General features: G+C 40.5%; 1 protein-coding gene across 2 annotated transcripts; it reads left to right on the plus strand.

The window, feature by feature from the left end:
• The first annotated feature begins 1,934 nt into the window (after window positions 1-1,934).
• Window positions 1,935-39,015, plus strand: gpm6aa (glycoprotein M6Aa). 2 transcript variants are annotated; one of them, XM_061253102.1, is made up of 7 exons: window positions 1,935-2,084; window positions 29,159-29,351; window positions 31,464-31,620; window positions 32,459-32,612; window positions 33,046-33,122; window positions 33,775-33,840; window positions 36,592-39,015. In XM_061253102.1, exons 1-7 carry the CDS (start codon window positions 2,081-2,083, stop codon window positions 36,742-36,744), a joined length of 804 nt encoding a protein of 267 aa, XP_061109086.1. In that variant the 5' UTR covers window positions 1,935-2,080; the 3' UTR covers window positions 36,745-39,015. The 2 variants fall into 2 exon arrangements, with proteins under 2 accessions (XP_061109086.1, XP_061109085.1); XM_061253101.1 differs by lacking the exon at window positions 1,935-2,084 and adding an exon at window positions 11,141-11,704.
• The last annotated feature ends 13,065 nt before the right edge of the window (window positions 39,016-52,080 follow it).

Below are 52,080 nucleotides of genomic sequence, written 5' to 3' on the forward strand. Positions count from 1 at the left end.
ATATTTACAGGAATTAAAAATCGCAAATGTTAGGATAAGCATCGACGTAATACATTCAGGTTGTAGTTGAATATGATTTCTATAGCTTTTATAATTGTCTAGCATTTAGCACAATTGGTTCAACTACTGCCACACAATCGTCACACAATGGGAAAAAGGACTGCTATGTCACTAGGAATGACAAGAATTGCAGAACAACCGAGAACTAGAACTGTGCCATTGCTGAAATATGGCGTTCAAATATTGTAATCGAGTTTAATCGCTGAGTACTGCTAACATTGACCAAAGAGTTCAATCAATACAGTTAATAAAATAAAATCCCGTTCCTCGTCTTATAATGCTTGTTTTTTGTAATTTTTTGCGTCAACATAATGCGTTATTACCAATTCACGCAATATGCTTTTATCTTTGTGTCGACGGTATGCATGCAGGTATATATTTTATCTATGGGCTAGCAGATCTATTAACATTACACCAGTAAACCATATTCTTCAAAAGACAGTAACGAAGTATTTTCTGATACATTGGTATTCCGTCAATGCTAATGAAATGATTACACAAACAAGCTGACGAATCCACGGTGGAGCAGCGGTCTTACTACGAATATTAACATGTTTTTCAAACGTGCTTGTGGTCCAAGCAGCGAAGCTGAAAAATTATTTTCTAGTTAAGATGAAGATGCATAGAGTTCAGAAATAAACTACAAATGTAGCCTACTTGCACGCCAAAAAACTATAATGAAAAAATGTTTGCCTTTCGCTTGGGATTATGGGAAATCCATAATTTAAATATTTAAACGAAGCCTATATAGCTACTGGACTGTAATATGGTGGGTAGCCATAGGCCTATTATCGTACTGTAAAAGGGTTCAATACTCATTAGTCTTTGGAGAAAGACAACTTGGCCTTGGTGAATGTGAAAAAAGAAAAGAAAAAAAATCTTATTTGAACATGGTGAATCTTCCAGTGAGTGGCAGAACATGATCCCAGAACATCCAAAACCACACATTTGCAACAAATCAGGTGGATGACCCCTAAACTTTTGGGATAACATTCTATGGACAGAAGTGGAACTTTTTGGATGAGACAGGTCCCATTATGTCTGGTGTAAAGCAAATACAGCATTTCACTGTAAAAATATTATACCAACAGTCAAATTTGGAGGTGGCAGGGTGACGGTGTGGGAATGCATTGCTGCCTCAGGACCAGGATGACGTCATTATTGAAGAAACCATGAATTCTGCTCTTTACCTGAAAAGTCGTAAGGAGAATGACTGGTCATCTTCAGCTGAAGCTGAAGTATAATTGGGTTATGCAGCAAGACAATGTGGCATAGCTAACCCAATTATAGTTAACATGTCTGAAATGCTGAAAAGTAAAAAAAAAGATTTGCCAGGAAGAGGGGGCTAAAATTACACCGCAGCAAATTGCAAGACTGATATCAAATTATAGGAAGCTTTTGATTGCAGTTATTGTTGATAAAGTTGGTGCAAACAGTTATTAAGTTCAAGGGGTCATTACGTTATCACATGGTGTTTGTTTTATATTTAGGCCTACTCAGGTTCCCCTTAATGTTTTTTTCCCCAAGATCTGAAATTCAGTATGACATATGCAATAATAGATGAAATCAAGAAGGGGGTGAATAATTGGCATTGTCCACTTCAAAATCTCCGTAGGGTCAAAAAAAAGACTATGGGTAGGCTACTGTTATTATCAAATAGCATACATATTTGTAGCAATAAGATAGATTAATCTGAAACATACCTGCATGCTTTAGTGGTTTAAAGATCAGCCATTATTCACGAACTAATAATCTTAGTTGTGAAATTTAAAAGTAAACGGATCATAGGGATACTATTTAATTGTAAATTAACACATCACTGGTTTATTGCATATTCAGCCAGACAAGGGTCCGATTGTTTATTCGGAGGGATGCTGAATGAATGAAACCCGCCCGTTTCTGAGCTGAGTGACTTTCCCCGTCTTCGAGTTTGCATTTAGAACCTATCTGAGCGGATTCAAACGGACTAAATACAAACTGTTGTCAAGGAGACGTGACATTCTTTGCAGCATAAAAAAATATGGGTGAGTAGTCTAACTCCAAATCGTTTAGTTAGGCTACAAGAAAGTTGTAGAACGTATTAGGAACAATCTGGTTTTTCATGTTTTATGAATTCTACTTGATCGGACAACTGTGGGTACTGTAAAGTGGCATGGTAGCACATTATATTGTTTCAATTCATGCGTGTAAACATTGAAAACAAACAACAATTAAACAGAACGGGCCATTCAACTGCATGACTAAACACCGTATCGATCAGGATTAGCCTATTTATCAGCCATCTTCAGACTGAAAGCCGAACCAATTTCAGCCGAAACGGACTAGTGCAAAAATAAGAAGAATGGATACACATACACATAGTTTCCCAAACCTGTTGAATTTCGAGCTGTAGTAGCTATGGTATTTTGCAACGTTATTGCAATCTCGATTAACAACTTTACCATGTACTCCAACAGGTTGTACAAGCTTGCTTTCGTTATGGCAATTTTCTGTCTTGGGAAATGACTGAATTGTGACTAAAATCAGATAGCCAAACAAATGATGCCGGAATTCTGTTGACAAGGCAGTGAGAGTTAGATATGATGATTATTTCCAGCCAATTTACTGGCTATAAACTCAAGAAAACATAAGTCTTCGATATATTAGCCTATTCATGCCTCTCTGCACTTTGAATGGCCAAGCCAATATTATCATTAGCCTACAAAAAAATAAGATGTCACAAAAAGATCTCAATCACAGTGAAAATTGAAATTCATGTAATTACTTCAGTTTTACATGTCCCAGTTAGGCTACCTGAGCACCACTCCCTGCAGGAACATTTCACTCACTTTTATTTGGAGTGCTCTTTTTTGCTTAGGCTATGTTGGAATACCGCTGTCTGGGGAACATTAGGCAGCAGGGAACACTTTCAATGACAGAAATTTTTTATTTATTATTATTTTTTATCTACTGAGTTCCTCTGTAAATAAGACAGTCTGGGTGAGAAACTGTTTTGTTACATGAAGGACAATATACCTCTTTAAAGAGCCACAGGTTGGCTCTCTGTAAGAATCAAATGCCCGGTTCTGTTCCTAATTGGTTAAACATTGATTTGCAAAGCAGATGCAGTAACATCTGTCGCCATTGAAGCAGCAGTGTAGTATCATAAAACATCATACAAAGCTAAAGTAATTCTCCCCAAAATCTTGCTTTCATCCTTTTTAGAAATAACACATATCCTCAATGTTCCTGTATCTCCAGGCTGTGGTTCTCTAGTTTGAAGCAACAGTTTGATTCGACTGAAAGAGTGCCTGGTGAGGGCTTCCATCATTATGCCCTCCATGTTTCCGTTTTCACTTTCTTTGTATTTTCTTGTGCTGTGTGCCTCTGTCCATTCTTTAGATGACAAACAGCAAGCATTTAGGTATTTTTGCAGCCAGTATATTGTTTTCTGAAATTTAATTTCACAGCTTGCAGAAGCTTACGAGAAGCTTACTACTTTTGAATTGCATGAGAGATACTTTAGCACATTGCTTTTAATTAATGTTAAACACACAGATCCCGTAGAGCATGGGTCTTACACTCAATCAGCAGTCAATTTAGGCCTTGTGAAGAAGGTGTGAAGACTTTTTAGCCCATCAATGACTTAAATTTAGAAATACTTAAGTGCAGGAAGACATCACTGCACTTCAAAAACTAGAGCACCAAACCATTGCCGATGATGGGATTGTAACTTTTTGGACAGCTGTATATTTGGTTATGACCTCATCCAAAACCTCCATTGTTCATAACCCCCCCCCCCCACACACACACACACACACACACACATACTGAGGAAGGAAAGAGTGGGTGCCCTTCAGTTTGTTTTCCTTTCTGGCACTGTGTACTGTCACTCTAGCATTTCTCTAACAGACAATCTACTGTGATGCTTGCCTCTTTGTGCAAACTTTGCTTGGCAGCTTGCTCATTTTCTCGCCTCCTAATCAAAACACAGTCTTGATCGGCACATGGGCTATACAACACGTGGTTCATTTCTTTTGGCATAGAGCTCAGATTGACAACCCCGTACCTTCCCCGTGCCCCTGTTTCTGTTTGTGTTAGATGTGCAACCTCTCAGTCAGTGATGTATTACACCAACCTCTTAGGCTGGAAAACCATCGCTGTTAAGAACCTAATGTATTACAACTGTAATTCACTTAATGATTTCTAGTTATTGTTGCATATTAAATTATAATTGTATCGAGATAGTGATAACGTGTGTAAATATTCTCATGAGCATATGATAGAGATTCATATCATGAATGCATTTGGAATATGGCTTGTAATATGATCAAATCCTCAGCAAGGCGCTGAATCAAAATTTAACCAAAAATGAAACATTTTTCTTCTTTCCGTGAATATAGCATATGGTTCCTTCTGCAATGAAACAGTCCTGCGAAAATACATTCCTAGATTTCCGCCCCCACACGAGCAGAGGTTAGCAGCATGGTGAATGGTAAAATGGGTAGGCCAATGTTACATAAACAACTTCAAAGTGCAATGTCTTGAGAAAGCAAGCAGTAAAGCATGTAGTAAAAGAAAAGCTATCTAGAGTATTCCATATAGCACATTTCGTGTCGCAGAGGTGTAGGGTTGATGAAGAAAGATTCAGTCTTGTCCGTTTTAGTCGTTGCCTGCAAAACCACTTCTTTTAAGTACATTTTATTGTGTGTAGCAGAGTACTGAAACTCTCCATACATCTTCAGGAAGCAGTGTGAGTTCACTCTGCTAGATCTAGGCCTAGCTATCTTGCTGTCATGAAGAAATGAATTGCTGCGTGGGTGTGTAATCGTTCAGCCTTTATACCTCCGTATGTCTTTAATAATGTGCCCTGAATACAGGGGAACATTGGGAAATTTTGTAATCTTAATTGTTTGTAAGGACTTGGATGCCAAAGTGAAAATGTATCATATCTTGGATGGCAGCAGCAATCTCAACATCTCAGCAGGGAGCCCGGGACTGTCATCAGCTCTGCTTAAAGAGTGTTGTGAATTGTTGGAAATAATATTTTCCTCTGTTTAATCAATTACCTCGAGATGCTGGGCTGCCAACTCATCGGGGCTAGAAAATACTTAAGGTTTCTGACTGTATCTGTGGCAAAAAGGATGAAACACAGGCAATATGCAGGCAATAGGTCATTCCTAATGCCGAATATGGGGAGGAATACAGCTGAAGTTGTTACCCAGAGGCATTACATACACAGGAAGTGAGTACCATAGTGTGCGGTGCATTTTCTTGAATGATCTGCACTCGTGTCCTTTAGCTATCCTTAGCTATGCCCAAAATGCATCATGTTGTCTACGTGTGGGCGATGTATGGATGGTGCTTTGTGATTCACTTTTCCCCCTCATATCAGGACCTGATGCTGGAAATAGTTTTGATGCATGACATTTCACTATTTATTATTCTACCTTTTGCTAGATGTTCTAAGGCTGAAAAATGTGTAGTTTACATTATTGCAACAAGCATAATATTGAGCTGACTAACACCTGATGCCCCGATTACATTTCAGCCATGTTGTAAAAGACAAAAGCAAGGACGAGAGAGAGAGAAAAACAATAGTCATTTGATGTATGCTTGACTGGGATCTGGAAGGCTGGTGGTTCAAGCCCCAGTGCGCCCCAGCCGCCGCCCAGTAAGATCAGCACAGCTGTTGGGCCCTTGAGCAAAGTGAGTAAAGCCCTTAACCCCACGTTGTTCCTGGGAGGATTGGCCCCTGCTCAGTCTAATCAACTGTAAGTCGCGTGGGATGAAAAGTGTCAGCTCAATAATTGTAATGTAATATCTCACTGATATTCCCTGTGTTACATGTCTGACAGTGTTTCAGTGTGTAGTTGCAGTTAAGCTGTATGAAATGGATTTTGTACTTGGTCTTGTGAGGATGTCTTAGAGCAGTGTGCTGCGTGCATGTACACCTCCAGCAGGAGGTAAACTCAGGCACTGCTCTCCAGTTTACCTGGGGTGGAGGGAATTACCCTGCAGGGGAAGTTGGGGAAACAGGCGACAGGAAATCTGGTGTGTTCCGCTGAGCAAGGAGACCTCTGACCACTCTGGAGCTTTGAAAGGTCATTGAACCTTGTTTTTTCATTTTTTAAACATTTCGTTACTGATATACTGATTTATTTATTGGTAATGAAAGGCCTTAAATAGTTCTTATTCTTGGGAGCCTATGCTGCAGAACCTATAGATAGCTGAGGACATTTAGGGTTTGTATTATTGCAGCCGTCTTTGTGGGCCAGACTGATTTTTTAGATCACAGTTTTTAAATTGGCACCTGGCTTCCAGGAAACACCAGGCAGGATAAAGGGCTGAACAGTCTCGCATGTTTACAGGGACTCTCTTCCTTGCTTCTCACATATTAATGGGGATTTTATTCTGATCCGTGATTTCGCTCATTGACTGCTGCCAGAGAGAGGCGTACAGGGGAATTACTTCAAAAGTCTGAAAGCCGCCACACCACAGCCTAATCCCAGGTTTAGACAGTGCTGTCTGTGCCTTTGTTCCGTGTCCTTAAATATTACATGAACCCAATTAAACATTTGACTGGGTCCCGAATCGCTACCCCCCCTCCCACCACCCCCCAGCACTGAACTACGGTAGAATGGCTTGGCTGGGGCTGCCCCTTTCAGCTTTCAGAGCAGGCCTGTAACCCATGAATAATCTCCTGCATTTTAAAGTGCTCATTTACCCAGCTGTAGTCCTGGCTGGCTTCCAGGTATTCACTGTGGAAAAAGAGCAGGATCCATCAGACCAGACAGGAGTATTCACACTTTCTTTTTCTGCTTGCTGCACAACGAGCAGTTCGGTTGCGGTTTTTCAACACTGGAGTACAACCAAGTTTCTTCTTGTGGAGGTAGATGGAGAACAGACTAATGTGATCTAAAGACAATATAACCAAGAGAAAATATTCACTCAATGGTGTAGGGATCATGAAGAACAGAGAGGTAGTAGCTAATGAGTCATGAAATTCTGCTGCCCTCTCAGCCCTTGACATTTAACTGTGAATGAGCTTCATATGAATGGTGATGTGAGCTCTTTTTGCCCAATAAGATAATCCTGGATCAGCCATATCAGCCAATTGCATCAATGGAATCTACCAGAATACCCAGGAAAAGGGAGACACACCTGGGATTGCATTAGATCTTTTTTCATTCTATATTTTGATGGCAAAGGAGTTAGTTGCCATGGTATCCAGCTTGCTTGTATGCAAGCAACCTGTAGCCAGTAATAAGCTTTCTTTTGCTTCAATTCCGTCACTGCTTCTCGTCAAAGATAGAAGTATCTCCAGCAAAATCCACCCAAGCCTCATATTGACAATGTTCACGTCTCCATTCAGTATTTATTGGCAGTATTTTGAACCCCCTTGCACATACATGATAACTGGCTAAACAAAGTACATTCCCCTATATCCATCTGTGAAGAGTGGAGGGGGGATTGGCTGGAGTCTCTCTAAAGACTAGGGCCGCCAGCTTTATAATTTTATCATTCATATGGACATCATGCACACACATAGGCTACATAGGGCAGTTTAAAGCTTAATCACGTACAGCGGGGGGGTGGGGGGGAGGCTCGTTATTAAATTTAAAATATATTTATGAAGTATAAACCGAATCTCACTGTGACCAGCGATGTCGCCCGACGGAGTATAAACCAGCCTTTACAGTGCGAACGCAAGATGGAATTCATTACAAACTAGTGGTCAAATTCCAATCAGTCACAGTCTATGAATTACGACAGTCAGGACCCCAAACTGGACTGCAAATAATTTGAAACCAGACAGTCTGGTCAGAATCCGGGCATCTGTGAACCCTACTGAAGACGCATAACTGGCCACAGGCTATCGAGCAGGACACGAGAGGATTCCCCAGCTGAAGCCATGGACATCTTCATCAGCAGTGTCAGAGCGTGGCTGAGCAGCGTTAGCTAATGTTAGCTTGGCCGGGGGCATGGATCTGCACTGAGCTGTGCTGTGCTGTGTGTGGGGGTTTCTGCGTCAGCACTGCGCTGGCCTCTTTGAAAACCCTCCACAGAGGCTTCCTCTGACATCAGGCCAAGATATCAGGCAATGATACATGAAAAGGAATGGCCTCACAAGCTTTCTGTGCATTCTCAGAGGAAAGTTACAGCCACGTTTTATCTTCTCTTATGTCCTTGTAAGCACTTGCTTGTTATTTCATAGAGTACACAGCAGATGACTAATCATTAAAAATATATATATTTTCGGGATAGACTGCTCTAGTTTGTTTATGGACCATCTTGCATATGTTTATTTTAATGCCCACTGAGCATCAATTTTTGCTGTAACTTTCATCTGATGGTCCATACATTTTTATCTGATGATAAAAACACATTTATATCAATTGTAAATGAATTCATACATTACTACAATATATTTGCTGTAATAAGGAAAAACTATGTACCAGCCTCAGTGGGCTTATTCACTATTGGTGACCTGTGCATAATGAATCGAGATAGAGCACTCAAATTAAGACAGTATTTTGTGAAGGTGATGGGTCTTTGATTCTGTTTCATGATTAATGAGTTTGTCCAGTTCAGTAAGGATCACTATGGCTGTGCATGTCACATGACCTAATTATGGAAAAATGATTTTTCAGAACGTCCCTAGTTATAAATCGGGATGAGTGCAAATTTAAATGCGTTTTTATGGTACCACTACACAGAAAAAAATTATAAAGGTCACTGCTGTGCAGCATCAAAGCAATGGTGTTCAGTTTGTTTCAGTTCTCAGGGGAAATGTGCCCATTCACAGGGGCAACCACAATAAGATCTGCACAGCAAGGCCCTTAACCCTGCACTGCTCCAGGGAGGATTGTCCCCTGCTGAGTCAAATCAACTGGAAGTCGCTTTGGATGCTGTAGTCCCCTTGTATAACAAGTATACAACCTTTCGTGTGAATCTGTGCTTGCTGCTTTGGATTTTTGGTAAATGAAATGCATGAACACTGTCAATTCATTTTTAATCACATTTCAAATCTCAGGGGCAATTGTATGCCTTCTGGGATGGAGACGTTATGAAGAGGACAGCCGATCCTCTGCCTGTCTCTGTGAACACCTTAAATTTGTTGTGAAATCAGCACAATTCTTTCTTTTATTAGCACAGTTAACAGTTGTGCAGAGATCTTGAATGAACCCCTGATTTTCCACAGCATGCTACAGCAATTATAATTTTTCTAACACAATTTTAAGATTATTACCTGTCTGAAGATATTAATAGCTATCAACATTCCCTTTTGGTTGCATGCACATAATAGCCACTCATTTTGGCTGAAGTTAGAAAGTTAGCTTTGTCAACTAGTTCAATTTCATATACGTTGGTTAAATCCAGTTGGCAACCCTTCTTGTAATTTTCGAGCAGTAGGAGAACATTTCTGGCTGGGATTTCATTTTTGTTTCTGTATGTGCAGCTGAGTACAACGTCGGGTGCATTTGCATAATTCCATCCCTCAGAGGGCATTTTAAACATAAATTGGAAATTAATGAAATATTTTGTGTTTTATTTTTTGTTTTCAGTATTTTTGGGCTTGTAATCACAAAGGAACCACACATGTGAAGGCTGTGCATATTGAAGATACATATTTCAGAAGAGTAATAGCTGAGGAACACCTACTCTACTGTAAAGCTCCATTATTGATGATTTGTGTTCACATTGTCTCGTAAATCAGAGAGACACACATTTCATGCTCACATACCCCAACCAAAATGTCAAGTGATGACGATGCTGGGTTTCAGTTGCTTAAACAGTGAACTTTGTATTTTTAAAAGGCAAATTTGAGGTTTTTAATGTTTTTAAGGAAACATTTATGGGGGGTTTCTAATGCAGCTTGCTTGCAGTATGGTAACATCCCACCCAAAATTGCTCTCTCTCCTTATCTCTCCCTGTCTCTCTCCCTCTTTCCTTATCTCTCCCTCTCTCTCCCTGTTTCCCTCCCTCTCTCTCTCCTTCTCTCTCCCTCTCTCTCCATCTCTCTCTCCTTGTCTCTCCCTGTCTCTCTCCCTCTCTCTCTCATTTTCTCTTTCCTTCTCTCTCCCTCTCTCTCTCCATCTCTCTCACTCTCTGTCTCTCTCTTTCTCTCCCACTCTCTATCTTTTTCTCACACACACCCCCTCCCCTCTCTGTCTAAGTCTCAAATTCAAAACGCTTTATTGGCATGGAATACATTTGTAAATATTGCCAAAGCGTATATTGTATAACTGCCTCCCCCGCCCCTCCCTTTCTCTCTTTCTGTCTCACTGACTGTCTCTCTCTCAGTGAGTCCTTTCATCATGAGAGTGTCTTTGATCGGCTCTGCAGTAATTTCACTTTTGCATTAACGGCACGCTGTGATTCTGAAGAGGTATCCAACCAGCCATTTCCTTGGACCTCTGTTGTTGCTAGGCTTTGTGCAGCACTGGTTCCATGTAGACAGTCCACAGTAACTGCCACTATCGCTCCTCCCTGTGATATTTTCCCTCTCAAAACACTCTACCTCCGTATGACAGTGGCGGTGACACTGTTCCCCACACAGGCGTGGTGTGATGGATGCATTCCGTTCCCTGCTTCTGTTCACCGAGAACTCATTAAATAACGGTGTCACGTTTTCAATTTCTGCCTTTTGTTATGACCAGACCTGTCAATATTGCCGGCTGTTGGTGTGCGTTGCATCTCACGGAGGTGAAAAACATAATTAAAATGTGTCTGATGCCTCATTTCTGCCCTAGAGTATGCACAATTTTTACAGCTAATTGCCTGGGGAGGGTGGTGAGCCGGACTGGGTGTAACACTGTAAACACAGGACCGGGAATGCATTTGTCTTTGGTGAGCAGACTTCACCGGCCAAATCTCACATGGACCATTAGTAACTGCTTAAATATTGTATTTCATATTAAAAGAAAACAAATGTATCATAAGAAGACCAGAGTTACTTTTGTATATTTGCACATCCTCAGACGTGTAGCGTAACACGCATGTGTAAAATCCATTCTGGAATATGTAAATACATACATGCATATATGCATCCCCCCCCCCCCCCCCGTTCCCCCCCAGTTGGTGAGAATCCGTTAATGCAGCAGTGCCCAGCCGGGGGCTTATGGGATTTACCATTCTGAGGGAAAGAGGGGGGGACCTGAGTCGGTGGTCGCTCGTCTCTCAGATGCACCCACCCACCCATCTGTTCTCGGTGCGAGGGGCTGTTTTCAGTGCAGAGCGTCTGTTCCTCCACAAGCCTCTCTCCGTATCTCCACACACCTGCATTGCCTGCGTTGAGTGGCTGCTCTCCTCTTGTCTCGGTGCAGACAGCAGAATTCAGCGAGGGAATTTCTTTCACAGAGTAGCGCCACCGCGGCTCACAATGGACAGTATTGAGGGGAAACATTGATCATCTTCACGGAAGGCTCGTTTGAATGAAATAAGATTTGACAGGCGGTCTCGAGGCAGAGTAGAGAGCGAGCGAGTCTGTGCACTGAGCTCGGAGTCAGAGGTGTTCCCCAAAGCACGGCTGTCGCTGCTCCCAGGGAGACAATAAAAACGCTTTCAATCATTTCACCGGAGGCTTGAGTTTGCCGTGCAGCTCTAGATTAAAGCAAAGCAAGAATGGAGGAAGACTTGGACGAGGGGCAGACACAAAAAGGTATTGTGAGCTTGCTCGCTCCTATTTTATTTTATTTATTTATTTTAATTGCATCCACCAAGCTAGTGCAATTATTTTTCTTTGTGTGAGCCAGTGGATCTGGATTCTGATAGCGACTTGGGTAATGAATTGATGGTGCATGATGGTTTAATTAGCAATTAGCAGCGTTTGTGAAGCGGCGTTCTGGTGTGTTCTCACAGTGTAGTGGAAGCTGTGGGGTTGTCTGGACTGTAGAGCCCAGTGTGGATGCTCCAGGAGAAGGCTCTTTGTTATCCCTCATTTAGTTCATGCTCTCTCACGCTCGTCTTGACAGGTCAGAGGACGCTGAAGAAATGTGAACTCCCCACTTTTGTTTTTTTTCTGCCTGTGCTTATCGTAACAAAGGAGCTATCACAAATCAGAAACCCCATGGAAACTGATTGCGGGTTGATTTGTGGAGGGGGCGTATTTGCTCGTATGTGCGCTGTAAGAGCTGCTTGGTTTCTAGATGCATTTTGATATCCTGAATGCATTTTAAAATTGAGGCTGTGGAGAAATGCTGGAAATATTTAAGCATAATATTGTATGTAGAGCACAATTTGAAATGCCATAATTATTATTTACTATTCATCATCATCTCTCTCTATCTCCTCTCTCATTCTCTCATTCTCTCTCTCACATGCAGACACACATGTGCATGCACATACCACATACATGCACGCACAGATACACACACAGACACACACACACACACACGCTCACGCACACACACAGAATTTGCTTCCATTTTAGCCACAGCAGAATCCTGCCCCCTCCTCCCGCCCACACAGTCTCAGTTCCTGCAGAATAATTGTCATCTCCTGCAAATCTTTGATCTTTCCCACCCTAAACACCATCATTGCATTCTGCTATGAAAGGGAACAGAGCACCAAGATGGTTACCATACATGGCACTGGTTACAGCATCCAGTGTCATCTGCTTTGGATTGTAAAATGCTGCTATTCAAGTCATTGTTATATTAGCTCTTGGGCATTAAAAACAGGGTAGCCTTAAGCAGGGTACCTTTCATTTCCATCTACAGGCATGATGCGTGAAAACCCCCTGGTATTTATTTATTTATTTAATCATACAGTAGATCCTTCATTGTCACAATATGTGTAATTGGTCATGTCATGGTTCATGAGATGCAAACTTGTGTGCAATGTCCAGTGCTGCACCTAGCCTTGGGAATGGAAACCCATATTCAAGTGTGCATCAGGCATTAGCATGGACTGTAATGTACATATAACTATTATCCTGGTTGCACATTTTCTCACAGAGTTTGTAGTCAGATGAAATTTGAACAAGCCAGCAGTGCGTATGCGTAAAACCGCAAATCACCGAGGGCTGACGGAGAGGGAATGATAGTGATTTATTTCTCAGCTGCTGGTCTTCAGCGCTCCTGCTTGGGTGACCACAGTTTGAAGCAAACTCACGTCAATGAACATGTCAATAGCCTGATGATAGTGTAGATTTGCTGTGAAGTGACATTGAGCCGCAGATATGTTATCTCAGCGATGGTTTCTGAAGACACAGCGGGGAAGAACCTCGGCTAAGATGGAATCTGTGGCTTTTTCCTTTTTTCTACACGACGTTATGCAAAGAAACGTGTGGCGGAGCAAGCTGCTGGCTTTAATGGTGGCGGTTTCCAAAGAAACACCCTTAGCCGCTTAGCTTTCCCCTTAGGCCACAATGTGGCTCCCTGGAATACCACTCGCCCATAAAATCTTTATACAGTATAAATAAAACATTTGTCTTCAGCAGATGGCAGAATCTTCCAGATTAATTTTCTTTTTTAGTGGATTAGCATTGAGATGAGTCAGAGACTGTGAAGAAGGGCAGAATTGACAGTCTCACTGTGTGGCTTTAAGCACTAAACAAATTAAGAAATGGAGAGTAAAATTTTTATGGTAATTATGATAATGACTAGCTTGTGAAAATGATGATATGTGAATTTTATAGTTACACAAATGAATATATAAAAGAATAACTGGTGAACAAAACATTTTATTTTGGCTACAGTAGACCACCTTTTTAAAATGGAAACAATGCACTGGTTTCCATGGTTTCCTTAAAAGGAAACTATGCACACCCTTTGCAGGAGAGCAGTCAGCATTGTCCCTCAGTGGTTCAGCTTCTAGACTAAACCTACGAATGGCCGTGGCGTCCTGTAATTGAGGTGGGTCATATCATCTGTCTGGAGGGGTTAACAGAATGACGGCTGCGTTATTAAAACCACGGAAGAGCAGTAACTCACTGTGCCTGAGTGCGCCCCCAGTTTGTGGAGCTACGAGACTGGGGTCACCTGCTCTTCTTCTGGGGACATTGGTAATGAATAGCAAATTTCACTCTGAAGAGCAGGCACCAATCGGTTTACAATGCAATACTTAAAATACTTAAAAGCAGTGCAGCATATGTAATTGACAACATACATACATATTACACATGTAGCAGTTAGCGCTTGAGTCATTGGGGAGTCTGGCCTGCCCTATTACCCAAAGGGATAATTGTCAAGGCTAACGTATTGCATCCCCTCGCACCTCATGAATGCTGATTGCAAGGGGTTACCACGCAGAGTCTAGAGTAGCGATAAATATTCTCACGGTGGTGACCAATTCATTCTGCACTGGTATTGAGTGGCATATCATTAAATCACTCATGACAGCTTAATCAAGATTGAGATTACATCTGCACCTTGACCCTGGTTGTATAAGATGATTTTACCGCTTTGGTGCAGGCTGTAGGACTAGTGGAGTCTGGCTGGGGGGGGATGCCAGGAGCTTTTGGCCTATGTGTTCTGATGGATAAAGTAAAACCAAAGATAGATCAATCTTGACAAGTATTTTAGTCTTATATTTCAACTTATTTTAATCGGATTTCTATAACTTTTTGGCTAGATAAGTAAAAAGATATTGCCAATGAGGTGAGACAGTTTGACTCATTTCAAGATTTGCCAATGACAAGCTGATATGTCCTACTTTAGAGGAAAGCAATATGGCTAAAACGCTTGGTAAGACAGACATATTTTTCAGTGTATATTTTTGACAAATTCAACTCGTCAGTCAATAGAACTGTATTGTACCCATATAAAGGATTATGAATGTCATAATGATGACTAAAATGTGTTTTTAAGAAATAGAAAGTAACTGACCAAAGATGTTTCCTGCATTCAGATGAGATACAATAATAATGCCCAAGCCACCTAAAATCTCACCATTACTGTATATCCTGTGCCTCTTTGTGGTGGGTTAATCCTGATGTCTTTGTGAGTGACATACTATGATTGATCTGAGAAGCCTTCAAAGGTGGTTCAAGAGACGTTGTCAGTTATACTCTTCATTGTCATAGCAATGAGCAACCAATTAAACATAGAGGTCTTAGGAGGCCTGCTCCAGTTTGATGACTTTTGATTGGTTCACAGCCTAGAATTTTCTAACCAACCATAGAATCTCCCTGCAAATGAAAAGTACCTCCTCTGATCTGCAGAAGAGATAAATGGTCAGTTCTTGTGAGCGGTGGGTATTGCCCACACATTATCTTCTTCCACTACACCATCTTTGATTAAGTACAAGTACAATATTTTACTATTTCTACTAAATCTGACATTGGCCACATTCCAAGAAAAGCTACATATGAATGACTGTGCTTTAAATTCTGTTCACAAGCGCGAGGCTCAACTGGTAGACCTTGAAATCATTTTAAGAGTGAACAGAAAAACACCTGATGCAAATGCCCTTCTGTATTCAGCACAACCTTTGGAGTTGAAAGCGTATTATTCTACGAGGATGGAATAGAAGAAAAATAATCACTGCTTTTCAGAAATAGGAAAATACACAACCATGTTGCTATCATTTATGATATACGTAATTAAAATAATTCACATAATTTATCACCCTGGGTTCATCATTACTGATGTCACTGACTACAGTTTCTTTATTGTCTGAAACCCAAACCCAATACTCATTACCATTCCAAATAATGTTGTTTTCTTCCCACTGATATTTTAAATGAAGAGGGCCATTTTTGCTAATGAGCTTGACTTTCTGGTCTGGTTGAGTCATTAAAGATGGAAAGAGTAGCATTGGGAAATGGCTTCTCTTTAAGCCTCCACTCATACTGAAGCCATCATCTCTCCCCATCAGTGACAGGCAAATGTACAAAAAAAACAAGTCAATCTCAACTAATATGAGATTTAGTCATATATTAGACATAAAATCTTATTTCTATTACTTATTTTCAAAATATGACAAAAATGTTGCCAATGAGTAGAGATTGTTGAAGAGTAAGTTTAAAAAAGTTAATATTTTCTTCTCAAGAGAAAAAAAAAAGATTTTAACTCTCATTACAAGACTAAACTAAGACTTTTTGCAGTACTGTGTTCTTTCTTATTGTTACTGATTTAAAACTGTGAATTTAACCTGCGGCTGGAGGAATATTTACAGAAACACACAAAAAAACCTTGTAAACCATACATTACTTTTCACTGTGTTCCTCTGGACAGGTCTTTGAAGGCCATATTAGCACAGCATGCAGAAAACCACTTGGTAGTTTGGCGGTTGAACATTGACCACATTCCTCTGGCTTTCCATGGCTCTCTGATGAATATTCAGATGTGAAAAGGACTGGGTCAACACTGCAGAGTTAATGATGCTATTATTCACAGTACTCTGGCGGTCCACTGATCCGCTGTACAATGTGTGCCTCTTTACCCCAGATCAGATATGTCACCCGTAACAACAGTCAAATAGGACCACATGCAACAGTAAGTCAATTCTGTATTATAAATTCACTCTATAATGCAAAAACAATAACTGGTAGCCATTCTTATACAGATGGATATAGAGTATATGGATATATGAAAATATTGAACTGGTGATACTGGATTTATTTATTAGTGAATATAGTTAATAGTTAATCCCTTTGAAGAGTAAATATTTTGCAATGTTTTTTCAAAATTCTAATGTCAGTGTCACCTAGTGTTCTAGGTTGCTTTCAATTACCAGTCGTGATTAGATCAGCATTACATGTAGAATGTTCTCTTAAGCACATTCTACTCACATATGTATTTGTGATCACACAAATATATCTGCTGACAGATTTCTTTCTGTTGTGCTCCTGTCTGCTCTCTACCCAACTGTCTAGTTAATGCAAACAGGACAGACAGATTTGAGCATGTACCTCCCCCCTCCCACTTCCCCTCCCCCCATGATATCAGCCTGTCTGTCCCTGGTGAAGCCAAGATGCCCTGCCTGCCATACGGTCCCTGCCAAACTCTCCCCAAGCATCTTTTCTGACTGCTTATGAAAATACAGTCACTACATTTTCCAATTTTCCCACAAAATCACTTCAAACACCAGAGATAACTTCAAAATACTACACATACAATACCTGTCACGTAGGCACTGCACTACATGCGCTGCCTCCATGTTATAGGCTACAGAAGCTGGACTACTGGGTTAAACCCAGGCTGAACTACTATAATGTTTCATGGGTTCCATTTACATTTTTACATTTTAGTCATTTGGCAGACGCTTTTAATCCAAAGCGACTTACAAGTGCATAGGTTCTACCATAAGTCAGAGCATCACATCCAGAAACTAGCAAAATACACAGGAAATGCTGTTCTAAACATAGTTGTCATCAGAAGTAATTTTATTTATTTTTTATTTTTTATTTTATTTTATTTTTATTTTTTGGGGGGGGGTTAGACAAGGATAGGGATATCAGAAAGGAGACCATACTCTGTTTCATGGGTTCCAGGTAGACCATACTCTGTTTCATGGGTTCCAGGAGACCATACTCTGTTTCATGGGTTCCAGAAGACCATACTCTGTTTCATAGGTTCCAGGTAGACCACAATCTGTTTCATGGGTTCCAGGTAGACCACACTCTGGTACTTGGGTTCCATGTTGACCAGGCTTCCTACTCCAGCCAAACCAACACACCTCGATTGAGCCCTCAGAGTATCTAATGCAGGCTTCCTGCAAACACACTCCAGGCTCCCTAGTTTCCCAGAGTCATATTTACCTCAGTCCACCTGCTTCCATGTCTGTGTGCTTTTGGATAAAGTATAAATTACATATGAAGCATTTTTCAAGTTCAACTTCATAGCTTTTTATGCTCTACAGTTTTTCTTCTCACAAGTTTTCTATTTGTAGTTACTGACAGCTGTGTCAGCCTTTCGACAATGGGTGTGCAGGGGCTTTTTGGAAGGTTTAGTAATCGGGATTACCATGCGCCTCCTTCTAAAGCAGTATTAAGAGCATCGGCCTGCTGATATTCCTCAGAGCAGGTTAAACCCCGCTCCCCACAGCTGTCTGCTGCAGGCCCACTGCCAAAATACAAAATAAGTCAATCTTAAAGGGCATGTTACCCAACAATGAACTTAAGGTATGTTTCAGCAGAAGATCCACAGAGCTGAATTTCTGCTTGTTTTCATGGAACTACTTCCACTGAAGTACGTCAGCTGTGTATGCTACATCTGAGCGAATTCTTGTGCAGGTGGACTAGTGTGAAGCTTGAGTGGTGATGAGGTGATGTGATGGATATTAAGTCTTATTACAAGGCTAAAACAGAAGACTAAAACAGATTTTGTTTCCCAATGTCTGTAAAGGGTATCCACGCACTGCCACTCTTTACCCATACCCCACTGTTCCCCCACTGTCTTACGGGGCTTACCTTATGCTTTATCACAGCAGAGATTTATTATGCTGACTTGAAGTGGTTTCCTCGTTGATATCCAATAGAGCAACCATATAACACAAACAATTATTTTGATAGATTGTTTGATTTCTCAGAGGCCACACAGTGTGGATGGCTACCAAAACATAAATAAAATATTCATATACAAACAGATGCACAGCAATTCAGGTGTTTGCAGAATGCAACTAGTCAGAGATTTATGAATGTAATTATGATATCGAGCTTGAATTGTGCTAAGCCATACATTTACTGTAATCTTCTCTTTTTTCTGAGATACTGCAGCAGGAGAATGACTCATTACAGCGCTCCAGGAGTGGGAGTGTCTCAGGCGGCCATTTCTGTATTCAGAAATCGTTTCTTTTTTTATATTTTAACTCCTGAAATGAGTGTCTGCGCTTTGGGACCCAGGCTCCAGTCGTGTTACCCTAGAGCTTAATCTGTGTAATGCGTCTCATTCACTATTGCCCCATTGAATATGTTGACATACAGTAAGTGGGTCACTGCACTGAAGTACCCAGTCTATTCTCAGAATTTGCACCGTTGTTGGCATGGCAACTATACTGGTTGATTAAACATGCATCCTGTGGGTTATAAAAAAACCTGCCCGCTTCAGCGAAACGAGCTAACTGTTAGCAAGCGAACAAGACAAACTATAATATAAACATTTTTACCACCAATGTGTCTTTGTTTCACAGAATTTACTGTGTGTTCTCGTCTTTTGTCTGAAGAACATTCAATAGAGCTGGAGGGATTGAGTAGAGAGCAGCAGAGATCAAGGGTTTGTTAACCTTCCTGGAGCCCTCCTGTCAAGACACATTCAATATTGTATTTTTTTTTTCTGTTGAAGTGAATTTACAGCAAATAACCTTTCTATATCACTGGTCCAGCAGGCCATTTTGCTCTTCTACAGCATGTTTGAGCTGACATAATTTGTCTTTCTGTCATTTGACGTTCTCTGCCTCTCGTTAACGCCCTCCCCCTATACACACCCAGCTCTTAAAGTGTGTGTACTTATGCGAAATAAGAAGGGGGATTGGGGGTGCTTTGTCTTTTTAATTACTCCCTTGCTATTCTTTTTGTAATACGCCTCTCATTTTTGTGCACCCGAGAAGTAACCATTAGATAATTACGACCCCTGAACCCCGTGTGGATTAAGGGAGGGGCTAATCCCTCTGCTGCCTGTATGACATGGCAGAGACAGATGGGAAGAGGTGGGAGAGGAGAGTGAGGGGGGGAGGTGGGGGGCGGAGGGGTAGAGGGCGTGGGGGGGGACTTCATCTCTTTGTCATCAGGAAGATGCCTTCTGTTGCTCGTATGATAATTCTGCTTATATTTAACCAAGACTGTACGCAGATTTGGGTCATGCCGAAATGCCATTTGCCCAATTCTCTCTGCTTTTCTTTTTTTTTGTCTACCGTGCTTGTACCTCAATCCTTACGTGTATTGGAGAAAGGTTTACTGTAGCTATTTGAGCTGTTTATGAAACTGCTCCAGTATTCTTGGTTCATGAACACGTACTCTTAGGAGTCAAATTCGGCCAAAATGAAGTCCATCTATGTTTAATATCAATAAATGAGTTCAATTTGTAATTCAGACATGTAGCACTCATCACAGTTGCTGAGCTCTTATTCTAAGCTTTTGTTTACTCAGTATCAGTGCGAACAGCCTCCATCTCGTGGGAACGATGTGTGATTTCCCTCTAATTGAGACGGGAAATTAAAGCAGGAGATGGAGCCTGAGTGTGTGCAAATCCTCTGTCTCTGGCACCATGCTAGCAGCACCACTGAAGCAACAGCAGGCCATTCTGCCTCATTGAGTCACATTGTGGCAATGGCAAAGAGTGCATTCGGGTCAGCTCATATGTGTTTATAAAGACAAATCTCTTCCTCTTTGGTCTTCCTGAGAACGGTAACGCAGAGGAAGGTGCGGGTTAAATTATTTATGGAAATGGCAGCCGTTTCAGCGCAGTACCCCGTTGGCGTTAAATAATGCATGGGGCAGTCTTCATTCAGTTCATCGTTTGTCAATAACAGACAGTGCATTTATAGTCCCTGGAACAGTTTAATTGTAGTGACACATAGCTATTTAAGAATGATACCTGGAGCAGGCAATGTGCTGGCAGATGAGATATTTACCTGCTGTTGGCTCTTGAGAATGGGCCCAGAAATCGATGAAGCATCGTTTAAGACTGAAGTAATGGGGGGGATGTGAAGAGTCTGAAAGAGAGGGAAAGAAAATGTATGGTAAAATGTCTTCATTCTAATGTTGAGATTGCTTTACAGTCTGACTGATTGTTGAATTACACAACACTGTTGTCTCTAACCCAGGTGAGATTTCCTTTATTTTACTCAAATTATGTATGGTAAATGGGGGGGAAGAACACATTTGCTAAAATTTCCATATTCATTGTGAACTAATGTGGTCCGTGTACTGATTGTTATTGTGTGCTAATGTGTGCTAATTGTTATCAGAGTAGACTTCTCTCTCCTCGTAATGATCTGGGAATCAGTTCCACCTACGCACCAAGGGGGCTGGAATCATTTTAGAAGTGTGCGGTCGGAACACAGAGAGAAGGTTATGTAGGGACTCCTGAACCACAGTCGACTGGAGCCACAAGTGCTTCTGTTATAGACCGATTGCATCAAAACTGCTCAGTACACAGCAGAAAATGTCTGCTTTAACAAGTGTGTTAGTCTTGTAATAAGATTTAAAATCTTTTTATTCTCTTAAGTAGGACATTAGCTTGTTTTCAGTAGCTGTTTGCTCAACCAGTGAGATTGTATTGCCCCATTGACAAGGAGTCAAACTGTCCCTCCTCATTGCCAATATCTGTCTCATTTAGTAAAAAAGTAATAGAAATAAGATTGTCTAAATATAAGACCGAGAGATTTATTTTTGGGTCAGTATGGAGTTGTGGGGTATCAGAAATAGAGCACTGCCCATGGTGTTAGCTGCATATCTTTGACCTTTCAGTCCACCATCAATACTCAGGGGTCAGTGGAGCAGTTTTCTTTACTCCATCCGTCTCACCTCAGCGATGACCCTACAGAAATCGGATCAAAAGTCCACTCCTTCTTTCGGGGCTGCAGTTGGTATTTTCTGAAAGCCCTGAGAGCGGTGGGGGGTACCTCCAGAGGAGCAGGCAGGGCGTGGAGCGGTGCCTTTGACATGAGTCTTTACTGCCTGTCGAGCGACATTTCACAGCTGCCGGCAGTGGAGCTTCTTCAGAGAGCAGTGCACCGTGAGCCCTCCCCGGGCCGGTCCCCGCTTTGTCCCCCTGGTCCCCGCCTCAACTGGATGCTGCCCACTGCCCTGTGAAGCCCGTCAGCTCCTTCAATTTGATGAGTCACTGCTCTTTCATCTCGTGGATGCTTCCGTGGCACTCCTCTGTCTGACAAGCGTTCAGGTTTTTTTTTGAATGAATTAAGTTAATCTGCAGAGATGACAGCTGGAGAAAAAAACAGCTGTGTGTACAATGAAGAAGCATCCAAGCATGGTCGGTGTATAATAAAGATGTTGTAAATACAATTTCCCTTAACCCTTTTTGGTTTCACAAATATGTGATTAGAATGTTCTTAACTGAACATTCTAATGCTGAGGTAACAACCACTGCTGGTAATTAAAAGCAGTTCTAGAACAATGACTTAGAATGTTGAAACAATTAATTCCAAAAAACCTACCTCAGCATTAAGTTAAAGTAGGAGCCCTTCCATGGAACTTCACACTGCTTCAAAAAAGTGACCTGCCTTAAAAAAGCTGGCGCAGCCGACAGTGACTTGGGACATCCCAAGAAAACCGACCGGCCGAGTCGAGATGTAATTAAGATAACGAGCCAAGCCAGATAAATTTGGCGGAAGAGGACATTAAAAAGCTTTTGAGCCATTCCGTGTCCATCTGGGGAAGCCTAAGAGACGGGACGAACGTGGCCGTGAATCAAAGCACAGGCAGCCCGCGACGGCCCACAAAGATGAAGGGGACGGCTGAACCGCGCTGGCGGGGGATCAAAACCGCCACGGACGCTTTCAGAGATGCAACGTACAGCAGCTATCAATAGTGCTGCCTCGCGGCTCTGCCAGTGCGTGAGGAGATGTGAAGGTGCGATCCCACCTCGGAGCAGAGGCGTGCGGGCATCACAAGGCTTTTTGGAGGAGCAGGTCTGCGGCAGGAGTGAAAACGGGGAGAGTACTCAGAGGCATGTGTTGTCCTCAGGGTTCTCACTAGGGTCTAAACCAGTGGTGCCCAAACACAGGGTCAGAGGAACTGAACTCGACCATGACTTAAGCATAGACATTGAACGCTGACATAGACTAGTACAATTTACCTATCCACTACTTCCATGTATTGTAAATTGTTTGACATTTTGTATGTATCATACCAAACATAAATGACACATTAATTACATATCTTAGCCCAAGAAGCCAGGGCCCTGTTTCTCAAAGCAGGACTACTGAGTAAGCTGGATAAGAAAAACCCGGAAGCCAGCAGACACTGTGGCTTTCCATGACCAGAATTGAGGACCAGTGTCTTAGCGCCTGTTGGCCTCAATTTTACTAAGGGATCATGTAGTTTGGGAACCACTGGCCTAAACTCTCAAGCTGTAACAGCTCTCAATTCCAGACCATGTTCTTTCAAATCTGGCCAAACCCACCAGCATTACTTCACTCTTTGGTCTACTTTGCTTTGTAGATGTCTTATGCATGGAAGGTGCCATCACAAAGTTTTTTTGTTTTGTTTTTTTTCAGTCTTTTTTCAAACTCGCAAAATCACACCCCTACACACCAGCTTCTGTCTCAGACGACAAAGCAATTAAGTGCGTTCTCCCTCTTTAGAATTGTATTGACTGCCTGCCAAACCTCCCCACTTACTGCCAATCAGAGAATGTGTGAAGTGGCCAGGGTAATATCCTGCATCGTCTCTGTTGGAGAACCATTTTAAATCCTCGACGAAACACAGTGTGCTATGCAGAATAGTCTGATCCTAAACACTTCGGCGCTCACCACAATCAGGCATATTAGTGGATAGTCTTCTCACGAGCATGGGGGTGACCATTATGTCTCTATGATTGCCCATAGACATGAGGAGATGTCATGAACCCCATCTGACAACTCTATTCAGTAAAGAGTGACACAGTCCTTTGCTGGAAATCTGCTTAGCCGTTGTCAGTCTTTAAAACACACAAATTGTGCCAGTTTTGTTGCTCTGTGCAGTCCAGTCTCTCTTGCGGTATGTTTCTAATTGCTTGGTGTCAGTGTCATGCCTTTGGTGTTTTCACAAAATGTAGGTTGACTGAAAAAAGTGTTATTTGACGGACGCTATGAAATAGAAAATGAAACAATTCAATAAATAACTGATTATGGATGGATCCATGTTTGCCTAACAACCTTATCCTCCACTGTTGCTATGGTAACACTGTCACAATGGCATCACTCTCCATCTTTCCAAGATCTAATATGTATTTATTCACCCTCCACACTTTCATTAATATTAAATGTAAAAAATAATGATGTTTTATCTACACCAAAAAACAACAGTACCTGTTCTGAAGGTGTATGTATCAGTATGGATGAAGTAGTATCTTGTAAAGCTTACTGCTTAATAAATGTTGATACACAGTGATTTTATAAACAGTAGCTGTGCAACATTCGGAATTTGAATAAAATTTTGTTCCTATTTTTGTATTTAAGGCAAAAAAAAAAAATGCGATAAGAATGTTATGGAAGGCAACAGTTTCTTTAAATATAAGTGAAAGCATGCATTTTCAGTAGCACAACCAGAGATAGGTACAGAGGCATAAATTGACGTTTCCCAGAGCTAATGTATTATTGGTGGAACAATGGAGTGCTGCTGGTAGTAAGTGGTACCCTCTCTGGTTCCCTGTTTGAGCTGCCTAAAGCTGCATAGCATGGACAATCACTGCCAGAGACCCTAGCTGGTTTTGAGCTTTGCATGCCCCTAAAAAACTTTTACTCTGGCCTACACATTTGACCTATCTTTCAGTCTTTGTTTCATGGAAGAACATAGACTCATTAATCTGAGAATAAATTACATTACAGATTTTGCTTTTATGGAATTTCAAATGTCATGCAATTCACTGTTTGGCTTATTTTGTTTAATGTGCCATGTCAGTTCAGTGTATAGATATATAGCCTATTGCGCTATTTTCATTGAATTCCCAGACAAAACCAGCTGATGTTAAACTTGTATAATGGTGCACGTTCGATAATAAAATGAAGCACAGCCGTTACTCAGACAAATTAATTCAGAATCCAGACACATCCTCTCCTAGCGCGTAAAGCGTAGCGGCTAAACTGCGCGATAGTCTTGAAGCTATATTCCCACTGTAAGCAGTTGACTCTCATTGATGTGAAGAAGCTCCCGCACGTAGTAAATACCTATATAACGCGATATCGTATATCGCTCGCTGTGGAGATACCGTTGTTTTGAGACAATGGGAGTCTACGTACAAGCAGACATGCATGAGAAAAGCGTGGGATTCCCTGACATGTTTTCTTTGGGGGGGGGGGGGGGGGGGATTACGTCTGTGTTCCAGCAGATACACCAACCAGGTTTTGAGGCACAAGACAGGTTTTTGCTCCCTGCCTTGATAGAGGTACTTGTTATTCTAGTCAGGATCCTGGTAGAGGCAGCAATGGAGCTTGTCAGACCAATGCAGCGTTGAAGCAGGAGCTTCTGTGCAGTGAAAGAAGGGCGGGGGAGGAAAATAACGTCTTCACCATTCAGCACCGCGTTAATGGATTTTTAACGATTTTTATAAATAGGGAGCCTAGAAAGAAAAAAAAAGGAAAACAATATTTATTATATTGCACATTATCACGATTGTGACTGAATTTAGGCCAAAGAGTGAGCTATGAAAACTCGAATCTAATTTTGGAGTTAATTTATTCATATGATTTATTTTAGCAATATTCCCATTGGCCTCATTGAACTGAATCACACCTCTTTTAGTTCCTAAGTACGCCGTATTTCAAGTCCATTATATATACGTATGTGCAGCCTAATTAAGCTTACCGATCTGGGTTGAAAGTTGAGCTTTTACCTTCAGGCTGTTACCTCTGAGGAGTAAATGAATTGCAGTGAAGTCCATGAGCACAAGTGTCTATGGGTCCTATTTCTGTTTAAGGACAATGTTGTGATAATATCAACATTGTTCATCAACTTCACCATGTTCCAGCATTGTTCAATAAACTGGTTCCCATGGCAATGCATACATTACTAATCTTTGAAAAATCTGTCCATATCCTATTAACAACCTTGAATCGGATGCACAATAGAATGTACATTTAAAATACAGTGAAGTGGTTGTTGCATGTAGCAATTGCAGTGTAGCTACAGGACAGCCCTTGTATTTCAAAAGAACTTAATTAATTAATCACCAAACTGAATTAAACAATTTTACAGTTGGATGAACAATGAAAAGTCAAAAGAAGAGGCACAAAATTGTGTGATGTGAAATTTTTGAATACTTGTGCACATCTGCTGTGGACCAGCAAAGCAAAACCCACACAGTATCAAGGTTATACATTTTCTCATTAATATACAAGAAGATGTTGTATCATAATTTCAGTTTAAATGGCAGTAAAGCCTCAAAATATTTATAATAGGAATAACACATTTTACCAGAAAATAGATGTCTGTTCCTAAACAGAGGAAGAATGCATTTTCCTCATAAAATGGACCATTTGGAAGTAGATTATCTGACATCTTTATTTTAATATCAGTAATGCATGTATGGATCAAACAAATATACATTAACAAAGCATATGGACATTGATAATTGATATTCACAAATAAGCTGCAGGACATATCAGTTTTAATTTAGGAAACTTTCATCTGCAGGCAAAGCTAAAGATTACCATTTAAATTGACTTCAGTCTGCACACAGTATGGCTGATCCTGTGGGTGCTGGAAATAGAATTTGCTGATAGGGAACTATTGAACTCAAGGTGCAATAAATCATGGAGAAAACTCCTTCTTGAGTATTTATATTCATAAAGTAGTGGCATCAAATATTTTCAAATAAGTTTCCAACCTGTCCTAATCAAAGCACCATCATATGGATACAAGTATACTTGTTCAGTTCATTCTGCCAAAAAATATAATCCTTCATATGGAATGATATCTGGAAAGAAAGCTTTCAGTTTTCTGTCAAGAATATCTGTCAGTTTAATAATTGATGCACCACACAGAGTAAAATAAAACAACACAATTACAGGTGAAGGGTTGATCTTGAATGAATTTTAATTTTATTTTATTTTATTTTATGTGCAAGATGGGTTTAAAGGGAATGCCAGCCTTTGTAGCAGTACTGTTTTACCATGCCATAGCATGTGTAAGAACAGTTCTTACTGATACATGCTCAGAATAGCTTCATGTTAAATAACCTGAAGAGCGCTCATATTTTAGTTGTTTATTTGAAATATCCATATTCATTAAATCGCTTAAAAGGGGAGTAATCCTCCTCAGACACCAGGCTGGGAGGATGACATTTTTTTCTCAAAAAATAAATTGGCTTCAATTTTTTTTTATTACTTCTTTTGCAAAACAAGACAAGAAATTAGGTGAGAAAGTTCTACTAGTTTCAAGATTTGGCAATCAAAAAGTAACTTTCCTACTTGAGAGAAAATAAGATTTCAAATCTCATAACAAGGGAAAATGTGCTGTGCGTGGGTTTGGCTGATAAGGCACTGCACCAGGATCAGTCACACCTGCTCTCATTGATAGCCACTGGATGTGAGAGAGGAGCTGTGTCTCTGGGTCAGAGGTGGAAAGTCCAGGGGCCAGAAAGTAAAAGTTCAGCCATGTGTTTCTTCCACCTATGAACTCAGCCAGCGGATATCACAAATCAGTTCTACCTCCTGGCTGAAGAACTGCGGTGCTAAATTCACGGAACAAAATACTGGAAAATATTTTTACTTTGTGAACCTGGATTTCTACCTCTGCTCTGGGATGGACTCCACAGGAAGTGGGGTGGAGGGGTAGGCACCAGATAGAGGAGGGTTCTATCCAGCTCTGGCTGAGACGGGTCAGTGAAACAATGAAGCCTCCAGATGCACACAGGATGCACTGCAAAAACTAAAAATAAGCAAGTCTCAACAAGTATTTTAGGCATACAATATTTCGATTTTATTTTATTTATTTGCTAAATAAGACAAAAATATTCCCAATGAAGTGAGATAGTTTGACTCGTTTCAAGCTTTGCCAATGGGGCAGGAAAAATAGTGAAACAAGCTAATATTTCCTACTTGAGAAAAAAAGTCTTATGATAAGACTGACATGCTTGTTCAGGCAGTGTGGGGGCAAAAAAGGGAAAGCAGGCAGAAGGAAGAGGACAGACCCAAAGTGAGGGGAAGAAGAGACAGGGAGGGGTGATACAGGCCACATGCCAGTGTTGCACATTCTGCTGCTTTGTCCTAAGCCAATACTAGCCCTGCCGCTGACTCCAATCGCCCTACCATAAGTGATATATCACCTGTCAGCTCGTATGAACGTACAAATAAAATAACAGCATATACAGCAAAAGCTGTTTCTGTGAAGGTACCCAGGCCTGTTCAATTTGTTAGCTGTAATGCAACAAGCGTTTATTTGAAAAGAATATCTTGTAACACTCGGTCCTTTTCGCTAAATATGTCAATAGCTGGATTCTGTGTTGTCCGTATAATACAAATTCATAATCTTCATAAAGCTATGAGAAGAACATACAGAACATACAGTATAATGATTACATTCAAGCTCAGTGAGGCATATTTTGGTGAATTTTTCAGTCTTGCTGTGGGCGGCATAAGTAGGGGTGAGACACTGGGTTCTTGGCTTGCATCTTGGTGACCAGATTCTTGGCATCCGACTCAGTGCTGGGATGAACAGAATGAAGCCTTTTCTCTTTCTATAAAGGGATACACAGGCGGGGGAACAAAGCAACGATTTCTTCCTTAGACAATCACTCCAAAAAGATTTAATGATAAGTCAGTTTGTGTGCCAGCACGCAGCCTTCTCTCGAGAGTTTCCCAGGTGTTAAGTGGGGATGGTCATAATTCTTCCCAACTCAACTCTGCACTGATGGTAAGGGCACAGGCTGATTTGTTTTAAAATAAGACCAAATCTTTGACAGAGCTTCACGCACAAAATTGACAGCAGTACTCAACTGATAGTGGGTTGTGATTCTTAATCAGACATCAGCCAAGGTGCTTCCTGGGTTGTGTCTGTGTGTTTAATGGTGTTGAGGGAGAAGCTTTCTTTTCTGCAACATTGAAATGAATTGGAGTTATGTGCCCCCCAATTCATTATGGCTTATTGAACATGGCAATGTTTCTCCTACAAAGTAGCATATGAAGACATATACAAGATATAACTTGAAATTTATAGCTTACTTTGTCTTCAGCAGCCTTTGTTGTTCATGATGCATGGACAATTAGATCAATACTCCATATTAAGGCTATTCATTTTTTGTGTGGAGATTGTAATAGAATAATGAACACATTTCTGCCCATAAACTCTATTCTTAACTGTCCCACTAATTAAACCTACCCGTTGCTTCTGTGTTTTTTTAATACTGCTTTTAAAATGAAACAAGCTGTTTTTAGGGTGCTTCAAGAGTTTTACAATGTTCTTTTTCGCCGTGTTTGTCAGGCAGCTCTGAGAGTTACGCCTGTTCTTTTATCAGTGTGCCTTGTGTGGTGCTTTGAGAATGAGACCTGCTGTTCTTCTTATTCTTCCAAGGGTGCTTCGAGTGTTGCATCAAGTGCCTGGGCGGCATTCCGTACCCGTCGCTGATCGCCACCATCTTGCTCTACGCGGGCGTGGCGCTCTTCTGCGGCTGTGGCCATGAAGCTCTTTCCGGCACCGTCACCATCCTCCAGAACTACTTTGAGGTGGTCCGAGGACCAATGGACTCTCTGGACGTCTTCACTATGTGAGTACTGCACACAGAAACGGCATACTGTATGTATTGAAGTAATACACTCAGTGATCACTTTATTAGGTAGGCCTGTACGCCAGCTTGCTAATATTTAATCAGCCAATCATGTGGCAGCAATTAAATGCATAGAAGCATGTAGATGTGGTCAAGAGATGTTTTTCAGACCAAATGTCAGAGATGTGATGTAAGTGACTTTGACCATGGAATGATTGTTGGTGCCATCTCAGTATCTCAGAAACTGCTAATCTCCTGGGTTTTTTCTATGCGCAACAGTCTCTAGAGATTGCAGAGAATGGTGCGAAAAACAAAAAACTTCCAGAGAGCAGCAGTTCTGGAGGCAGAAACGTGTTGTTAATGAGAGAGGTCTCTGGCAAAGGGCCAGACTGGTCGAAGCTGACAAGATGGTGACAGTAATGCAAATAACCACACATTACAACAGTGGTATAAAGAAGAGCATCTCTGAACACAATGCATCAAACCTCTAAGTGGACTTCCCTCCTGCAAGTTTTTATCGATCATACCGGTAAACGGGTAAAGGCCCACCAAAGCTTCACAACAATTCTCCCAGTGGGGTTGTCCATGAATACCGACATGTCCATGTAAGCTATAGCATGTCGGCTCCAGAATCCCCTACAGGACCAACTTGTGATTTTGTAGCAAGTTCTTTCATTTATTGAATCCTCTGTAAAGATTTCCTGCTCTTCAGCCTCTCGCCTCCAGAGCTGCATCTGCCCGTGTGTTGAAGGGAGGTGTATTCTGTGCAACACAGTCTGCCTCTGGTTCCTGCACTCATACCTTTTCATTCCCATGTTCTTGACAACTGACAATAATGGCACAGTGGATCTCTGAAACCATCATTATTCATTCCAAAATTACAGCCTTGTCAAAGCTTTCAGCAAAAACACATTCTACACATTATTCATGGTATGATTATTTCCAGAGATTCTCAAAAATGAATAAATGGGATTGTTCCAAGACAGACAGGCCAACGTCTACCCTTTTGTCCCTATGTAACTTTTTTGGATATTTGTTACTGAAAAATGTTAAATTATGTATATTTAATATTTATTTTTAGACCAATTAAAGTATATGACCATACATTTACCGTAAACTAATTGGTGAATTCTCTTTCCCCAGAACCTCAGTTTCATAGTATTTGGTCTATATCAATTGTAGATTTGGTTACATAATTACCAGTCTTGTCAAACAGTTTTGAAACTAACTCTGACCCACAAACATTTATCACTGATAAAACCTGTGGCTCATTGTAAAAGACAAAAGTACCTTTTTGAACACCACAAGAACAAGGCCAGCCTACTTATGCTTCCGCCTGGTGATTTTCTTGGTAAGTTGCATTTAATTTCCCTGAAATGAACACACATATATTCTTCACTTTTGACATTTCAAGGCAGTGAACAATATTTTCTATGAGATTAAAAGTGATTTTGTGCCAGCGGCAGCCTTGGCTGAGACGCAGAATGAGCATTGATTTTCCATGCTTGTCAGCATTGGTCTGGCCACAGTCCCGCGCTGGGAGGACAGAGCGCGCTCCAGTCTCTCTGGGACGCCGCGAGTGCACCTGTTCAGCAGAGCGGTGCCAGCCGTCCCCGTGTGTCCCTAACTGCCACACCTCGAGATGTAAACACGAGACCTGCTGCCTCTCCTGTCCCGGTCCATTTCAGAAACACGGCCGCCATTTCACACCCAGACCTGCGATGCTTCTTCAGTGGGTTAAGCATCTTGCTAGTTAGTGCAACTGCCGTACCCCTCCTGTTCCCTGACCATTACACTACACTGCCACCCCAATGGCGTACATATGGAGCCATGATCAGGACTGATGTAGAGACCTATAGGTCTGGTTCTGATCAGTGTTAGTGGTTAGTCACACAGCTGGCCAACTGAAATGCCTTGCAGTATTAGTAATGTGTTTTAGTCTTTACTGTGAGAGAAAGCATGATATTCTGAGTTTTTTTTTCCTGATGATATTCAGAGTAAGCAAAACAGTATAGATAAGGTCTGTAGATTTGTTTCCTATTATTTTTTAAATATTATACTATTGTATGCCTTTAAGTGAAGAGTACTGTTAACCATTCCCTCCCTCTGCAGGATTGACATCATCAAATACGTGATCTACGGAATTGCATCGGCTTTCTTTGTGTACGGCATCCTGCTGATGGTGGAGGGCTTCTTCACGACTGGGGCCATCAGAGACCTGTATGGAGACTTCAAGATCACCACCTGCGGCCGCTGTGTCAGCGCTTGGGTACGAGAGAGGCCCCTGCGCACGTGCTGTAGAAGTGCACAGCACCTCAGGCAGAATTAAGCAAGCATATTTGGCTCTCGCAGTTGGAATGCACTTACTTCTGTGCTTACATAATGACAATGAGATGAGAATATATTATGACTTTTGATAGTATTCTGCTGCCAGTTGTTTATACTGTGATATATATAATATAAACACAGTGATACTAAGTATAAATATATGCCCTTACACACAAAAAAAAGAATGGCAACACAGTGGTGTAGTGGTTAGCACTGTTGCCTGGCAAGAAAGAGGTTCTGCTTTGGAATCGCAGCCAGTCAGATCCTCTGTGTGTGGAGTTTACATCTTCTCCCTGTGTCCATGTAGGTTTCTTCAATTTCTTCCCAAACTGAAAGACATACATGTCAGGTTAGGTGTGCTCCTGCCGTCGTGCTTGGCCAAGGCACTCAGAACTGGAGTTGGTCCCTTGGTGCTGCACTGTGGCTGCCCACTGCTCCTAATTAACTAATGGGTCAAATGCAAAGGACAAATGACCCCACAGGGTTCAATAAAGTATATCTGAATGCAAATGATTTATATCAGGGGCAGACTTGTATCGATGTGTGCAACATGCTGCAGGGGAAGGTTGGAAATGGCATGTAAGAGTTTAAAACTCCAGGTGGAGGTTGGGAATGGCGTGAGAGAGTGTTAAACCCCAGATGGAGGTTGGGAATGGCATGAGAGTGTAAAACTCCAGGTGGAGGTTGGGAATGGCGTGTAAGAGGGTAAAACTCCAGGTGGAGGTTGGGAATGGCGTGTGAGAGATGTGTGTTTGATGAAATGCCCTGTGTTGCCGCAGTTCATCATGCTGACCTACATCTTCATGCTGGCCTGGCTGGGAGTGACGGCCTTCACCTCCCTCCCCGTCTTCATGTACTTCAACATCTGGACCATCTGTCAGAACACCACGGCCGTGGAGGGCGCCAACCTGTGCCTGGACCTGCGCCAGTTTGGTGCGTTTTCAGCACACTCAGCCAGTTCATCTGCATGGGTCCAGGGATGAGAACCTGGACATGCCAATGAGTTAACCCAAATTTAATTATACAGTGACGCACAATACTTTTTTAGAGAAATGGAGCTTCCCATTTGAGTATATTATTTTAGTATATTTAACTATATTACTCAATGTATTGTTTTTCAATATATGGCTATGTATATTTTTATTGCAAATGTATCTAGTAAATGCGGGTAATTTCTTTAGACAGGTACTTTTCAAAAACGGTTTTAGCTTTCTGGCTTTCCTTTGTCTGTTGTCGTATCGTAGACCTGACCTGCAGAGTGATGTTAGGACAGCGAGTTCAGGATATCTGACACGGTGCAGTTACTCTAACCTGTGAGGCAGTAGTGTCAGATGAGTCATTGGATCCTGTGATGGGTTTATTTCAGGAATCGTGACAATCGGAGAGGAGAAGAAGGTCTGCACAGGGTCTGAGAAGTTCTTCAAAATGTGCGAATCGAATGAGGTCAGTGAAAAACATCTTCATGACCAACAACCTGCACACACTGAAGCTTATGTAGCCATCCACAGCTTGACTGCTGCAGTGCTAGAAATGAATTTAAACAATCCTGCCGCATCCTGTATAACAGTTGCAACAATGTACTGTACTATAGATTTAGAGATGGAAAAAATGGACAAAATGGACAAAAAACCCAACCCAAATAGATCCCAGCTGCAAATGAGGACTGCACTTAAGGAGCCACAATGCAAGCACAAAATATTATCTACAATTTTCTTTAGAAAGGAGCTAAGGAGCTGTTATTTGTTGTGAAAGATGATAAAGCAATGTTTCATGTGTATGACGGACAGACAGGCAGATATCGCCCAAAGCAATTTATCGACCTGCATCGCAGCTACAAGGCTGATCGACGTCGAGTCATGACCAACCGCCTTTCTGCCTGTATAGATCAGCATTTCTCACCGAATTACCATCGTCAGAAAACATTCATTTCTGCCCCAATAATCAACATAATATCAACCTCCATGACCGATGTAGATTAGAGGTGTAACCAGCTTGAAAATGTTTGTTGGGTAGATAGATCCTGTAAGGTTGCTTGCTGAGCAGTGTTTATGTCCTCACTCCTGTCGTTAATAAAGCTTTATTTGACGCCTTGCAGCTGGACCTGACCTTCCACCTGTTCATATGCGCTCTTGCTGGAGCTGGAGCTGCCGTCATCGCCATGGTGAGGAGACTGAATATACAGCCGCTTATCTCCGCTGTTTATTACTGCAATTCCATTCAACCTCCTCCCATAAAATGTTTTTCCCTGCTCTGAACACAGAGACTTTAGCTAGCCAGTGAGACTTGAAACCTCCACCCACCTCACTAATAATAACTGACCATAGCCACGGTGATGTTAAATCATTTAATTACAATTATAATGATGCATGTTATTGCTTTAGACTTTTAATCACGATGATCATTGATACAAGCAATTAAGGACAATAAATATCCGATTACTGTCGATGTTACAGTTAATGAAGCATAAATGCATTACTCATAACAGTACATATCCGATTTCTGTCAAAGATGTGTTCAGAATCTAACAGTAGAATACATTAAGTGTCAAATTGCACTGTTCTATTGACCAGAGCAATATTGATGCAATTCAAATGTGAGGATTCGCAGGTAAAATACATTTTATCAGGAATTTTCTAATTGCTCACCAGAGACAAAACGCACATTCAAGTGAGACCTTTAGCATTTTGGATAGCGCCTTTTTAGTGAAAGGTTGATTGAAAATATAGCCCTTTTAAGCTGTAGTAAATGTGTTTAATGGCTTTGCTGTAAAGCCATGTTTTACTGTGGGCTGAGAAGAATGAACCGGGAGGAAATATTTTGGTGCAGTACAAAGGCTTTCCATTCCTAAGAGACAGCGGCTCTCTGCAAATGCATGGCATATGGTTACCATGGAAACTGGGGCTAGAGAGGCCAGGAGCTTGCTGAAAACATGGCTAAGTGATTGCAAGGAGCCATCTTCTAAGAAGGGAAAGGCGGTGAGCATTCAAGAACAAGGGCGTCAACTTTAATGAGCGAAAAATGCTTATCACCGTGTCACAATAAATTAAAGGAAACAAATTACTTTGATTCTTTCAGTGAATTAGTGTGCCGTTTGATAGATATATTGTTTTCACATTCGGTTTATACAGTAGAAGATGTAAAATAAGTCTGGATACCGCAAAATAAATCTTCCTTCCCCACCTCACTTTTGACAAAAAGGGAACTGTGACATTCATAAATAGTAAAATAAATACATTTGGAAAGGTGAAGCCTGTGCAGAACATGTGGTGGTGGATTTCTGGCAGACACACGGTGTAGGTGACAGTGTAGAGCCTGAATTACACTGGAGCTGCTGCAGGCAGACAGTCATCGCATGGGAGGGAGAGACCGCAGCCTCTTACTTAAGAGACCTTTTTTGTTTGCTTGTTTTTTATTTATTTATATTTTTTAGCTTGAACAGTGATGCAGGCTACCTACTGTATTACATAAAGAAACAACCAGAATAGAATTGTGAGGAAGTGTACAGTTGTATCTGTACAAAAACACACAGCATATTGTGTGACAATGAAACGTTAACAAAGAGGATCTTGTGTTGTAATGTAGCTATTGCATACACCAGCTTGTTAATGCAAATATTTAATCAGCCAATCATGTGGCAGCAACTAAATGCATACAAGTATGGTCTAGAGGTTCAGATGTTTTTCAGACCAAATCTCAGAATGGGAAAGACATGTGATCAATCCACCCTGTCTGCCACCAAATGATTGAGTGGTGGCAGACAGGGTGGATTGAGTATCTCAGAAACTGCTGATCTCCTGGGATTTTCACGGACACTAGTCTCTAGAGTTGGTAAAGAATGGCACAAAAAAAACCCAAAAAGAAATCCAGTGAGCAGCAGTTCTGCAGACAGAAACGCCTTAATGAGAGACGACAGAGGACAATGGCCAGACCGGTCAAAGCTGACAGGAATGCAAATAACCACACATTACAGCAGTGGTATGCAAAACAGCATCTCTGAATACACAACGCGTCAAACCTCTAAGTGGATAGGGTACATCATCAGAAGTAAATAATACGTCTAAAAAATAAGTCTAATAAATACCTAATAGAGTGCTTACTGAGTGTATGTTTTTGCAGTATGTAGCACTGTTACTAAAGAAGACTACACACCATACACATATTTTAAAGATGTTCCATGTCGTCAAAATGTATTTAATCATTTTTAGGACAGTTCTCTAGTCAGTAGTTGAAACACATTCACCGCTGAGCTGGAAAGCAGTGATAAACCTAGAGGCAGAACAAACGGTCTCTGTCTCCGGTACACATTTCTGAACTCCAGTATCATCCTGCCACCTGCTGGTTATTCACTGAAATGTAACAGTGTGAAATGAGTGCACTGTGTCAGCCTACACGTTAATAGCAGATGCTGTGTGTGCTTTAAATACGTTATCTCCGTTAGGCCTAGGGTGTAACAGGTGATGAGTGTTTCGCTTTTGATATACATTTTGTCACAATAAATGTTCAAAGTTTGGGGAAGCACTGAACACAACACTAAAGGACATTTTTCAACAGGCAGAGCTGTCGAGATGATTTGCCAGGCCCTTTGCCCTTAACGAATGGGGAAGCCATGTTGTTTCCAATGTTGTCAAAGCGACATAATTCTACTAATTCCGAGGCTTCACTTGCGCGGACTACAAAGGTTGTCCGCTAATGCTGTCCACCAATCACAAACTAAAGTCTATTCTATGACGTGCATACTGTGATAAATGGTGGTATAAACACCACCCCTACTTGTTTGTTTGTTTATTTATTTATTTATTTACTGCAAATTGGATCATCTGATTTGGTGTTTGTGTTTTTTTTATGTCGCAATTATTACTTTATACGTAGCCTATGCTTTATACTAACACAAACTAATATTTTTCCTTTTCAGATTCACTATCTGATGGTGCTCTCTGCCAATTGGGCTTACGTGAAGGATGCGTGCAGGATGCAAAAGTACGAGGATATCAAATCTAAGGAGGAGCAGGAGCTTCACGATATTCACTCCACCCGCTCCAAAGAGCGGCTGAACGCCTACACATAGAGCGCACGCTGGTCCCCGCCTCGCTTCCTTCAGTAGGGGGGTGGGGCGGGGCTACACTGAGCTTATGGGTGTGTCTCAGTAAGGTGGTCAGGGGGACCGTCGTCGCCCTAACAGCGTTCCTGACGACCGCTCTTTACCTCTTTCCAGGACTGAGCTTTTTTTTCTTCTTTTATTCTACTACTGCCTCGGTTTCAGATTCACTTCAGAGACGACAAATCTCAGTCCTTTCATTTCCCAGTAAGTGACGTGTCATCCCACGGCAAACTGTCATGGCATTTTATGACTTAATCTGTAGTGCGATTTATTTCCCACGGCGATACTCATTTCTGTTTGTTTTGATGGGAGGTTGCCTGGGGTTAGCTTCCAACACATTTCCAAAGGGTCACGCGATCTATGTGACACCTCACACATAAACAGGTCATCTTTTTTTATTCCGAAACCAAAATGTCAGCGAATTTGTATAGGCGAACATTTGAACGAGAAGCACCATCCTTATGAAAAACCGGTGTTAAGCATTGGTGTCGAAATGTCACACCTTTGTGCCATTTGTTATGTAACTATAGTAAGTGCCAGATTTGCATCAAATAGTTACGCCAAAGAACTTTACCCCATATTTTGCCCCAAAGTGAAGTTCATTACCATATATTTGCTGAGGGGGCCTTTGCATGGCCCTGTATTGTGTTGTTTTGAAGATATGAATTACGTCAATTTAAACATACGAATTTAGCCCAAATTCCACTTAGGCATATAAGGCAGGTCGCAATGCATAACGCATTTACGCCTGGTGATGTCGGGTTGGCATAAATGTACGGATTCTTTTCCAGCGTATTCTTCCCTTGCTGGTTAATGCAATGGATTTAACTGTACCATAAAGTGGCTTCTTTACATGCTGTCTTAGCTTGACCAAACTGGATATTTGTATTATAATTATTATTTTTTGCTCAGTGTGCCAAGCCGGTTTTAAAAATGTTATGGTGGTAAATGTCAATATGAGTGTGAGCAACGGAAGGGAGCGACCGCTAACATGGCACGTCGAAGGAATGATAAAGGTGCTTTACAGGTAAGTGGAACCAAGCATATATGAGCCCATTCTCATCAGTCAGCCTTTTAGGGTTTGCCTTGGACAGACTCTGGATAATTATATTTTCATTCATTGCAAGCCATACACTCACATGCAAATAATCTTTTTATGGTATTTTGTTTATTTGTTTTCAAGTAGAATTTTTAAAATACAGACACAGTTAAAAGCAGTTAATTTTTGGCAGTATTCTGCACTGTATATATCTATGTAGAACTATTTACGTATAAGACAAGCACTTAATTTCAGGTCATTTCATAGGATCTTTAAAAAAAAGCACATCTCAGTGGTTGGGTGATATTCCAGTTAAATGTATACACCTGTTTAAATATCAGTTTTTAAAAGTGACAAAATCAAGGTGAGCTAGTGATTATATCCTTTTGGTGGTGCTAAAGTGTAAAGGGATTGTCACATCTGAGAGATAAAAAAAAATGTTAAGCTATTTACTGTACAACATTAAATGTCGCTCAAAAAATATCTGCCAGGTTATGGGACAGGTTTTAAGTCTGTCTTGCCTACTCATACTGCTATAGGACTGCAGTGGTGTCACGTCATTTCGTTGCCTGGCAACTCTCGTTTTGTCAGTGTTTCAGAAAACTAGTTTTGTGCACTTATTAAACCATTGTGAGCTCTTTCTTGGTGTAAGTGCATTTCTCTTCATATCAAAGCTGAATCTGTAATATAACTAGTCATTCAACATTGGTTATGAACAAATCTCGTATTAGGTAAAGACAGTGAATCTAGTTGTTATTTGTGGCATGGTTATGCATTAAATGGTAATAGTTTTACTGATTCAATTTTATTTCCTTTTTTTACACTTTGACTGTCTTGCTGGGTCAACTGTGTTATTATATGTGCAGTATTACAGTTCCTATGCTAACAGTATTATGGGAAATGATATTAGGTTGTAGTGTTTGATTAGATGTCTCTCTATAGTTTGTGATGATTTCCAAACCATGTCTGAAACTGATACTTGTAATGGTGTTGCGTATTCAGTATTAACCTGACGATGCTTTTTGGCGTTCTCCTTGTATTAGTCTTTTTTGTATTTTCACACAGATTGCTTTGTAGGAGTCTATACGATGAATCTGTTTTGTACATAAATGTGCCAACAGCTTGACGGTGGCTTTTTTGAACTGTAGGAACAAATTGCTTGCATAAATAAAATACACTGTGTACTTGTTAATAATTCATTTTGGGGGTCTGTTTCTTTATTTCCTACAAATTTATGTTTTGTTGCATGTACTGTTGACCAGAAGGGGTAGTCCTTGCTGGTATCCATGGCTGTGCCCTCAGACCATTTCACTAGCTCATCCAGAATGTCTTATCTATACAGAGCCAAAATATACTCGGCCTTCTCCCTTAAAGGGTTAAATCAAGACAGAAAAAAAGCAAAAATAATCTTGGGAAAAATAAAAGTAAAATACCTAAACTACAGTTGTGGGACCTCCTAATGGTGTCAAACTGGTGATTTTGGTGTGTTCACATTTTTGAAACGACAGCCTCATTTCTGGGGTCTTTGTGCGTCTTAATTTCCACATGGATATAACAAAGTGCTTGTGTGTGTGTGTGTGTGCGCGTGTGAGTGTGCATGTATACACACATTGTTTTGTTCTAGGGACATGCAATTCCACTCAAAAACAGGCGATGGCAGTGATGTCATTCATATCAGATCAAAGCAACAGATTTTGATATGGACTCCTGCCTGCCAAGAAAGATATTTCATGTAGTGAAATACAGGGGTTGCACAAGGAATGAGCATATGTATCTTTAAAAAAAAGTCATTAGCACCCACTCACCCAAGGACAGAGACAATATTATCAATGTTTCGCAGCAAATTTGAGAAATAACAGCATTAATAAACCAATAGCAACATGGGAAAATATGTTATGAAATGCATTTTTTTAGTTAAATAAATAATCTTCTGTTAATGCTGCTTTGATCACTTCAACAAAACTATATCTGATTCAATATGGATGAAAAACTGGCACATTGCTTATGCTTTTATTAGTTTAATCAAAGTGTTCAACAAGCATGGTTACACAGTTACACTCTTAGTTCACTCACTACAATGGCTTACTTGGCAAACTGCGAGAAGAATATGAGGTACCGGTAGCCTACATTAAATGAACAGGCTGTCTCAGAGCAGCAGCAAGCAGTCGATGTTGTAACTGACCTGACTGAAACATCTACAGTTAATCACATTCAAAACCAGCCTGACATGTCGTGATATAATGGCTGTTCCGAATATGCTAACAAATGTAATGCATTGCCCATTCTCTTCTCTTCAAAATTCAATCTGAAAGAAATCAATATTCACAATTATGTAGCACACAACAAATCAGTCGGACAAGTCAAGGGTATATTTTTCCCACAATCTAGATTGATAAAAGGTCAATTACACTAGGCTGGTAGCAGCAAACAAACAAACAATGGATGCTTGTCGAGTCAAATAACATAAAAGAGCATGAATATGAATTATAAAGAAATAACTTTTTCCACACTGTACTCTGTACAATTATTTGCATGATGGACATCATGTTGGCAAAGGCCAGAGGATAGCAGAGGACGTAATTAAAGAATAGAAATTTATAATTCTAAGTAATATTACTTTCAAAAACATTTTTCACACAGGCTATAACCACAGACAGTACATACATAAACATGAAACAAATTGAGTTTCAAGCCAGAAATGTAATTTAGGGGATTAAAATGATGCACATCCTGCATGTTTTCTTGTCAGTTCGGATAATGTTACCTAGGAGCCTAAAGGTACTGTGTAGAATAGCCTGATGTATAGTGAAATAACAGATTTGCATTCGCGTTTAGCAGGTGTTCTTGTAATGAACTAACCGTGCTTGTCTAACCTTGCTTGTTACAGTAGATACACCCTCTGGATAAGATCAAGCTTTTTTGCCGCGTGTGAGGAGGAGGAGGGACATACTGGAGAGGTAATGGGTAGCTTGTAACGCAGTCCGCCATTATCAGTTGGATTTCTATTTGACCTTATACGTAAAGGTCACATATCATGGCAGCTGTATTTCAGCATGCTGTGACAACATAGGCATCCCAACCCACTCATAAGAGATTTAAATAGACATTGTCTTACTAGATCATGATCATTTTCACTCAGCGTGTGTATATAATACATTCTCTGTCAATATTATAAAATATGGGACAATATAAAATAATCAAAAGGTTCTGTTTAAGAAATAATGTGAAAAGCATAGGATAGATGTTTTGGCTGTATTTGCGCATTAGGATTATGTGCAAATAAATAATTTGGAAAATAATACTTAATGGTCATTTTCAAACTGGTATCTATTATTATTTATTTATAAATAAATACTATGCCACATTGTTCCACTGACAGAACTAATAAAATAAAATGCTCTTGCTGCACCAGGTAAGATTGTGTGTGTTAAGTCTTTGGTTATTGCTTTCACCTTTCATATAATACTTGGAACCAATTGAGTTGCCCTTCTTTGCACTTCAGGTGACCTGGACCTGTACACAATACTCTAAATGTGATGATGTAATTACATTTTATAGCATAAATATAACCCCATTCCCCAGATTTTTGCTATTGTTTAAAATGTAGTTCAACTGGCAGCAATGAAACTAGCAGTGGTGTGAGCACTTTGGCTTATTACGGGCCACAGAATGAATAGACCCTCCAGTGCCCATGTATTACACCCCATCTGCCCCGCAATGATTCCCATCTCCCCAGTGTATATTAGATTATTACATGACAGAGTGCACTTAAATAGCTCTGCATTGATTTCAATTTGAGAAATCTAATCAAATACAGCAGTCCGTCAGAACTGTTTCTGGCTGGTCCGGAAAACCCCCTAATGAAGCCTCTCTTTGCCCATCTTACGAACCCTCGGGGAAGAACACAGGCAACAGAATTCCCAAAGGGATGAAAAAAGTGTTTCATTCACAGGACTCTGGAGGCCAATACGGAGGAAATATGGCTCTGGGAATGTCAGCATGTCAAACTGCAGAGTTAGTGGCCTTTGGGTAAACGGGTTGAGCATAAAAGATAAATAAAAATAAAAGCGCATGCTCACAGCGGATGTGTGTGGATGCTCAGACCGCGGCAGAGGGTGGTCAGAGTTGGTGCAGTGGCACTGCTATCAGGAGTTCTGAAGGACAATGTGTTGACTTCAGTTAGCTCCCCCTTCTCCATGAGTCCACTGGTGGAGAAGCCAACTGTGCATTTATTATGTGTGGCAGGGGTGTTATGCATTCAGGGCAGAAACACAGCACATCTAAAGGGAAATTAATCAGAATTGACTGGTCTGTACAGACTCATTATCAAGATATTCTGCTTTAAGCATGGTACTGGAGATGAGGGAGTCATAATACCACTGACTAATCTGGGGCTGGGTTTATTCTTCATCATTATTATTATCAGATTTCAGAAACTGCATCCGCATCAGAAAAAGTAATGGTTATTGATAAAGGGGCAGCTCATATTCTCTGGAAAACTGACAAAAACTGACCAAGAGAACACTGTCTGACTGGCCTAAGTCTACTGCATGTGATTGTTAGTACTGTCATCAAGAGCAATGATCAACACACTGACTGACATGTTCTGTTAGTTTTTGTACTTCGTATATTTTCTGTACTACATGACAATTGGCCTTGTGCAAGAATATGTTCGCACTCTTATGGTAAATTTCTCTTTTTTTCATATGAAGGGCTTGTACGAGTGTGCCACACTGGATTCAATAAACACTCATAACTTCAGAAAACTTTATGACTATGTAAACAAGGAATCCCCAACTCTTCTTAAATGAGCATGCGTGCATTAGGATTGTGAATTAGCATAACTGATGCCCCAAAAATTCCTAGGCGTGTCCAGACGATTCCTTCATAAAAATGGCATCGGACCCCCAAGATGTCCATTCTATGGGCGGTACTGTAGGAGGGTTCCATCAGTTAGATGGCTCAATAGAAACCAGGGACGTAGTCCACCAAGTACTCAGCACCTGATTGGGTAGACTGTGGTCCATTGGTTTTGGCATAACATAACATGGCGGACCGTTGATATACTTTCCGTCTAAAAAATCCACGAAAATATGTTTCTGAAAACATTAAAATAAGCAATGCAGTTGCTGAATCTTGAATAACATTTGATCTGCAATGCCTAGTTTTAAAGTTTTATCGGAATTTTGTGAGTCATGCACTTGCACCCTTCGTGCACTGCAAGTTTCCCCAAAGAAAATGAATGGAATGCTTAAACTATTCGCACAACAGGTCATGACCACTCTTTATTCCTACCTAAGAAAAAATTGTAAATATGTAGAAATTGGTGAATGCAGCAAGCCCGCTTATGTACATTTGCTTCTTTCACGAGGCCCAATGACGCATTATTGCATTCTTTGACAGATACATTCCCAGTCATAGAATAGATGGGATCATTATTTGATAAAGCATTCCAAACATAAACCATGGTGGTAACATTTCTTTCATTCAGACAAAGTGAACACTTGCTTAGCAGGATTCTCATTGAAGAGGGTTTGGGAAATGCAAGTGCAAATGCACATGTGTGTATGTGTGTGTGTGTGTGTGTGTGTGTGTGTGTACATTTCTTCAGGCTATCACTGATGAAAGTGTCCATTTTTCACTTCAGAGAGCTTGTTTGCTGGTACCCTTTAAACTGACGATGTATCATTTGGACAGGAAAATCCGTATTCTGTCCAAAGTATCAATAATTAGTGATATAACATTAGTGTGTTTATACAAGTGTGTTTAATATAAATCCCAGATATGTATATTAGATTTCTGAAGCAATGACTTGAAAGTGTTCAGTGCTGATATTTTCTTGCAGCTTTTCCGCATGATCATAAAGCAGAAGTGATGTTTGTTAATATTTAGTTTCGTTTTTGGTATTTGTTTCAAGTGTATCTCTGCATTGCTTGTCAAAACAGCAATTGAGTGTGCCATTTAATGTGGAGCCCTTTGCATCATTGCATCATCCCACTGTGATGCACATTGGATGACTTTAAAGGGTGCTCTTTGGCTTATGTCTTCTGTATGATAAAAGACATGACACGAGGCAACTTATTTAGAATATTCCCTGCTGTATAAAAGCACTTAGTCAAGCGATAGCTGTTGGCGTGTGGCCTAAGGTGTGCAATATCACGAGATGTGCACCACCAGGACAGAAAGATCCCCATCACGCCATCGTACCTACAGTATAAGGTATCCTCAGCAAGATCAATGTGCACACTACAGTAAGGACAGTAGTATACTGAGAAGCACAGTATTCTGAGAGGGACACATAATGTATACTCACTGAGGCAGTCAACAATGCTGACTGACTGTCCACAGACAGTCATGAGAGAAATACAGTACTATGGGCTCTGATAATCTAATTCAAATGTGCATTTTTGGCAGTATTCATAATAAAATGTTATGAAACTCCCAGGAAACACATACAATTCTGGCAGTGCTGCAGCTGCATTATCACATTCACTATAGAAGTGCAATACCTCCAATTTTGAGTTTATTCATCTGTGGGCAGACATCCGCCATTGATTGTCATGGGGTTATCACTAGCTCAGAGATTGCTAAGAAAAAGAAGCGTTCTCCTGGTATTGCTGTTAATTAAATCACCAAAAAGAAGCAGGATCCTTTGTAGCAAGGGTATTCACAACCTTGCGTGAAGCAAGCATAAGGATCTCTCATCCTGTACTCACACTACGTTGTGCGCTCACTCATTTATTATATTATCCATCTCTTTATTTCAGGATTATGACTTTATGAAAATATAGCATACAGTGGGATTATTCACCACATTTATGAGGGGAGATTTAGGGGATTGTCATTGTATTCGTCTGTATGGTTTTTAATCCCATTTACATGGCTTGGATGTATTATTTTGTTTGCAATGACACTAAATAGCCATGCTGAAATACGGCTTTGAGTACGCGTGTCAGAGTCGCAATGTCGCATCCATGATAAATATGAGAAAAGTGCTTACAATCGGTGGAAGCCACACCAGCACTGAGGGAGACATTTACTATCCCTGTCATAAAAATGGCTGAACAGCCGTGCTATAAGGGTAAAAAAGTAGATATTAAAAGACAAGATTTAAGGTTTTGATTTTGATGAATATTATGTGAAAAACCATAGGGGAACTGCATGAGAATTATATATCCAATTCATTGCAAAGAGTGCCTGAAAGAAAAGAGTGACATGAGAGTAATTCCTGTGAAGTAAGAACCGTGTACTCTCTGGAAGCGGGAAGCTCAGAGCGCTGAGGCTGTCTGTCTGTGCCCGAGGAGGCTGCTGGGTGAAAAACGGAGAACGGCAGGGCGATGGTGGCTCCAGGCCCACTGCAGCTTTCCCTGCACACACAGGTAATGCAGAGGCACCCTTTCAGCTGTGAGATCACAGCTATGTGAGCAGAATGTTCTAGAGTGAACATTCACATGCTGATCAATCCGTCCACTACTGGTGGTTGAAAGCAATGGAGTACATTCAGTGCAACATGAATTTGCCAAGTCAGCGACAAGTTGCATATTCAGAGTTGTCTAGTTACAGTGTTACAAAGTAACATGGTCTGAGATGGCAACAGAGGCAGTGTGGGTACTGCCACGGTTCCTGGGACTTTTCCTATCAAGATCATACTCTTAGATCAAGATGCTCAAGCAAGCCATCCTGCATTCTCTGGCTGTATCACAGCAGTGTTCATATGGAGAAGAACACCAAGAGCTTATGAAATATCATCAATCTTACACTCTGACCAACATACTGTAAACCAGTGAGGCCTAGTCACCCAGTAACAGAGATATGGCCTGTGACTCAGTTGTGGTTTAATCAACGAATAAAGTCTTAAATCACACAATTCAATAAAAGCCTTCATGTGAGCCCATTCATCAGTTGCCTATTATAAGCTCAGCTGGAACCTGAACTGAACAGAAAGAAAAACAAAGTCCCCTACTACTGCAATGATGGTTTTCTGTTCACAGTTACAATGCAAGTAAATTCAAAATAAGAGTCAGTTAGTTTTTAGGAACTATAAAATGTCATAATCAAAAAATCGCAAAAAACTGTTTCTCACCCAGCAAAGCTAGTTTTGTTGCATTAACCAGATAACTACTTTGAAATGAATTGTATTTGACCAAAATACTGGTGAATGCCGATCATATTAAACTGAAAACAAGGGAACAGCACCCCACACAGATACATCAGTTGACTTACTATCGTTTGAGTAATGAAGGATGAATTAATGAGCAGTGACTTGGGGGATTTCTACATGACCATTGGAATGACACATATTGGCAATAGGACACAGATATTCTGCACCACCTCTATACTCACTGTTGACTAAAGACCTGTCAATGCTTCTCTGTCCCTTATAATCACCACTCTCATGAAAAACATTGTAGGTAATAATTAGTGGTTATTTTTGTCCAACTGGCAAGGCATTGGAGTCCTTTCCTCTTTAATTAGTTAAATAGGGGGCCAATTGTGTCTAATGTCTAATAATTGTTTTTATCTTACATGATTGGCACCTACATTACATTTACATTTACATTTACATTTAGAGCATTAACCCCTGCAATCTGTGTTTCAGGTTTCTGTTTTAGACCTTCCAGAACAGGGATCCTCAAATCAGGATCCTCAAGGGCTTAGAACTGTGGCTTTTCCATCCTCCCTTTACCTGGTAATCAGGTGTGGACACAGTCTGGACAATTAGTAGCACTAATTATTCAGTTAATTATCTGGCAGAAAAGAAAACCAGGGCTGGATTTGAATTTGATGGCCAGATTTGATGATCCCTGCTCTAGAAGTTACTAAGCTATATACCTGATATGCTGTAGTAACACTTTTGAGAACATACTGGAGGTGATATCTTAACCTGAAGTGATGTGTAATGCACATATCATGGGGTGTATGCAGTTGTGTGGGAAGGACAGCACTCCAGTAGGATTATTTAAGAAAGGTAAACCTTGTTAACTTCCCCTGACTGGCACCTGGCTGTCCCTCTCCTGTATATGCCATTCACCCAGAGGGGCACTCTGTCTGCCTTCAGCTCAAAGGCCTTGCCAAAGAGCAGCTAGCTCAGGATGAGTCAACATGACAGGGCTGAACTTCTGTGACACTCACTGCCTCACCGTGCTGAGAGGACAGGGTGGAAGCAGGCCATCTGCTTGCTTGGCCGGTTTGAGTGTTGAGCAGAGAGTCCTGTAATAAGCATGGGAACAAATAAAGCTATAAAATACATTCTAAAATAACATCTATTTATTGAGAGATAGAGACAGAGACAGAGAGAGAGAGTGTGAGGGAGCGAGAGAGAGAGATATGATGAAGATCTCGGAATGTAAATAAAAATTATGCCTTTTCAAATTGTGTTCTACATAAAATATTATGCATAAATATTTACAGCATTGCTCCACAGTCTAAATTGACACTTTTCAAAATGCATTCAAGATATCAAAATGCATCTAGAAACCATGCAGCTCTTACAGCGCACATACAAGCAAATACGCCCCCTCCACAAATCAACCAGCAATCAGATTCCATTGGCAGAGAGAGCCAATGTTAATGTTCTGAAAGTTGCTTGTCTTACATTGTGTTTACACATCCTCAGCATGTGGGGGGGGGGGGAAACCAATACACTTCCAGCAGTATCAGGTGTTCTCGACTTAAATGTCTTTTAAATGTGACTAAGTGTGAATAGTGATTTTCTTAGTGTTTCCTGTGATTTATGCAGTTCTGGGCACACCTTCCCATTGTTATCATTCTTAATCACCTCTTATGCTGGCTGACTGGCTGAGTGGGAGATGTATAACTTCAGAACTTAGTAATAATTCAGGCCAATTTAATGTTTGTGCAATATTAAAATGAATGAAAGCACGTCTGCACTGCACAGCAGTCACAGAGGGGCTGTTACCATAAATCTCCGCCAGGGTTCACCTCACTCAGATGAGCGCAAACATGATTTATTGGATTGTATCTGTGCTGTGCTAGATGTGAGATTTCACACAGCAGCACTAGATACTTTAGTCATAATATACATCCTTATTATTTCGAGCTTAAGGTAATAATTAATCACAAAAATGCTAAATATCAAGTTACATTGACAAATTACCTTAAAGAAATGTTTATATTGTTCTATAATTACAGTGTGATGATCGGTTTCTCACCCGTAAAATGATATGCTGCCATTTAAGAACTTTCTGCTGTATGTTCCCTGCAGGGTATTGACTAATAACAAACACATACAGTGCTGTGCCTTCTAGGCTAACCCGCATTTTTACTTGCGGGTATTACATGTTACATTACGCAATGGGAATCAAGGGGATGCCATCTCATACCCCGGAGAGGCGGAGCAAACAGTTACCGACAGGCATGCAACACTCTAGCTATCAACCATTCCTGACGAGTTTCTCATGGCTTTCCAGTTTACTGGTTGTGTTGGAATTAAGTTCAAGAGCTAAATTCTGTTTTTGATGTCCTGTTTGAGTGTTTCTTTCCTGCAGCAGGTCTTAGAATCTCACGAGACGGAGATGAAACGCTTCTCGCACTGCACATCAGGACGAGTGCAAAAAAGCATCAGACGACATGATTTTTTTAAAGGATCAAGATTCATCATTTATTACGCAAGGACATTAAATAACCTTGAAAAAGAGGACTTATAAATATGTGCAATCATGTATTATAAATATGCCTTCAGTTTTTATGAATGTCACAGTCAACACTTTAAAGATGGCAAAAAAACTTAACTTAATTTCATGAATAAGATTTGTATTATTACTTTAATATTTACAAACGCTTAACAGAGACTTTGATTTTCAGCACTTTCATTAATGAATTACTTAAAGTAATGGAATAAAATATATAATACAATAATTATTTGCCATCATAACAATGTGCATTTGTATTAAACCATGTGATTTGTTTGGCTGAAGGTATAACACATAACTGAACTAATAGATTAATTTCAACAGCTGTATACTCAAGAGTAAATATTAGCTAAATTGATTAAAATGAAGCAGAAGAAATCCCCTGGCTTGTCACCTACGGCTGATATTCAATCCACCTTCATTTTTAACAGCTAGCTAACAATGACATTCTTATTGACAGTTGACAGACGATATCAGGGTCATCAGCTCATATCCTGTGTGACCTTTACTACCCCCCCCCTCCCCTTTATAGCAGGTCTGAGTTAGATCTGAAAAACATTGATCATCTCGCCTACAGAGATACAATGGTCTGAGCAGAGATGTTGCCAATTTGAGGACCTTTGAAACGCTATAAATCTCAGGCATTATATGAATTTTGGTGGAAGAGGGGAGTGGAGTGATAGATCTTATTTGCTTGGCCACACTCAGTGCTCTTTGGTTTCTTTTATCAAGAGGGGTCTGTTACGCATTGGTTTGAACTCACATATCATCATGAGCTACACACACATCTTCATTGCATGGCTGAGCGGTGCATAGCTCAACTATACCCTTCTGTAACAACATTTATTAGCAGCTATATCAGTCTTGATATGTGATTTTCTTTTTTTTTGTGTGCAAGAAGATTTTAATTGTTGATTGATCATATATCCAATTGGTCATTCTTTCACATCCTAATAGATATACAATTGGCTTTTATGACTCTCTTGCCGTTTTCAATGAAAGAAAACCCTTATCAAACACCTGAACCCATATACAGAGCCGTCACTTTGACACATTTTCACTACACAACACTGATTGGTGCCTTTGATTGTTTCCCAGCAGAAGCAATGGTTATACAGTACAGAGCTCGGCACTATGAAAGCAAGCACTGGGGCAATAGCAAGGCAAATAAATGAACATATATACATTAAATGTAACAGATAATCTGGGAGACTTTAAGCATCATTTTAATGAATGAAAACTGTTCTTGCCTTAAAATATTCCCCTTCCACTCCACTTCCATTGCACATTAACTCGTCGCTATTAATGTGTAATGCCAGACTGCTGAAGAGTGTCCCAACTTCTTTTAGCCGAAATGGGCTTTTCAGTAATGTCTCTGTCCCTTTCCAGCTGTGGGTGTATGTTAACCGTCTGATGCAAATAAAAATCTTTCCACTCCACACAGCACTTACACACCATGCATTACAGCATGACATATACAAGTGTTGTATTAAATCATATCTTATTTATGTGAAAATAATTAGTGGCACATAGCATGTGGATCATGGAATGTACAGTAGATACGATTGAATGACATTGCAATTAAATTATTGTCTAAAAGGGTATACAGGCTGCCAAAAATACAGACCAGATTCACATTACAAATAGTACACTTCATACAAAATCTAATGAAGGGAAAACAACCATGCCAATACTAGCATGACAGTCTGTCCTCTGAGGTATGCACCTGTCAACTGTCCAGCCAGAAAACTGGATAAATACAATCAAATATGGGTTGTCTCTAGTAAGGATTGAGGGAAAACACTGTAAGGTACATACAGTATATAATGAATAGTAAAGAGGCCAGACAGCCCATTTTGTGGATAAAATACTTGTGTATATATGATACATTATTTTAGAAGCCATACACACTGTGAGGAAGCATAAACAACCTTCATGTTTCTTACAACAACTGAACAACTTTTGGTATGTGTGCTACTGTGCTTTAATAAGCCCATTTAACTGCCTTTTGGCTTCGTACCCATTAAATAGACATGTTGTAGTGATCCGAGCTGTCTCTGCTAGCCCTTTTATGGTGACAGAAGAAGGTACTGTCAGTCTCATTACCGGGATGGGTTTTCTCAGGGCCTGGAGACGTTGTTCAAAATTACAAGATGGACCTGTGCACTGAACCAACAAGCCATCCGCTCCCGTGTGAAGGTTACCAGAGCCGTTCGTTTGTATGCTGCAGCGGGGAAACCAGCGGGGAGGGTATTAGCCAGACATCATCTGTCTGTATCGCAGTGACAAGTCAACTATGTTCCCTTACACACATTTTCATTCCTTTAAAAATTTTGCTAAAACCAGCAGATGACTTGTATTCACATGACAAGATTGTTTATTTATTTATTGATTCATATTTTAGTTTCTGGCAATGTGCACCCAGTCAATAAGTTTGGCTGGTTTTGTATGTTTGTTTGTTTTTTCTGTCGGGTTTGTTTTAATATGTTTGTCATTATTTTACTGTGATAGCTTTGACCACCACCCACATTATCCAGTACCAGTACTGTTCATACACCTTCAATAAGCCTACACTTTGCAAAGAAAGGCTTCTCTGCATAAGCCAGACTGAGGAGGAGTATTTCTTTTCAAAGCAGCTGAACAGCTCTGCATGCAACCTTAACCTCTTTAGTATCACCCCCTTTTCTTGACGCAAGCTTGATAATTACATAACCAAAATAAAATGGTGCACTTATAAATACAATGGAGCCACAACCAAAAACAATTGACAAATCCCCTACCAAAAATGAGCATTCTGCATCGTTTTTTTCTAAGCTATACCTAGGCAGTTTTCCAAAAACAATATTTGGAGATCCCGAAACGACACATGGAAACTAAATGATATTATGGGTCTTATGATGTGTAAAATACTGTATTTTGCTTACGAAAGTATACAACACATTTTATCCTGTTTGCACCGCACCCCAGCTGTTACCCTCCTTGTGCTTTCTTCAGGCAGCAATAGGTCGAGAAGATTGTAAAATATAAGTACAATAATTACAATACTATCATCTTGTATACTACTATATTGATTGAGGTCCAAGTTTTTGTCAAATACCCTACCCTCCATTTTAAATGGTATATCCTGTTACCACAGTGATTGAAACTTAAGGGGTTAATGACCAATGTCTGAGACTCTTGAAAGTTCAAACGTCAAATAAAGAAATAACTGCAGACTTTGCCTCATATAGTTCAAAATATTACCTTTTATATCGAACGTTCTGACATTTTTCTGTACTGCAAAGCAGTTGCTTCTAATCAGTTATGATGGAAATATAGTACAGCAGATAATTACAACACAATAGCTAATGCAATGATTAATCTAATCAACACAGCCTACGCCTAAAATATTTATATCGATGTAGGTTACATATTTATAAAAACGCAGACAATACAACCCAGCAACCTACTCTTGTCCGTGTAATGACTTAAAAGAATGAAACCGTGATTATTAAAGGTTTCTCGCTTTAGCGCGCTCTGTCCGTAGTGGTAGCCTACTGAATGGGTGGAGGAATTATGTTTCAGTCACGAGCCAATCTGGGCGAGCTGACGTAGTACAGACACTTGAAATGT

The sequence above is a fragment of the Conger conger genome, chromosome 8 (assembly GCF_963514075.1).
Source record: "Conger conger chromosome 8, fConCon1.1, whole genome shotgun sequence".
Taxonomy (NCBI): Eukaryota; Metazoa; Chordata; class Actinopteri; order Anguilliformes; family Congridae; genus Conger; species Conger conger.

Excerpts from the sequence above, each read along its gene's own strand:
- gpm6aa (XM_061253101.1), top strand. The coding sequence starts at position 11,668 with ATGGAGGAAGACTTGGACGAGGGGCAGACACAAAAAG. Across the intron at positions 31,621-32,458 it reads GCCGCTGTGTCAGCGCTTGG|TTCATCATGCTGACCTACAT; the intron begins GTACGAGAGAGG and ends GTGTTGCCGCAG. Across the intron at positions 32,613-33,045 it reads CCTGGACCTGCGCCAGTTTG|GAATCGTGACAATCGGAGAG; the intron begins GTGCGTTTTCAG and ends GGTTTATTTCAG.